General features: G+C 36.6%; 2 protein-coding genes and 1 long non-coding RNA gene across 6 annotated transcripts in view; 2 read left to right on the top strand and 1 right to left on the bottom strand.

The window, feature by feature from the left end:
- Positions 1-21,813, top strand: part of GRK7 (G protein-coupled receptor kinase 7) — a 45,453-nt gene extending 23,640 nt beyond the window's left edge. The window contains exons 4-5 of one of the 3 annotated variants that reach the window (XR_014026549.1): positions 592-709; positions 9,606-9,741. Coding sequence is in view for 2 of the 3 variants with exons in the window: in XM_081328639.1 (XP_081184765.1) it covers positions 9,606-9,936 (331 nt within the window). In the remaining variant the exon portion in view is untranslated. Of the gene's footprint in view, positions 1-591; positions 710-9,605; positions 10,454-21,650 lie in introns of those variants that run through there. The other 2 variants (XM_081328640.1, XM_081328639.1) reach the window with 2 other exon arrangements.
- Positions 21,814-22,740: 927 nt separating this feature from the next.
- Positions 22,741-28,528, bottom strand: LOC308668675. 2 transcript variants are annotated; one of them, XR_014026569.1, is made up of 4 exons: positions 28,484-28,528; positions 26,480-26,600; positions 25,917-26,100; positions 22,741-22,779 (listed from the first exon to the last, which is right to left on the bottom strand). It is a non-coding gene; the product is annotated as an uncharacterized lncRNA (long non-coding RNA). The 2 variants fall into 2 exon arrangements; XR_014026570.1 differs by lacking the exons at positions 22,741-22,779; positions 25,917-26,100 and adding an exon at positions 25,814-25,916.
- Positions 28,529-33,055: 4,527 nt separating this feature from the next.
- On the top strand, positions 33,056-63,442 carry ATP1B3 (ATPase Na+/K+ transporting subunit beta 3). The gene is made up of 7 exons (XM_081329641.1): positions 33,056-33,351; positions 47,774-47,902; positions 49,750-49,863; positions 56,114-56,298; positions 57,410-57,460; positions 60,825-60,911; positions 62,140-63,442. The coding sequence occupies exons 1-7, from the start codon at positions 33,243-33,245 to the stop codon at positions 62,308-62,310; spliced, it is 846 nt and encodes a 281-aa protein (XP_081185767.1). The 5' UTR covers positions 33,056-33,242; the 3' UTR covers positions 62,311-63,442.
- The last annotated feature ends 8,647 nt before the right edge of the window (positions 63,443-72,089 follow it).

Below are 72,089 nucleotides of genomic sequence, written 5' to 3'. Positions count from 1 at the left end.
TGGTCACCACAATGTAAAAAAGATGTCGAGACTCTAGAAAGAGTACAGAGAAGAGCAACAAAGATGATTGGGGGACTGAGGGCTAAAACATATAGGGAACGGTTGCTGGAATTGGGTATGTGTAGTTTAATGAAGAGAAGGGTGAGGGGTGACATGATAGCAGTGTTCCAATATCTCAGGGGCTGCCACAAAGAAGAGGGAGTCAAGCTATTCTCCAAAGCACCTGAAAGCAGGACAAGAAGCAATGGATGGAAACTAGTCAAGGAGAAAAGCAACCTAGAACTAAGGAGAAATTTCCTGACAGTTAGAACAACTAACCAGTGGAACAACCTGCCTCCAGAAGTGGTGAATGCTCCAACACTGGAGGTTTTTAAGAAGAGACTGGCCAGCCATTTGTCTGAAATGGTATAGGGTTTCCTGCCTGAGCAGGGGGTTGGACTAGATGACCTCCAAGGTCCCTTCCAACAACAACAACAACAACAACTTCTTCTTCTTCTTCTTCTTCTTCTTCTTCTTATTATTATTATTATTATTATTATTATTATTATTATTATTATTATTATTATTATTATTATTATTATTATCTTGTAGAAAGGAAAGGCCCACACTGATAAATTAAAAATCTTTTGGTCTGCAAAGGAATGCTGGTGGGCTAATCAATGATTTGGTGACTACAGGAGCATCTACAGTGTTGGAGCTTGTGGTCATGGTAAGCCATGGAGGCACTAGGCAACATGACTTTCAGGGCAGTGGTGGTGATTTTATTACTTTTAAAAAAAAGTCTGTGCTCTGTCCAAGGGTGCTTGGTAGGCCTGGTCTAAAATTTATTTTGGAGCATTCAACTATCTAGAGCAGGCATACTGCTAAGCTTGTAAGCCGCCCTGAGTCTTCGGAGAAGGGCGGGATATAAATGGAATTAAAATAAATAAATAAATAAATTTCAAACTCATTTTGTTTGAGGCAACTTTTTATAAAAGAATTGCCATTAATTTGTTTTAATAAAATAATTTAAATCAATTTTTCACTTGATTTCAAATTAAATGAATGAGATTTTTTTTAGTACAATTGCCAAATGCAATAAACTATTTTTAGGTATATGTTACTGGAAGGAAAAAGCAATTCCTGTTGCGTTACTGATCCCAGAGAAACATTTGCATGTATGCAGGTATCCTTAGGGTACCATAGTTATGGATGAGAAATATTGGTTGTAAAGTTGGCATTTCTGGATGTAATACAGATATTTTGGACTTATTTTTGTTTCCTTGCATGTTTGATATTTTTTAAAAGGCATATGCTACTGACTACGCTTATGCACATATGTAACATGATCACTGCTTGTCCAAAATTTTACTATACAGATAATACCCCCAGAAATTATTTTAGCCTTTTTAATAAATGTTGTTATTGATGTTAAGCTCACCAGGGAAAACATCATATATTGTTATGTATATACTAGGTTAATTATTTAAAGACTGAAGTGCAACATAACTGGATTCTAAATAATCTATTTTTCAAAACACACAACAGTCCAAACAGTAAAAGTAAAGTCCAAATTAACAATATTTCATTCTTAAGAATTGTTTAGATTGAAAATAGTTTTCAAGAGTGTACAAAAGATACTATTTTTTCTAGAATCAGCTAAATTAGACATATTACATTGAGAAAAATGTTTCTCATTTCTTTCCTGTTACCTTTGATTTCATTGCAGAGATGTTAACATAAGAAATAGATTATTTTGTTATCTAATTTTACCTTCCAAAAGACAGAAGCAGATGAAAAATGTGAGGTTCTTTCCTGTTGGCTTTTCTGAATTAGCTGTTTAGATTCTAAAAGTTTAGTTCCTAAAGAAGTAATCCTGTAAATAATTTTAATGTCCTCCTCTAGTGCAGGCTCTTTTATGACTCATGGACTTCAACTCCCAGAATTCCTGAGCCAGCATGGCTCAGCTTGGAAACCTCTCCCTTTCCCCTCAGCATGGCTGGCTCAAGATTTCTGAGAGTTGAAGTCCACGAGTCATAAAAAAGAGCCAAGATTGCTAGCCCTGCAATAGGCTTAGGAAAACCAATAAGGGAGCTGGGCTGTTTTTGTTTTTTTGCAAAAAAAAGTTGTTTGGATTGCTAACAAAGAATTAAGGGAGACTGATATGCATTTCAAACTTATTTGTTCTCATCAGTCAGCCATACCCTTGTTTTTAGTGCCACCCTATATTTTTATCCCCTTCATGGATTACTGCCTTGTCGTGGCGAAGGGGCTTGCGTAATTCAATGAAGCTATGAGCTATGCCGTGCAGGGCCACCCAAGACGGACAGGTCATAGCCGAGAGTTCTGACAAAACGTGATCCACTGGAGAAGGAAATGGCAACCCACTCCAGTATCTTTGCCATGAAAACCCTATGGACAGTACCAAAAGGCAAAACGATATGACGCTGGAAGATGAGCCCCTCAGGTCGGAAGGCGTCCAATATGCTACTGGGGAAGAGCAGAGGACTAGTACTAGTAGCGCCAGAAAGAATGAAGCGACTGGGCCAAAGCCGAAAGGATGCTCAGCTGTGGATGTGTCTGGTGGTGAAAGGAAAGTCCGATGCTGTAAAGATTTTTTCTCCATAGGAACCTGGAATGTAAGATCCATGAATCAAGGAAAGCTGGACGTGGTCAAACAAGAGATGACAAGACTGAACATCGACATCTTAGGTATCAGCGAACTAAAATGGACAGGAATGGGTGAATTTAATTCAGATGACCATCAGGTATACTACTGCGGGCAAGAATCCCTCAGAAGAAATGGAGTAGCCTTCATAGTCAATAAAAGAGTAGGAAAAGCAATACTGGGATACAATCCTCAAAATGACAGAATGATCTCAGTTCGAATCCAAGGCAAACCATTCAATATCACAGTAGTCCAAGTCTATGCCCCAACCACCAGTGCTGAAGAGGATGAAATTGACCGGTTCTATGAAGCCCTACAGCACCTTATAGAAGTAACACCAAAAAATGATGTCCTTATCATCATGGGGGATTGGAATGCTAAAGTAGGAAGCCAAAAGATAACTGGAATAACAGGCAAGTTTGGCCTTGGAGTACAAAATGAAGCAGGGCACAGGCTGATAGAATTTTGTCAAGAGAATACGATGGTCATAGCAAACACTCTTTTCCAACAACCCAAGAGACGGCTCTACACATGGACATCACCAGACGGTCATCACAGAAATCAGATTGACTATATGCTCTGCAGCCAAAGATGGAGAAGCTCTATACAGTCAGTAAAAACAAGACCAGGAGCTGACTGTGGCTCAGACCATGAGCTTCTCCTTGCAAAGTTTAAGCTTAAACTGAAGAAAGTAGGGAAAAGCACTAGGCCACTCAGGTATGAATTAAATCATATCCCTGTTGAATATACAGTAGAGGTGACAAATAGATTTAAGGAATTAGATCTGATAGACAGAGTGCCTGAAGAACTATGGACAGAGGTTCGCGACATTGTACAACAGGTAGCAACCAAAACCATCCCAAAGAAAAAGAAATGCAAGAAAGCAAAATGGCTGTCTGAGGAAGCTTTGCAAATAGCTAAGGAAAGGAGGGAAGCGAAAGGCAAGGGAGAAAAACATAGATATGCCCAATTGAATGCAGAATTCCAGAGAATAGCTAGAAGAGATAAGAATGCCTTCTTAAATGAACAGTGCAAAGAAATAGAAGAAAACAATAGAATAGGGAGGACCAGAGATCTTTTCAAGAAAATTGGAGAGATGAAGGGAACGTTTAATGCAAAAATGGGCATGATAAAGGACCAAAATGGCAGGGACCTAACAGAGGCAGAAGAGATTAAGAAGAGGTGGCAAAATTACACAGAAGAACTATACAAGAATGAGCTTAATGTCCCTGATAATCACAATGAGGTGGTCACTGACCTCGAGCCAGACATCCTAGAATGTGAAGTGAAGTGGGCCTTAGAAAAGCTGAGCAACAACAAAGCTAGTGGAGGTGACAGTATTCCAGCTGAGCTATTCAAAATCTTAAAAGACAGTGCAGTAAAAGTGCTACACTCAATTTGCCAGCAAATTTGGAAAACTCAACAGTGGCCACAGGATTGGAAAAGATCAGTTTACATTCCAATTCCAAAGAAAGGCAGTGCCAAAGAATGTTCAAACTATCGCACCATTGCACTCATTTCTCATGCTAGTAAAGTCATGCTTAAAATCCTACAAGCTAGACTTCAGCAGTATGTGGATCGAGAACTACCAGAAGTACAGGCAGGATTTCGAAGAGGCAGAGGAACTAGAGATCAAATTGCCAACATACGCTGGATCATGGAGAAAGCTAGGGAGTTCCAGAAAAACATCTACTTCTGCTTCATTGACTATGCTAAAGCCTTTGATTGTGTGGATCATAACAAACTGTGGCAAGTTCTTAAAGAGATGGGAGTACCAGACCATCTTATTTGTCTCTTGAGAAACCTATATGCGGGTCAAGAAGCAACAGTGAGAACTGGACATGGAACCACTCATTGGTTCAAAATTGGGAAAGGAGTCCGGCAAGGCTGTATACTGTCGCCCTGCCTATTTAACTTATATGCAGAGCACATCATGAGAAAGGCAGGGCTAGATGAATCAAAAGTTGGAATTAAGATTGCCGGAAGAAATATCAACAACCTAAGATACGCAGATGATACCACTCTAATGGCAGAAAGTGAAGAAGAACTAAAGAGCCTCTTGTTGCGGGTGAAGAAGGAGAGTGCAAAACTTGGGTTGAAACTTAACATTAAGAAAACCAAGATCATGGCATCTGGCCCTCTCAATTCCTGGCAAATAGATGGGGAAGAAATGGAGGTAGTGACAGATTTTATTTTCCTGGGCTCCAAGATCACTGCAGATGGGGACTGTAGCCAAGAATTAAAAGACGCTTGCTCCTGGGGAGGAAAGCCATGGTAAATCTAGACAGCACACTAAAAAGCAGAGACATCACCCTGTCAACAAAAGTGCGTATAGTCAAGGCTATGGTCTTCCCAGTTGCAATGTATGGCAGTGAAAGTTGGACCATAAGAAAGGCTGAGCGCCAAAGAATTGAGGCCTTTGAACTATGGTGCTGGAGAAGACTCCTGCGAGTCCCTTGGACTGCAAGGCGATCAAACCAGTCAGTCCTAGAGGAGATCAATCCTGACTGCTCTTTAGAAGGCCAGATCCTGAAGCTAAAACTCAAATACTTTGGCCACCTAATGAGAAGGAAGGACTCACTGGAGAAAAGCCTAATGCTGGGAAAGATCGAGGGCAATAGAAGAAGGGGACGACAGAGAATGAGGTGGCTGGATGGAGTCACTGAAGCAGTAGGCGTGAGCTTAAATGGACTCCAGAAGATGGTAGAGGACAGGAAGGCCTGGAGGAATGTTGTCCATAGGGTCGCGATGGGTCGGACACGACTTCGCAGCTAACAACAACAACAAATATTTTTATTGGGAAAATATTCCCAGTTACTGAGTAAAAGGACAGGGATACATTTTACCTTTTGTTCCACTTCATTGAATGTTGCATTAACCTCTAAAGGATCGAGGAATTGTCTTGCAATAATTATTTGTGCAGATGTTTTTCATGCTGCTGTTGATACTGCCAAATGTGCTGCTTTAGCATTCTTTTACCAGTTGTGATCTTCCATGTCATGGCAAAGAAGTTTTGCTTAGCCCCTAACAGTTAAATTGTCTTTCAAAGCCAATGTTTGGAGCAATTGATGCAAACTATAATGAAACACAAGGAAATGTTGGAGTTAAAATGTTGATTGAAAATACTAACCACAAAGCACAGATTTTTCAAGTCACCATAGTTAATATTGAACTTGGCTATTTATCTATTAAATTTATATTCTTCCTTCTTTGCCAAAAATAACACTCAGCATGGCTAACAAGCAAAATACAGATGAAAATGTTATGTTTATGGTTAAAACATTAAAATAAATACACTAAAACTATGATTGAATGCACCAATTAAAAAATAAACAGTCCTCCCAATTAAAAATCAACAATCAGTGCCAAACATTTCTTAAGGTTAAAAAAACAAACAAACCCTTGATCTGTACAGAAAGAAGAGGCTTGACTTCTGGCTTGAATTCCACTGAGAATGTCATCTGTCTTATTCTCACAAAATGTGGCCCCAAACAGATATTTTTTATGGAAACCTTAAATCTTACTTACAGGAGTTTACACCCAAGGTGAATAGAATATTCACATTTTCTTTCATTTTGTCCAGAATCTGTCTGATAGCCACAAGTATTATATATGCATCTATCAAAATTCATCAGTGGCATGCTTTGTCTGTCATTTGCTTTTTACTGCAACATATGTAAGATATTGTGATGGGGGGGGACATTCATTATATATCAAGGACAGCAGAAATCCTGTCTATGGTTTCTACACTCGAAATTTTGTTCAAGAACAACTTCATAAAGATTAACTTAAGATTCTGGTAAGGTCATTGAGCCCTTGGGTTATCTGTTTAAGTATGCATTGCATAAGTTAAAGCTTCTTATAGGCAGCTTTAATTTGTACACTTGACCCTCTAAAAAGGTTCTGATTAACAGCAAACATCAACAGTCCTAGGGTCATAAGAGGTGAACTATTTCATCTCCTAGGTCCAATTATGTAAGTTTTGTAGAACTAGATTTTCCATCAGAGCCATACAAAAAGAAACAGATCACTAATCAGAAAGAAGCAGAAAAATACTATATTTCCTTTTCTCATGTGTATGAAGAAATCCACACACACACACACATATGTATGTATGTATGTATGTATGTATGTATGTATGTATGAGAGAGCTGGAATCTGACACTAACAGGTTAATCCAAGAAGAATTAGATTCTACTTTTCAAAATTAATTTACAAACTCAGTGTGACAAAACAACAAATGAGACCAATTAAACAATGGTTTCCAGCAGATTATTTAGTCATTATCTGGAAGGCTAAATGCAATAAGTAAGTATTTGTCAGTTTCTGAGAAACAGACTATATTAGGCCAAATGTATTATCCAAAGAAAAGCATTATTTTGGTTGGGGCAAGCATTAAGAAGGGCTATGTTCCAAGAAGATGCCAAGATGTAGCATTTGAAAAAGATTGTATGAATTTCTTTCAGAAGATATTCCCTAAATATATTTGCTAATATTGGAATAGTAATATTGCTAAGTGGGATAAAAAATACAAATATAATTATACATGCTGTGACTTAGTTTATCTGCAAATCAGCTGCCATATACAAAACTCTCCCAGCTATGTCTCTAATGAACATATTAGAGAGATACAATGCTTGCTGACCCACAACCCTCACCTCCAGAAAAGGTTGTTATATTAACTAAACTTTTTGTATCTGTATCAAAGAAAGTTAGAAGTTACTCTTTATTTCTTTTCATTTTTCTTTATTCCTTTGCAATTCCCCTTCCCCTTTTTCCTTATAAATAATTTTTGTTTTTTATAGAACTGTAATAGAATGTTTTTTTATTTTAGCCAGAGAACAGCTGAACAGACTTTAGTATATTCATTTTCTAACCATTCATTTTTTTGAGGAAACATACAATGTATTCATGATAAAGTTAAATAACTGGGTTAAGTTCACCCAGAGCTTGATGTTTTTATGAATAGATCCATGTAGTTTTCTTGGCCTGACATGAATGCACCTGAGATTTTGTTTAAGAAAATATAAATTTTTAGAAGCTGTTGTTCTAGAAAATATAATTTTAATGGTTTTCTCAGAGATGATTATGATAATTAGAAGTAATATGAAAAGATAGTTATAGTGCTAGTAAAATGGTAAAAGTGCTTGAGGATTTTTTTCAAAAATATTTACCAATCTGCATGTTTATTAAATAAAAATATAAAGTAAATCTGATTATTAATCTAGCAAATGAATTAAACATATTAATGGGCTAGAGAGATTAAAGAAATTGTAACTTAGTAGGCATGAGTGAACCAGGAATTAGACTTCTCAGACTGTTTAAATCTGATTCTGGAGAGAGCTACAAGAACTCTAACAAACGTTAACAAATAAACATTGTCTAGCTTTACTCTCCATCATGTTGTTAGGTGACTCTTGTACATGCAAGCAAAGGCCTAGTGGTGGTGCTCAAATGTCAGTTTCTAAAAAGGGAGAAAGCGATGGCCACTGAGTTTCTTCTAAGAATTGTTCTGTAACACAGCCTGTTGGCACATAACTCATAAAAAATATCAATAGTCTTGGCTGTCTGAACTAGAGGACCTGTGGGTTATGCAACAGGAAACAAAGATTTTATAGAGTGGGCACTGAATCTAATTTTGGCAATTGTGTTTTTAATCACATCAGCATTACAAAAAGAAGGAATGCATAGAAATTTACACATTTTCTTTTATTTTACATGATTACGTTCACAGAAAATCATGTCTTTTAATATTACTCAGTTGCATGGTTTACTGACTGTCTTAAAACACTTTTTTCTCCATAAGTAATGAAATTCAGTTTTGGAATCAACTCTACATCATTTTATTTATTTTGAAATTTATGTACGTGGACATTTTTGAATATGGTTCAGATTGCATTCTTGCCATCCTAGGTGAACAAAAGGGCTTCTTTTAAATTAACTCAATTTATTTAAATAAGTGCTGTCCAAGCCCCCCAACCCACCCACCCCAAAAAAAATCTTGGTCTCTCACAATGTAACAAAAAAGATTTTAAAAAATTCAAAACAAAACCAGCAAAACAAATAAGTTAAAAGCAGATAAGGAACAAGATGACTGAATATGACCACTAATAACACTCAGAAGAGGCTGTAGCACCCCAGCCCAAAGCCTTGGAGAACAGCCAGGCCCTCCAGAATCCTATCAACGTGGGGGCTACCTGTCCCCAAAAGAAGCAAAGATAAAATAGGATGACAACTTGACATAGAAAACGACCTGATACATACAAATAATTGGCCCCCATCCTGTGTAGGGCTTTATTACCAGCACCTTGAATTGCACCAGGAAACAGACTGATAACAAGTGCAGCTTACTGTTTCTCCACCAAGTCAACAATCATGCCAGATTTGACCTTCTTACCTATAGGACCTATAGAATACATTGCTTATTTTTTATATAATTTAATTCCTTTGAGATTATATGCATGCCCACTAATAACCAGTGGGTAAGGAAGATAAAAATTAAAGTCCACAACATGTCTAAATCACCACTTCAAAGAAGTCTAGTATATTGTTTCTTTAATGCTACTCAAGTTATCCACAAGGGGAAAAGGCTAACTAATGAACACTAGACATTTTCAGCTAAAGGAGATCATCAGAATGTGATGTAAGCTTGACAGAATCTGTTGACGGAGCTATCAAACCTTTTTATGTATATGTATATGTATGTGTATATGTATGTATATGTGTATAAATATCTTTTTAAAATATATTTATCAAGTATTGTTGCCCACTGCAGTATTAAAGCTTCTAATTTGGAAAGTAACAGAAGGCTTCAAACTTAATTAACTAACAAATCTTTGATCATTTCTTTCTTACCCCTCTGGTAAATCCACTGGTATAATTAGTACATGCTTAAATATAAATTTCCTTTATAGGACTAGTTTCCTCCTATTTGAAACACTTTTTTGTTTTGTTACAGGAGTAATGATGATGATCCCAGGAAACATCAATACTTCAAGTCAATAAATTTTTATAGGCTGGAGGCAGGTCTTATTGATCCTCCCTTTGTGCCAGATCCATCAGTCGTCTATGCCAAAGATGTTGCAGACATTGCTGATTTTTCTGAAGCTCGGGGAATTGAGTTTGATGACAAAGACATTGAATTCTTTAAGAAATTTTCTACTGGTGCTATCCCAATACCCTGGCAAGAAGAAGTTATTGAAACAGGACTATTTGAAGACCTGAATAATCCCAACAGGTTAGCGTCAGCCGAAGGTGACTCCAAATCTGGAATGTGTTTACTCTTATAAATCTTAAATTAATAACATAAAAGGTGGGAATGCTTAATTGAATCTTCCAAGATTTCAAAGGCTCAGAGAAGTGTAACAGGCTGTCACTGATATTATAAAGGCAAGCTGATGAATTTGTCCTTTTCCATGCTGGAAATTTAAAGATAAAGCTTCAAGATTCTTTTATAATAGTGAAATAATTTTAAGAACTTGTGATGGTTTCTGGACAAACAATCGTAGCTATTAGGACATATCACTCTATTTGGAACTGCCACTATTTTATTATAATTCCATAATAAGACACCTACCTTCTTTACAAAATGGACACTACTCTTGCAAAGAACAACAAAATTCAAATTGATTTCAGCAATGTAGAGAACTCAGAACACTTATTTAAAATGCTTTCAGGCACAGGACTATTTAAAAAAACATTGTTCTTCAATTTCTTTTCCTTAAGGTGAAAATAAAAATTAGAAATGGTAGAAAAAAGGGGGAAGTTTACAAATAAAAAAGATAAATGTCTGGAACTCATATAAAATGTTGTGAATAAGATGGCAATTACACAATAAAATTCTTATTTGGAAGAACTTTTAACTAATCTTTATAGCTTATCTGCATTGTAGATTAAGCATTAATTTATCAAGACATTTTTAATACTATTTCAATTTTTAATACTGATTTCATTTTAATACTGATTTCAGATTTCTTGATAGGATCTTTTCACATTGATGAAAACCATAGTTTAAATTAAACAAATTGACTGCACCAGTTTGTAACTGGTGTTTAAGTAGACAAATACAAATGGAATAGAAATGTTTATTCAGTGAGCAGTGAATTTAATACAATTTGTTAACAATGTTTACAAGTGCATTAAAACTTTGCAAAATAATATAGTTATATTTGTATAGCATAAATATAATCATCTGGTTCTTATAAAATGCTTTTTGAATGTCTCATATCCAAAATCCATTTTTTGACATTCTGAAACTAGCTTGTTCAGACCACATGACTTGGAGCCACATGACTAAAAATGTTGAAATTCATCATTGACAGAAAACTATCACTTACACAAATAATTTAACTAAGAGTCAATTTCCATGTTTGCACTGGAAATTAATTATACAAGAAAAAGTTCACTCAATTCACCCTTCCAAATCTCTTAGTTTTTTTAAAAAATATGGCCACTCTGCAGAATAAAAAAATTAAAAACAATTAGATATTCTGGGGGAATTGATGGCTGGAGAATCTGCAGAGCTATACTCTCATAAATATGAAACAATAAAATATATCCACAATGATGTTTCAGAGTACCGGTACTTGTTTCCAAACTTATTTACATGCATATTGCCACTCTGTTTGGCAACACAAACTTACTGAAATGTTTCTGATTCAATACAATTAAGTAAAATAAACACTTATTCCAGTTTATAATATTGTGTTCATCAATTAATTTATGTGGCTGAATTTAGTTAATTTTTCAGTAAAGAATGCATTAGGACTAAAACTCAAGACCTAAAATATACACATTAATTTGCATAAATATATACGACTTTGCATAAACTACACAACATTTTTAGTCATGTGGCTCCAACATCTTCAATATCTGGTTAGTTTTACTATTTCTGGTCTTCCATTTTTCATAATAACCTTCTTTAGGCAAAACCAAAAGCTTTTTTTTTAACTTAACAGGGCAAATAATGCCATCACAGTTCCTAAATGGCGACCTAAAGACTAGGAAGGAATCTAAAACACCAGGGAAGTTACAGTGTTAAACCCAAACACAGCAAACAATGATTCAGGTCAATCTGATTTTTGATATACTGATATGTTAAAGCACTATACAAATAACCCACAGTAAAAATATATATCAGGGATGTGGTGGCTCAGTGGGTTAGGACGCTGAGCTTGTTGATCAGAAGGTCGGCAGTTTGGCAGGTCGAATCCCTAGTGCCGCGTAACAGAGTGAGCGCCTGTTACTCGTCCCAGCTTCTGCCAACCTAGCAGTTCAAAAGCACGTAAAAATGCAAGTAGAAAAATAGGGACCACTATGGTGGGAAGGTAACAGCGTTCCGTGCGCCTTTGGTGTCTAGTCATGCCAGCCACATGACCACAGAGACATCCTCGGGCAAGCGCTGGCTCTTCGGCTTTGAAACGGAGATGAGCACCGGCCCCTAGAGTTGGAAACGACTAGCACGCATGTGCGGGGGAACCTTTACCTTTACCTTAAAAATATATATAAAATCTCTGACCTTTTCTCTTTTTTTTTCTATTGTGTCCACACACATTCAAATCAGAATATTTTTGATAAGAGTGGTATTGTTCAGCAAATATACAATATTGTCTTTTCTTTTTGAATTTGAGCCCCTCTCCCATCATCAGCTCACTTAACTATTAACCATGTACACTACGTAGCACTGGTTATATTACTTAGTTTGATAATAAGACATCTGCAAAAAAATGATCAAGCTCAGACAGCACCAAGGACACTACAGTATCTAACAAAGTCTTATAGTGCAATTACCTAAAGAATAGACTGGATAAAAAGAGATATACACAGGTACAGTTAAGGAAAGTACAGCAAAGAGGCAGGGGAGAGGAAGGAGAATTAGAAGAAAATTATGATGAGCTCTGAATGCTTTACATCATTGAGTTTCCTAAAATATTATGTTTTGAATAGGTAAAATGACTAAAGTATGTATATTAAATAATTTACTTAATTAAAACCCAAATATGCTGCTACTCATTTTTAAAATGTATGTTATGGGACATAGAATTCAAAGAGGATCTAAATAGGTATTGTCCCTTTACATTTTTAGTAGTTCTAAAAATTATTGGGTCAACCAAAGCTACATGAGGCCTCTAATATTAACTGACTATTTGGTGCTCTGACTTTGAATTTCTTGTATACAATTGTCTCTTTCCTAGTCTGGTTCTACATCAGAACAAATATTGGCAGGCAGCATTTTATTCAGCTACTGAGCATTCTTTAGCATTTATATTAATCAATGGTAATCTAAATAACATGATTTCTTCAGCTTTTAAGTTTTCTAGACTTCTTATGTCCTATAATTTTTTAACTGAAGATTATGGTACTGGAACATTCAGAATGCATAACTCTTGGCCTATCACTGAGCTGTGTTTAGTCATTATCATTGTCATCATCAGCTTTTCCTGCAGCATAATTTTAGGGCTTGCTCAAGTCAGTCAAGATTGGCCAAAACCCCAAGTGACATCTCCATTCCAACATCTAAACAGACTAGTTCTTGATTTTACTTTAGTTGTAGAAATGGGAGAGCATTCCTCACACATCTAAGTTTTGGTTAAACTAAAAGTGTATAGGACACTCAACTCTTGTCTTTCCAAAGTGCTATTAGACCTCAGATTAACTCTTCCTAATTCATTTCAGTGATGTGCCTTGAACATAGTATGTCTATTATGTTGTATAATGCATTTCTGTAATGTAATAAGCTGTATGTTTCAGCCTCTTGAATGAAAAAACAGAGATAAATTGATTTTCCATTTCCCTCAAACTCTCCTAGTATATTATAAAGAAATGTTACAACTTAAATATACATTAATATAAGAGTTGGCAGATATTATTCTGCTAACTTCTGCTTTGAGATCAAGACTGCATGTTTTTTTCTCAGCATATTTTTGTCCCTGCACTATCACCCTGAAAACAACATGTGTTTCATTGTGCTAGGAAAGCTGGCAGTACACACCACATTTTAATGGTTGCTACAAGAAATCTGTAATTAGATGACATTGCAACCTCATTTGGGAGAAGTAAAATTATTAGGCAGCCTTGCATACAAGAGAGCAAGGCTGAAAGTCTTATTTCCTTGTTGCACCAAATTTAATGAACACATAAAGTAGTTCCTCATTGGGACTATCTGAGGTGATGAAATCCCAGCTGAACATGCTTTTATGTTGCTGCATCTTGAAAAAACAAGCTCATGCATCCAATATTTTGCACTTGAACCAGCAGGTACTATGACAAATAACATTTTATTACATAGAGTGGTTTTTTAAAAACAAACATACCTTATATTTGTGGAATTAATGCCAAAGGTAAGAACGGATTGTCAAAATCCCTTCAGGCAACTCAGGGATTAAGACAGTGTTTCTTAGCCTTGGCAACTTTAAGACATATAGATTTCAATTTCCTGAATTTCCCCATCTCGCATGTTGGGTAAAGTCCACACATTGTAAAGTTTTGCCTTAAAGAATTATCATAAAACTCTTTCCTGCTTTAAAATTACAGTAGATGTAGATTTGCAATTCCACTCTTTCTTTTTAGAAGCCCCAGCAGGATATTGTGAACTGATGTATATAGTTCTGTTTCCAATATGGTATCCTATGGCCAATAGGACATAAAAATTATAAAGGCAAGAATTTTGGTTTTTTATTTCCTTCCTCCTTTAGAGAGCAGGGAGCACTGCTCAGTGTAAAAAACACTGTAATTAGGGACTTGATTTTCAGTGTCTGCTCAGTAAGCTGTACAGGATGTTTACTGATTCCTGTTACCTAAGCACTGCAATAAAAACCTTACAATAAAAGAAATACCTTAAAGCAGTGTTTCTTAAACTTTTTTTCCTCTCAGGACCCATTTCCTCTTTTAATAATTTTGGAAGACACCCCCCCAAAGAATTTTTGTTTTATGAGTTACATTTATCAATCTTTACCAAATTAAAATTTAAAATTGACACATTCATTTTAAAACAGTTTCGGAAGATGATTGGGCTACATAAAAGACACATTGTCCCTGCCCTCTGGTTTGGATTAACATTTCTGATCTAAGTAATCCTTTTGCAATACTCCTGTGATGACTCTGGTTCTTTGTTATAACTTGTTAACCCAGGTAACAATAGTAGGCTAACTGTTTAAAACAGCAGTGATTGAAATGGATGATTGAATTATGTTTTCTCAGTGGAGTTTTGTAAAAACATGCTAGAAAGATGTGCTAGATATATCTTATTCCATACAAATAGAGAAATCAAATGCACTGTCTCCATTTTTGCTTGCCAGCTCTTGTACTGACATACACCATGCGTGGGTGAGGTCTAGCAAAACCAGCTTAAGCAATAGCATTAAGCAATCCTGGATTTTCTCTCAAACAGCACTGGGCTCTTAATTCTGCTTTTTTAAAACATTAGTTTTAGTTATAGAGGTAATGAGCAATACAGCTAAAGAGCAATACAGGTCTTTCACAGAACGTTCTTTTAACTGTGAGAATTTCTTGCGTGATTAGAATATTGACCTGCTGTAACTGGTGGGGGAAATGGTAGAGCAAATTATGAGACTCTGAAAACATGAAGTAATGAAATGTCAAAATAAAGAAATCTAGTAAAGAAATTGGCAGAAAAGAATAACACACTACTGGCAAAGAAAAACAAACTTAAAATCTTCCAGGTAAATATAAGTCTCTAAAATTTGTTTGATGGGATTTGGTAAGTGTAAGGGAGAATCCTAAAAAACAGTTCCTACCTTCTACTTCCAAACTGTTCCATTTTACCACCAGCCAAACATACTTCTAGTATGAAGCTTTGCTCTATGTTTAGGGCAGTGCTTTTTTTGTAAAAGAAAAAGGTGCCGGAACTCACACATGTCATACAACCTGCCTTGCCTACCCTACAAGGTTCCATCCAAAAAAGGTGCCGGAACTCCGTTCTGAGCGTTCTATGACAAAAAAAGCCCTGGTTTAGGGGAAGGGCAAATGCACTACCTTTGGGGAATGGAAAGAATGAATGAGGTAAGTCAAAATATACCAGTTGCATTCCTCCTTCACAAGTTATTACATACAACCCCAGTTCTTCATCTGTTGTTATGTATAATTAACTCAATATTTTAAGTATTTTAGCTTATTCCACCTGGAGCCTTGTTTATGAAACACCATCGTATTAATTATGAGACCCTAATGTAAGGCCATGGGCACCAATATTCCTCAGATGGTGCCTCTCAGTCTTTCTTTCTGATCTGACATTTTAAAAATTAACAGTTTCCATGTTGGAATTCAGCGTCAGATCCCAACAGCGTCTTTATTTTTATTCACAGGTCTAGGCTCACTTGACTGAAAAAAATAGATAAAAGTAAACAAGGCATAGTATGGCTCATCTTTGGTAATTAGAATATGATGATGGGCCGAACTTTACAAGTTCACTTTCTGGAAAATTTATGCTTTGTAACTGGCAGCCTTTTCGTGAGTGTGCTCAAACAATACCAATGTTTATTATATAAAAAGATTAATAACACTGTTTTGCATTACAAGCCCATATAAGCTAGGAGAAAAAATAATATGAAATGCTTTTCTGGAAGAGCACTGAATAGTAATCAATACTGTTTATTTCCAGATGTGCATCCATAGGATTGTAGACAATAAGCTAAAGCAAGTATGATGAGGCAACTAAAAATCTCCTGCCATAAGAAGCATTCTGCATATACAGTAGCTGAATGTATAGAAGTCAACTTCAGAACAAACAATCATTTCCCCATGCCCATATTTTCTAACACCAAGCTAGTATTGAAGGGCAAAAGGCAATGCTGGTTATTTTGCCTCTTTTTTTTCCTTTCAACATATTATCAGAAACAAAAGAGGGGATTTTTATTTTTTTACCCAACTACTGTTATTTACACAGGAATGTCCTAAGGCAGAGGTGTCAAACTGCCAGCCCGCGGGCCAGTTTCATCATACCGAAGCCGCGCCCACCCCATTGCCAGCAATGCAAAAAGAGTTGTGATATGTTGCGACATGTCACGTGACGTGGCGAGTTTGACACCTGTGTCCTAAGGGATTTTTCTTTATAGCTCAAACATACCATGTTATATATAGCTTAAGCGAACCTGAAGTTCTCGAGACTTTGGGACTATCACTTCCAGAATTTTCATGAATGAAAGGCAGGATACAAATCAAACAACAGAAAGATTCCCACCCATTCTGGCTAATGGATCTGGAAACTACAAACTGAAGGAGGCTGGTGTAACCTGATAAATTAGGAAATGTCTAGCTCACAGCTCCTGCTTTGTGGGGTGCCACAGACCTCGGTGCTTTTTCTTCTCCTTTTTAACATCTACATGAAACCACTGGGTGAGTTCATTAGTCACCACAAGATGAGGTATCACCATTATGCTGATGGTACACAGTTATATATTTCTGTCTCAGGTGAAGTAAGTAATGCTGTGGAGATTCTTTCATGGAGCCTGGAGGCTGTGGGAGGCTGGATGGGAAACAATAGACTTCAGCAGAACCTTGAGAAATAGCTGTGGGTGAGCCCTCTGTATCCAGGAATTTATCATCTTTGGTCTTGGATGGAGATGCACTACCCCAGACATCCTGTGTAAGCTGGAGGTCCTCTTGGATTCATGGCTTCTGTCTGAGGAGCAGGTGGCAGCTGTGACTAGGAGAGCCTTTGCTCAGTTCCATGTTGTGCACCAGTTGAATCCTTTCCTGGATAAGGGAGTTTTTCTGTTCAATTACCCATGCCCTAGTTATCACCTGTTTGGACTATTGCAGCACACTCTACATGGAACTACTCTTGCAAAGTATCTGACAGCTACAGCTTGTGCAAAATGTACCACAAGCTATATGGGTGCCCAAAGAAGGGCACATATAACACCTCTGCTCAGTGAACTGCGTTGGGTGCCAGTTTGTTTCTGGGTCCAATTCAAGGTGTTGGTTGTGACCTATAAAGCCCTACATAACATGGGGCCAGGCTACCTACAGAATTGGGTCCATCCCATTACATGGGGCCATCCCGCCCAGCAGGGAAGGTATGCTGCAGAGTCTGTCAGGTGAAGAATTCTGACTGACAGGATCTGGAAAGAGAGCCTTCTCTGCCATTCCCCCTGCCCTTTGGAATATTTCACCCCTCCTCAGAAGTGAGATAAGCCCTGGCTTTCTGAGAAGGACTTAAACCATAGCTCTGCAGCCTCATATGGAGAGCCCAAAGGGGTATGGAGCTGTGGGGCTGGTTGGTACCATGAAAGCCCTCCCTTTGCTTCTGTTAATTTATTTTTAACTATGGCCTTAATATTGTCTCCTTTTAAAAAAAATAATTCTAACATCTTAATTCTAACATTTTAATTTTATATAATTTATTTTGACGTTTTGTTGTACACTGTCCAGAGTCCCGCTTTTGAGGGAAATAGGAGATTCAGAAATGTGAAAAATAAATAAATAATTGTGCGTGCTAAAGATAGCACTACTTCAACCCATATTAACTTGCTGCTCCCTAACACAATGTTACATACTGTATACTAATCACCCTGATGCCATTTGTAAGGATGTGGTACAAGACTGACAAGTGATGTAAACCACTTTCTTTGCACATATAAGACATACTTAACTGAAGGAAACAAACTGTGTGCAACTTAGCAAGCTTTGCATTGTTAAATCCCTTCACATGTCTATGCTAAGAAATTACTTAGCAAGCTTTGCGGATTGCATTATAATATTGTAAATCACTCTCATCTTTGAGCCTTTTATCCTGCTTGTCCCAATTAAGAGAGCAGGACAGCATGAGTTTCCAAATCAGATGCTGAGGGCAGAGAAAGCAGTGGCAGCATATTAGAAATTATGTCTTCCATAAACATATTGCTAGCAAATACTTCGACTGAGTTGTAACAAGATGTCAGACCCAGTTTAAAAATAGGATCATGTGACCTCCTGACGGCTAGGGCAGGACAGGGTCTAACTGATCTCCAATGGCCAAAGGAGAAGCTGATCTACCCTCAGTTTCAGAGTAGGAAGCAGTTAAAAGGTGAAACAGGATGGGCATGGACTAAGGTGTAATGGCTCATCTATTTGACTGGTAACAGAGATATCCAGTTTCTACTCCATCTCCAACCACAGCAGCTCATGTGATGACTACTTCACAGGATTATTGTGAAGAAATGCAGCATTATGTATGTGCCTTGAACAAAGATGGGATATAAATAATGCGCACATTTGTGTGGCAGACAAGGGCCACATAAAGCAATAAGAATATAGATACGTATTGTCTATATTTATTGTCGTTTTTTTACTGTGGACACACTGGCACACATTAAAAATGAAATTCTGTTGCCTGCTCTCAAAAGTGTACACATACACAACACATATATAAACATGCTATGTACATACATACCATGTTTTCCCGAAAATAAGATCCGGCCTTATTTTTGGGTGATGTCTTACTGCTGCAGTCAGGCCTCCCATGCCCCGACACCTGTCGCACTGCTGTCTGAGTTCGGAGGACAGGGGAAAGAACATGTGTTTTTCTCATGCGATGCAGAAAATGCAGGCGCTGCTGTGCCCGCTTCACCAGTGTCTTGTTGTTGAGCGACCAAGCCAGCCTACTTGTTAGCAGCACACCCAGGAATTTGATGTTGCTAACCATCTCCACAGTATCCAGCCTTTCTTTCTTCTTCAAGTTACTGCTTCTTTAAGAGCTACATCATGCAACAATTACTTGCTGCTGGGTGAGTGGGGGTGGCAACAAGGGATTGCAAGATTGGCAGGGAAGCTGTCGTGGAATCTTCAAAATAGGCATCACGATTACAGCAACAGCCTAACCAGAGCAGCAGCTGGAAATATCTGGAAACACTTTCAACTTTTCCAAATCTCATTCCTTTGGGATTTTGGACACATTCTGTACATTAATCCAGGGGTCCCCAACCCCTGGGCCGCAGTCAAGTCCCTGGTCCATTAGCAACCAACCATGTAAGCAGCACGTGAGTGAGTGAAGCTTCATCTGCGCATGAATGGGATCAAGGTTGTGCATGAAACCATCCCTCCTTGGTTTGCGGAAGTCAATTTTTCTTCCAAAACTGGTTCCTGATGCCAGAAAGGTTAGGGACCACTGTTTAATCCATATGAAGTATCTTGGTTCAAAAAATTGTTGCACTACAATCCACTGTTTTATTTGTTTGTTAAATTTATTTGCCAGCCATCTTGCTGTGGAGCTATTCTGGGTGGCAGAGCATTGGTAATGGCAACAATGCCCAATTATTGGTAATGACAAGAGTTTCAGTAGTATATAGATAATAGAACCAGTTTGGTCTACTGTTTAAGATATCAGGCTAAAATCTAGGAGATTGTGAGTTCTAGTTCCACTTAGGTATGATAGCCAGATGGGTGACTTTAAATCAGTCACTCTCAGACCACCCCACCTCACAAGATTGTTGGAGAAAATAGGAGCAGGAATGAATATTAGATATGTTTGCTGTCTTGACTTATTTATGTAAGTAGCAAAGACAGAATTTTAAAAAGTCTTATTTTTAAAAAAACAATAGGTTTTTTTTTTGATGTTTCACCATGGTTTGAATCAATTGTCCCTGAATCCTAAAGGACTTATTGGCTCCAAACTGGCCAAGTGGCAGCACCTCCTCTGCTCCATCCAACAAGTCAAAAAGGCATTGTGGAAGAAAGCTGACCTGCTATTTATTCATCACACTAAAACAATATCAGGCCCAGTGGAGGGATTCAAATATGTGAACAACCAGTTTTCTGTGTGGATGCTGCTTCTGGAAGTCCATTCTGGGCCTGGGCACCAAAAAATTAGCTAGTGGTTCTGCCGAACTGGTGCAAACTGGCTGAATCCAACCACTGATCAGACCACAATATAATATAAAATGGAGACCTTTTGCTTGGAGCAAACAAAACAGACAATCTACTCTCCCGAAGCAATGAGTTGCAAAACTCAAAAATGCAGGAAACATGCAAGAAAAAAACTGATCTTTTGGGTCAGCTCTTTCAGGCTCATTTCTTATGAATAAGCACTGCAGTGAGGGGAAAATCATTAGATGCCCTGCAGGTGCTGGAAACTGTAGGCCTCAAAGCATCTGCAGGGTAGAAGGGCAGGGCCCCTGGACCAAGATAAGGCAATGGAATCTAAAACATAAGGACAGTTGTTCCATGTGATAACTTTCATAAGCTAATGAACTCCACAAAGGCTCAGAAACATAAATTTCAATAACTGACCTAATAGCTTTCCAGAAAGTTATGAAACTGGACATTAGTATAAAACTGGATAACTAGATAGAAGAAATGTATCTACAGGTATATATGAAATGGCTGTTGACTTATAGGATAGGGCAGATACATTAATACAGAATAGAAATATTTACCTAATTGAATGGAACATCTAGTTACATTGCTACCAAAATATAATAATTTTCTTATCTATTGTTTCTCTGTTCTAAAATTGTTTCCACACCGTGTTAAAATACCATGATTCATTCATTTACATTTTAGACAAAGTAAGAGTGACATTATTCTTCCTTTTGTGACCCTCCTGAATTACAGCTATAAAACCTGACCTGCAAAAGTCTAGACAACTGCTAGATGTCAGCAAATTTCTGCATTGCTTTGCTGCCATTTAGTAGTCATCCAAATTTGGCATCTGAATATTTCTAATGCTTCTCTGACTTGCTTTCCTTTCTGCAAGGATTTCTTACATTTTTTGAGAAGTGTGGATACCTTTAGTACAATGCTTTTGCTTTTTAAAGAAGTTGCCCTCTTAAGTTTAGTAGCTGACTCATGCTTAACTTCAACCAGCCTTACAAGAGTGCACACATTTGGTAGTAGTTTCGTTCTATGAACTGATCCAATAAGCTGATCTTTTCAATATCTATTCTAAAATAAATAAATGGAATAAAGGGATAAGCAGATTCATGTATATTATTCTACTGTGTTGTAATATTATTGGGGCAATTGTCTGGCCTGTTACATTTCCTTTTAACTCATGTTTTTCCCCCAGGAAAGCTGTACAAGAGCAAATGGGAAGCAGGGTACCATTGTCTTCATCTGGCCAAAGAATGAGTGCCAAAAGTACATACTGACAGTGCCTTGCCTTCAGATCTTCTCCATCTCTTGAAACATGTTGATGGGATAACAAGAAAAAATATGCATGCGTAGGCCTCTGAGAGATTGTGTGAGGGCACCAAGCCATTAAAATGGTTTAACTGTAAGGCACAGGTGTCAAACTTGCCGCATCACATGATGTGTCACGACGTATCATGACTTTTATTGCCAGATCTGGGGTGGGATGGGCCTCCGCATGATGCAACCAACCCGCAGATCGGCAGTTTGACACCCCTGCTGTAAGGAGTCCTGGTACCCTTCTTTATAGGTCTGTTGTAATAGTTTTCAAGACTCATTTTGGCATTTGTAAATATTGTGGTTGTTATTACAATTATTATTTTCTGGTTTACTAAGAAAGTAAGACCTTAGCATTATTACAGTCCAAAGTACCAGACTGAGAAAGGTTGCTGTAAATCAAGCAAATATATTAGAAACTTTCAAGTTTCATTGTCTCTTAAGCTATCAGCAAATCCATTCATTGTTTATAAAAATAGTTTTTTAATTATCTATTATTCTCAATATTTTCCTGCTTGCTTAAAAATAGCCTCTATCCTATTTTTCCGAAAGAACAATGAAAAAATCTAATAGTACTAGAAAGGAAGTGATATTTAACAGGAAATATATTGTGACTGGAAATATTATTGCAATAAATGTTTAAATAATTCTTATCTTCAGTCTATTCAGGAAAGTATCTAGATTCCATTATTTTCATTTCTAAATAACTACCATTTATAATTATATATTTGTATGTCATGCCTCAGTCTACTGTGGAATGGTATGATGGGAATATTGCATTATTAACAGAAGAGCACTATAAGACTATCACCATTGATTTTTAATGAGTCTATTCGAGGATCATAGCCAAAAAGTACATTATTATCTTCCACCAAAAAGTTTTGTTTTTGTTTTTTTTGAGGCAAGAGTTGTGGCTAGCTGTGAGTTCTAGTCCCACCTTAGGCATGAAAGCCAGCAGGGTGAAGTTGGGCCAGCCTTTTTCAGTCCAAAATCCCCTTACAGGGTTGTTGCTATAAAGAAAATAGGAGGAGGAAGGAATATTAGTTATGTACACAGCCTTGAATTATCTAAAAGTAACAAAGGCCAGATAAAAATCTAATAAATAAATAAAAATAATATAGAGAATTTCTTTCGACTTAAAACTATTTTCAGGTAAATATTTTTACTGCTTTCACCAGCTCTTTCCTATGTCTGTAAAAACAATACAATATTTAGAGTAATTTAGAGCCGTTAGTACATGCAATAAACTTCACAGATGATTGGTGGTCAATAGAGTGATATTACCAGTTACACTAACATATAAATAATGCAGACAGAATGAACATAACTACAGAAAATTATTTACATATGGATAAACATGCAGATTCATACATAAACTCGAGTCAGGATTGAAGTTTCTTTCTTGTATCTCTCACCCTTTCGTTCATACTCTAAGAGCTGAATATCTGATATGGGACAAGATTCAGCATTACTCAAATAAAAAAAATATTTCATTCCTCTTCTTCCTTTCAAATTTGGTCCCTGCAGTTGGACTCTTCTCCAAAAGAAATTGAGTAAATGTGGAATGCTTCAAACAGTAATGGGTTAATTCTTATTACTGATGGGAAGATGAAGACTACTGCATTTGTGTGACAGGCTAATTAATTAATAGCCTCTTCCTTGTGAGCATCCCAATCTCATTGGTCAAAGACATACTAAATATTCATGGGCAGGTTGAGGAAATGAATCAGAGCAGATTTTTTTAAGAAGGTCAGATTCAGTATGGCTAGAAATCTATTTAGTACCTCTAAGATGCAGCTATTTACATTTTCTACTCTTGCTCAAGCCAGAGCTTATTGAAGTTAGAGTTGCAGCCAGCAGGGACTTCCTCTGCCTTCAAAGTTGAAGCAAAAGATCTGCTGGACTTGGAGCTTCAGATTTTAGAGGAAGAGAAATTAATTTTGCAAGTGCTTACCCTTCCTGACTCCAAAAATACCTAATGCATGATCAGTGGTTGCTCTAAGAGTTCTCTGTAATGTCATCATATCTGATTCTACCTGTGAGCACATGGGATACAGGTGATGGATCATAATGACAGGGCCTATTCAAACAGATTGATATATCACAATGTATCAAATCAAATCTCTACTATGGTCAAAGACCAGCATAAGGTGGGTGGGGTACAAGAAACTAAAAGGCATAAAATTATACATAAAGGCATAAAATTAGAAATAAAAAGCTAAATATAAAGATGATCAAAAAAGAGTTTAAAAGAAAGGGTATGATCTGTAAATGGATATAGGGAAACACAACAAATCTATCATAATACAGAGCATTCTATAATGACATACTGGGTGCTCTTTAAAAATATTTATCTTCTGACAAATTTTAAGTGCAGCTGCACAGAACCTGGCAACACTGTATGTTGTGGTGGGGTTGGTATCTGAGAGTAGCAAGGAAGTGTAGAATTGTCCTATGTATGGAGTGTCATTCCCTCCCATTTATGTTCCCCAACAACTGATATTCAAACAGTAATTGATTCCAGTCCTGGAACTAAGGTTTAGTCAGCATGACCAATAGTATTAACTTTATCATATATGAATTTATCCAATCCCTTTCTGAAGCAAATTCATAATGATGAATAAGCTGTTGGTTAAAAAGTAACATCTCTTAGCAGTTACAATATAGTAACTTGCCACCTACATAAAGTATATCTCAACCAAATAGTAGCTAGGATAGTCAGTCAATAGAGTTATATTTATTGCTGCTTTTAAAAAGATTGTTCAATAGGAACAAACAAAGGCATCTACTAGAAAAAATGTACCATTCTCAGTTTTAAAGTACATTTGACAGAGTCATTACACTTTTTTCACTTCAGGTAAAAGAACACTTTTAGTGTTCTTCTTAGATTGTTTTCTAAAAACCCATTTAGTAAATTAATAAAAGATGAGGAATGACAAGGATGGTAGCACCAGAAGAGCCATTAAAACACCCACAGAGAAAAAATGCTACAAGGAATCTATTTGCAAAATATTACTAAGATAGGACAAACATTACGTGCTTAATAAATTCAATCTTTTTAGTCATTGTCTAGAGGCCATAGAACAAGAACAGGAAAAAAACCGTGTACAATTTCCTATTATTTGAAATGAGAAATACACGGAAACTTATAATTATCCACTGTGGTTTACAGCATCTTTAAGAGTCATCCAACTATAATTGTGCCAAAATAACAGTATGAGGATAGTTTTATTTCACTTTATGGTGGCTGAGAAACTTCATAAAGAAACTATATCACTTATCAGATAATGGCCTCTCAATTTTTCCCCTTCTCTCTCTCTCTCCTTCCCTCCCTCCCTCTCTCTCCCTCCTGGTGCTGACTTAATTCATTTGGCTTTCTGTAACACTTGCTATAGATGCTGGAACGTTACTTTTTCAGAAAGTGTACTTATTCCACGAGTCAGCTCTAGATCTAGGGTTGCAGATTTACTAGCTTCCTTCAATATATTAATTTAGATCAGTGATTCAATTCAGCTGTAAACAGGGCTTTTTTTTCATAGAACGCTCAGAACGGAGTTCCGGCACCTTTTTTGAATAGAACCTTGTAGGGTAGGCAAGGCAGGTTATATGACATGTGTGAGTTCCGGCACCTTTTTCTTTTACAGAAAAAGCACTGGCTGTAAGTATAGTGAAGAGAATTGGAGAATGATGGAAGGTTATAGGGAGATTTTAAAAGTAAAAGTACAGTACAAATTTCTCTTTTCATCATTTTTTTAATTTAATACATATGGTCCTGTTTTATTTTTGAATTTTGTATATTGTTGAGGTCTGATTATTATACGTTGTACAGTAGTAAAAGTCAATGTAGAGTAAGAACTGACATAAGAACAAAGCTCAAAGTTCATACGTGCATATCATTTTCTTAAGGGAAACAAATTCAGAATAAACAAACATGATTGAATAAATCCGCATAGAATTACATGCTGCTTTGTTCTGCTTTTAATTGTATAAAGGCCCAAGTTAAGTTTACTTTCCCTAATACAAGCTCTCTCATTTGATTTCTGTGACCTTAGCATCTTAGATCTGCTTCTTTTTTTCCACATTTCCGTTTAAGAGCAGAAGAGAAATATAGAGAAATATAGTCTTCGAACACTAGGAAGCTACATACCTAGATCCAGGAATAAAATCAAAGTGAGAAAGAAATTAATTTGGCCTATTCATTGCCCAGAAAAGCAATGCTTGCCTGTCATACTGCTTAACAGAAAGAACACCCAGTGTTGGATTGAAATCAAAATAAGAAAGAATCCTATAGTCGGGCACCAGATAACGAAACAGGACACATTTATTGGTACCTAAAAAAAAAAAAACATTCAGTGAGGGAAGAACATCTTGCATTGCTTATTCTTTGACACTTTGTTTTGAATTTTGAGAACCAACCCTGTTTTCCATCTATAATTTTGCCTTCTAATAATTATCTTTGCCACCTCCATTTTTAAACTAACATGAGTGAAGATATTTGAAAGATAATATTGTGAAATGCAGAATGAAAATATAGTAAAATAGTGGTCATCGCTAATGTTTTACTGGTCGTTTTTAGCCCTACTAGTTTTCTTTCCATTAGTTAAATAACAACCATTTTCTTCTCTTTCTTACGTTTATACTGTCCTTTTTGACTTCATAAAATAAACCTTTTCCTTTATATTTCATAGATGCTGCTATTAAAATACTTACTGATTTTATTCATATTTGTGAAAAAGCATCAGGAACTTTTGCTGTGCAATATTCAAAGATAGCTGAATCTTTCTTTGTAAGCATTCTTTCCATTAACCTGCAGTTAGCTGACTTAGAAAACCTGAAATAAATCAACATCCATATTAACTTGATTAACTAAATCAATATCCTGATGCAGTTATTATATGCTGCTTTAATTTTACACATTTACACATTTGTAGTGCTCAGGCAAATATCCAAATACAGGTGATCCTTGCTAATAAGCTTCTGTGCAGTCACATGATCAACATTTGTGTCTTTCTTTGCTGGCTTCCTACACCCAAGTCAATGGAGAAGCCAGCAGGAGGTTGCAAAGGATTATCACATAAAATCCTCCTTTCACAACCCGAGGTGATTCATTTAGCAATGGCAATTAGAAATACTAATGTCCACTGCTAAGTAGCATGGTCACATGACCCTGCACTTTACAAACACATCACTTAGTGACAAATTACAAACCAATTATCATTGTAAAGTGTAGCAAATATATTATGTGGGTAGATTGTGATGAACATCTTATAGAGGAGTTAAATAAATCTGATAAGAATACCTCACATCAGTGGCATAATTTATCTTTCTTTTTAAGTGATACAAAGTTATCTGCATCAATTAAGTCCTTGTTAGGAATCAATACATGCAAGTTCTATTAAGAGTCTCTTAGGATTCATAAGTGTTCATTTAGGGCCACTAGATCATGTTGTAAAAACTGTCCTTTAAAACTAAGAAACCCAACAAATTATATTTGCATAACATGCTCCAAACTGAGTTTTGCAAGAATGTTGTAAAAGAGTAAGTTGATTTATAAGCACGATATATCAGATATTCTTACTATTTGTAAAAATATTTGTAAAATTATAGCTTTTTGGAAATCCATCACCACAACTTCAACCTATAAAGTATGCTACATAAACAGTTGCTTAAAACACAGTATTATGCTGCTTTATAACTGTAATAAAATTTATACATGTAGCCATCCATGAATCCATGCATTCATGAATCCACCCATATATCCATCCATCCATCCAAAAGCAGTGGGGCCTAGTGAAAGTCACAGTTTACAATCATAAATCTAAATGAAATAACTGTTAGAACAGAATTGCTATCACACTTAACTGAGCTTTTGAATCAATTTTTTCCTGTTGGTTGCTTGGTTTTCTCACCATTGTTCTGATGTCAGAACAGAACCTCGCCTTGGTGCGTAGGGAGTATTTATGGGAATTTATACAATGATTCCATTTTGCTGGGCACTACTCATCTGATTCAGTGGCAGCCAGCCAGACCTTTTCTTTTACAATGACACAAAGGTTTTCATCCTTGCTTTAGAGTGGGAAGCCTTTCACATTGTTGTGGATAGTTTATAGAAGCATGTCTCTTGTACTATTTAATATTTAAATCAACTTCATGCATTACAAAATTTCTAAATGTAAACATGTTTCTCTGAAGAAACCACTACTATTAATGTGTGTTTCATAATAACTCCATTTTTGCATAGCTTATTTTGCACGAATAAAAAACAAATGTTATGATTTAGATATAATATCTACATGTGAGTCACATGCTATTGTAATATAAAAAATATTACGTAAGTTTTTTTTTGCAGGATTCAAAACTGCTAAGAATCATTAGCAATTGGAAAACATTTGTTAGAAGCAGATAACTTGACAGGAACATCCTATTATAAATTGCAGTGCACATCTCACTGCTCCTCCTGCATTTCTAATGCTGCTTCTTTGGCCTCGCTGTTTATATTATTATTTTCATCACTTATTAACCTTTGACTCATAGAATGAGTTCACAGATTATGAGAAGTCCATGGAATATGTTAACAAATAAGTTCTACAATATCTGTGTCTTACTAAGGACTTTTCCACAGTGCATTCTTCAATCACTTCCCTTCCTATGTATGAACTGGCTGGACTTGTTAGAATAGAGCTGAAAGGGACCTTGGAGGTTTTTTAGTCCCACCTTCGAGGTCTTTTAGTCTTTTAGTCCTCAAGCAGGCAAGTGACTGTCCAGTCTCTTCTTAAAGACCTCCAATGATGGAGCACCCACGATTTCTGAAGGCTTTGCTTTGGTCATGACAATGGCTTGGTGTTTAAGCTTGGTTTTCCATATCCTTTCCCCTTTCTGGAGGGAGGGAGAAAGAAAGGAAAGCAGTTACTTGGGCTAGAAGAGGAAAGTGGCAGAATTTTTATCATTTTCAGCTGCGTACACAATAAAAAACCAAGGCAGGCCTGTTATTCCACTCTTCTAACAATGAATTTGTAAAACAAAGAAAAAACCCAGCTTTTCACCATTCCATTGGTAGACTTGTGAAAAACAACAGCTGAAAAGATTACTTTTGATGTGAAACCAGAAAGGACAGGCGGAAGGTGGTGGAGAAGCAGGTGGTCGTGCATTTGTGTCCTTGAGAAATGATGTGTCGGGTGTGCTTGTTCTGGAATAAGCTGGAAGTGTAGACCCGCCCTGAACCTCTGATTAGAAATTACATTCACAATTAAGTGATGTGCAACATAACGAAATATGTTTGGGTATCATTGGTTAAAAATGCACAAGGAGAAAGGAGGATTTTGCTGAAAGAGTTCCTTGCTAAGAATTGGGGGAGGTAAAAACCACTTTCTATTTTTAATTCATGCTTTAACCCCTGGATGCATGTGTCCTCCTGCAACCGATAGGCTAGAATTTAAGTCTGCCAGTTGCCTAGGATCTGTAAACCTATTTGCCCTTCAGACCATTAATTTGTTACAAAAGAAAAGCCCATTCATGTCTCCTTAGATGCAACTATATGGCATATAGTAAGGCCTATATTCTGGGAAATGACGTGTACATTTATTCTTTTAGTTTCAGTAAAATGCAAATGTTCTATACGACAGTACTGCAGCAAGAAAATGCTAAGAAGGATTCAATTAGAATATATTTAGGCCTTAATCTTTCTCCTGTTAAATGTTTCACAGGAAAAGGTATGAAGGGTATGGAAAGAATTAAATATAAAGACACACCCAGAGATATACACGCTACTATAAAGAAACAGGAAAGGACCTAATTATATTTTCTGCTTTCTGAAGGAGACACAGTAGGTTCCAGTAAACCAAATTAAAAAAGAAAGAAAAGTTGTCAGGCACTTACGGACACAACTATAGACTGAAAATCATGCTTTCCGGGAATATTGTTACGGTATATGTATTCCCCACTATAAACAACATTTGTTTTCATATCTAGTTCCAGAGTTTTACAAGAGGGCTGGGGCAGAAGATAGAGCAAAAGGTGAGATTAACAATTGTAACAGAACAGGACTATCAGTGTTTTCCTATCAGAAAATAAGCTTCTGGTATAATGCAAATAACTGTTTGATTAGGATTGTTTGCTACAAGAAAAATTATTTCAGATTAGACATTAAACATTTGCTAATAGCATATATTAGTTAAAAATATGCAGTGAACAAGACTCAGGAACATCTGAAAACCATATTTAGTTTGTATTGTGGCAGTCTTTCCTCATCCCGAAAAGCTCACCAAAAATTTGCAAAAATTTTCAAAATTTAATTGGAAATACACATCCTTCCAACCTTTCAGCAAGCAATGAAAAAATGCAAAAGAAAATTTATTATGGGTCTGGGCATGTCCAGCACAAATATTCTTGGCATGCCCAAAGCATGTTCTGCAAGAGAAAGCTTGGTCTGAGCACATTCAGAGTAAATAGTCTACGCATGCACAGGACATATTCTGGAAAGGTAAATGTCACTAAGTAAAGGGGACATGCTTTATATGCTCTGGCATACTTGCAGAGATCACATTTGACATTTACTTTTTGAAGACCTGCATGCTTTTGAAAAATAAAAGGCTGTAATTTTGATGTTGGCAACCCAGGACTATAAGAAAAGAGCTTAACATTCTACAACTCTTTTTACATCATTGGAGATACTCTTCAGTATCTTCTAGGGTGCAGCCTCCATGAAAAGAATATCAAATGATGACTATCTCTTATAAAATCTAATCATTTTTTGATAAATGGAAACATTGTTTTTTCAAGCAGATCTTTGTCTGCCATAAGCAGTATTCCAATTTTCATTAAGCAGCAGTAGAACATGAGAACAATATAATGAAATGGTGAATAGCCCCCTATAGGCCCTGTAAAGGACCTCTGATAGGTAAATGATTGGTTTTTATTTCTTACATCAATATAGGTAGTTCTCGACTTACGACTACAATTGAGCCCCAAACTTCTGTTGCTAAGCGAGACAGTTGTAAAGTGAATTTTGCCCCATTTTACAACTTTTCTTGCCATAGTTGTTAAGTGAATCACTGCAGTTGCTATATTAGTAATAGGGTAGTTGAATCTGGCTTCCCCATAGACTTTGCTTGTCAGAAAGTCGCAAAAGGTGATCACATGATACTAGGACATTGCAACCATGATAAATACATGCCAGTTACCAGGTGCCTGAATTTTGATCACATGACCATAGGGATTTTGCAACTGTCATTAAGTGTGAAAAACAGTCATAAGTCACTTCAGTGTTGTTGTAACTTTGAACCGGTCATTTCCACACGGTCTTTTAGTTATGTTGACCTATGAAACTAATCTAAACATTTATTATATACCTGGTCATGTAAGAAATTACAGGGTGTGGAAATTATTATTTCAAGACAAAAGAAAACATGATAAAAAGCTACCCAAGAAACAGGTCAAGACCTAGCTCTCAGGACAAGAGGCTTATAAAAAGGTAAAGGTTCCCCCGCACATGCGTGCTAGTCGTTTCCAACTCTAGGGGCCGGTGCTCATCTCCGTTTCAAAGCTGAAGAGCCAGCGCTTGTCCGAGGACGTCTCCGTGGTCATGTGGCCGGCATGACTAGACGCCAAAGGCGCACAGAACGCTGTTACCTTCCCACCGTAGTGGTCCCTATTTTTCTACTTGCATTTTTACATGCTTTTGAACTGCTAGGTTGGCAGAGGCTGGGACGAGTAACAGGCGCTCACTCTGTTACGCGGCACTCGGGGTTCGACCCACCAAACTGCTGACCTTCTAGTCTTGATAAATTCCAAGGGTCAGTTCCATAGAAATAAAATATTATGTTCTGCCTAGATTAGCTCTAATAGCTTGATCTCATATATATTACATAATTTTTCCAAAGAAACATAAAACATGTTAGAGAAAAAAGGAGAAACTGCACTTATTCCATTTGGGTTATTATGCTGTAAGTAGAAGACCGCTTCTCTGAATTTTAATGTTGCTATGTTTATTGAGTAAACATTTGATCTAAGATATTCAATCTGCTACTTGATTTTTTTTGTTATCTATTTCATATCAGAAATAGATATGAGAATGGAAACCTGGTTGCAAAAAGCTGGGACTGGCTGTATCAGGCAACAAGATGAAGTAGCTATATCAAGCAGACAAATTTACAGGAAGAAAGTAATGTTCCAATGGAGCAACAAGTTTTAAAGCGATAGCTTTAGCATTGAAGCATTTCATACACTTGAGTCAGCACAGTGCCCTGAGACAACACTAGGAATAACTGAGGGAATATTATAAATATTTTGTAATATTTGTAATATTCCTTAAATGGAACCTGAAGTAAGGCAGTTTGAATGTCTATGGCACTTTTATCTTACTATCTTCACCTTACCCCATTTAAATGGTGGGATGTTTTGCTTTAATTTGCTTTGCATTATTTTTAGCAAGGCAAAGACAGCATTCTCCTCACAGTAGTATGCGTAGAAATGTAATGGGTGTTCAGCTTTATTAGGCAGTAACATGACAAATACTATAGTGTTTGTCATTGCGTGGAATTGCCTCCTAATGATTACACAACCATTGTAGTCTTGCCAGCTTGTTTTGAACGGAGCTCCGTTTACACCTGGATGTACAAGCAAATTATGTTTAGTAAGGAAACCGTCCAATCTTTGTATATGCAATAGGAGTCAGGCTATCAAAACTGATTTTGCTTTTCAACTGAGAACTCTACAGACATGAAAAATAATTTGAAAGTAAATTAATAAAACACGGAGTGTAAGCAAGCCACTAGTAAGTTTATTTGAATATTGTTCCGTAGGTTATACTGCTTACTTTAGGTTCTAATATGCCAAATTTAGACACAGAAGGGAGCGTGTGCTTAACTATAATCTTTTCTGGGTAAGTCCTGCAACATTTCATGCCATATATGGCTTACAAGTGTGATAAAAGGGCAGAAGCGATGTCTTCTTCTTGCCTTAATTTTGTCCCCTGGAACCTATAGTCCCGGGCTGCACTGCGACCCACCGCACGCAGACAGCCCACCCCTTCTCCCCCGATACCAGGATGGGAAATAAAAACGAGGAGCTTGTAGCAACTCCCCTTCCTCGCTTCTCCTTTCAAGATTCGCTCTGAAGCAGATAACTCTCGGCTTCCATCGCCTTCCGCTCCTCCAGTAGAGGGCACTCCGGCTGATCACAACTACCAGACGACGCGGGCAGCGATTGGCTCCTCCAAGAATTGACGTAAAGAGTCGGGGTGGGGAGAGGCGGCGCGAGGAGCGCAGTTCAGTGCGTGTGACTGGCCCAGCCCCTCTTTCCTTTCCTCTCTTCTGCTCTCCCGCCGGGCGCCTGAGGGGTTAGTTTCTTAGCGGTTCGGAAGAGCCGCTCTCCTTCTGCAACGGGTCTCCACCGTCGCCGCTCGGGTGCCCGGGAAGCAGCCGCTCCATCCCGCCCATCTCTCGCTCGCCTTTTTTTTTTTTTGACTCGGCCGGCTATGACCAAGGAGAAGAAGAAACCGTTCCGCCAGTCTATGGCCGAGTGGCGGCAATTCATCTACAACCGAAACAAGGGAGAGTTTCTGGGGCGCACGGCCAAGAGCTGGGGTAAGGGCGAGTGGCGGGGAGCGGGCAGCCGGAGCCCAGCGAAGGGGAGGACGGGGAGGCGGGACCGGCCGGGTCGACCTGGAGCCCCTGCCGCCTTGGGTAGTAGCCCCGGACAGACGGGGGACCACGAGGCGAGCGCCGAGCTAAAAATAGCCCAAGCGTGACAGCGCGAAGCTGGCGGAGGCGAGAGGGAGGAGGCGCCTTGAACCCCACCGGAGAGCTGGCTTTGCCTCCCCTCCCCTCCTGGTTCGGCAGGGAGGGGAGGGGAAAACTGTCCGGGCAGCGCCTCAGCAGATGCGGCGGGCTCCTTGGTCGAAGGCAAGGAGGGTGTTTTCTTAACGCCTGTCCCCATCTGGCTACCCGCCTTCCTCTTCCTGCTGGTCCCACTCTGCTGTCGGGGGTTACAAAGGGACCACCCCCTGCCACCCGCAGGCTCCTCCTCCTTGGCAGCCGCGTCAGTGTGCGGGGGGGGCAGTGTCTCCTTCCCCCCCCTCCCCAACGTCTCCCCCAGCGCTAGACACAGAGATTTTCTCCCCTCGCCTGCTTGGCGTTTGGGGAGCTGTTGCTTGCCACGTGCTATACCAGGGGTCTTCAAACTTGGCCCTTTTATGACTTGTGGACTTCAACTCCCAGAATTCCTCAGCCAGCTTTGCTGGCTGAGGAATTCTGGGAGTTGAAGTCCACAAGTCATAAAAGGGCCAAGTTTGAAGACCCCTGTGCTATACAGTTGGAAGATGCCTCCGTCTTGGCTGTGGGAAGCTGGCGCGGATGGAGGGGGAAACCTCCGAAGCTCGACGAGCTGCACGCTTATTTTCCACAGCCTGTTTTCTTTTTCCTCCCGATCGTTCATGTTCAAGCCTGTTGTTTCCTTCCCTCGTGTACGTTTGGGACAACGATGCTTTGAATGACCAGCCGTGCTCTTACTTACAGAAGGGTTTAATATTACAAGCTCTGAATCGCAGTTTGCCCTGGAAACTTTAAACCCTGGTGTGTGGGTGTTGCTTTTAATTAAATTAGTTCTTTGAGAGGAGGAAGGGTAAAATAGGGAAGTTATAGAAATCTGTAGAAGTAGAGAAGCATGGAATTGAAAGAGGCACTTGCCTGAAGAATAAGGTGCAGCTACAGTGCAGTGATATATATATTGTGTGTGTGTGTGTGTGTATATTTTGTTGTTGTTGTTGTTAGCTGCGAAGTCGTGTCCGACCCATCGCGACCCTATGGACAATGTTCCTCCAGGCCTTCCTGTCCTCTACCATCTTCTGGAGTCCATTTAAGCTCACACCTAATGCTTCAGTGACTCCATCCAGCCACCTCATTCTCTGTCGTCCCCTTCTTCTATTGCCCTCAATCTTTCCCAGCATTAGGCTCTTCTCCAGTGAGTCCTTCCTTCTCATTAGGTGGCCAAAGTATTTGAGTTTTAGCTTCAGGATCTGGCCTTCTAAAGAGCAGTCAGGATTGATCTCCTCTAGGACTGACCGGTTTGATCGCCTTGCAGTCCAAGGGACTCGCAGGAGTCTTCTCCAGCACCATAGTTCAAAGGCATCAATTCTTTGGCGCTCAGCCTTTCGTATGGTCCAGCTTTCACTGCCATACATTGCAACTGGGAAGACCATAGCCTTGACTATACGCACTTTTGTTGACAGGGTGATGTCTCTGCTTTTTAGTGTGCTGTCTAGATTTGCCATGGCTTTCCTCCCCAGGAGCAAGCGTCTTTTAATTTCTTGGCTACAGTCCCCATCTGCAGTGATCTTGGAGCCCAGGAAAATAAAATCTGTCACTACCTCCATTTCTTCCCCATCTATTTGCCAGGAATTGAGAGGGCCAGATGCCATGATCTTGGTTTTCTTAATGTTTAGTTTCAACCCAAGTTTTGCACTCTCCTTCTTCACTCGCAACAAGAGGCTCTTTATTTCCTCTTCACTTTCTGCCATTAGAGTGGTATCATCTGCATATCTTAGGTTGTTGATGTTTCTTCCGGCAATCTTAATTCCAACTTTTGATTCATCTAGCCCTGCCTTTCTCATGATGTGCTCTGCATATAAGTTAAATAGGCAAGGCGACAGTATACAGCCTTGCCGGACTCCTTTCCCAATTTTGAACCAATCAGTGGTTCCGTGTCCAGTTCTCACTGTTGCTTCTTGGCCCACATATAGGTTTCTCAAGAGACAAATAAGATGGTCTGGTATGCCCATCTCTTTAAGGACTTGCCACAGTTTGTTATGATCCACACAATCAAAGGCTTTAGCATAGTCAATGAAGCAGAAGTAGATGTTTTTCTGGAACTCTCTAGCTTTGTGTGTGTATATATATATATATATATATATATATATATATATATATATATATATATATATATATATATATATATATATATATATATATATATATATATATATATATATATATATACACACATATACACATTTGGTCTTTTTGTGCTTCAGGCACATGGTCAAAATGATGTGGAATAATTGAAAACAGAACACATGTGTATTCTATTGCCAAGACCATCTGTCAGAAGAGGGTTTACTGTGCTGTGGATTTTTCATCATTAGTACAGAAATGGGATTCTTTTCTCTTTTTTAGAAATTGAGGACTAGAAAAGAAATTTCCATTCTGCCCTAGTGACTTCCTTTCCCTGGTTTACCTTAAAAGTGTATGTACTCACAATTGAATGTTGACAAGCAACATAGAGGAATACATGTGTATTGATAAATGGTGCAATGTTCTTCATCATTTTAATTATGTTATGTATGTATATCAGAATAAATGATATTTCCTTTGTTTATTCCCAGTGGAATATATATCTGTTGCAGGAAAAAATTCTTGTACAGATAAATATTTTAAAACTGTAATGAATTAAATCTTTGAATATTTTATTCTTTTAAATAAAAGTGTTTTCTGATGAAAATGGATTTTCTAAAGGGCATTAAAGTGCAGTTAACTTTTTTAATGCATATCCTTCTGGCAATATGCTTATGGTATGATTTGCTAATTGGCATGCCACCTTGTTTTTGTGTGTGATATCATTCTTCATGCTTAATGTACATTCTATGTACAAATAAAACATTTGAATTAGTCTGTTTTTAAAACTTTGCATGCTAAATTGTAAGCAATTATTTTTTAAATGGAGCTACTATATTTTTCATGTATAAATTATACATGAAGTGAACAAAATTTAGTTGTAAAGAGATATTTACTGCTTTGGCTGTGAAATGAAATATCAAAGGAATATTTTTTATAGAGGCTAGAGAAAATTGAGAACAAAGCAAATACACATATTACAAAATTTGTTTTGCCTGTGACCTATAATTATTTCTCTGTGTTATTGATAACTTCAGTATTTGTAAATATTCTCAATTTAGTTACGTGATTATTTAAAAGCCTTTTACTCTCACTATGTAAAAAAACGTGTACAATCTTGTTTATGTCTTATTTAAAAGTAAATCCCAATGAGTTAATAGGTTTTCTTGGATGTAAGTGTATATGGTTTAGAAGCATGAAAGAAATAGAATGCCTGAGGAAAAACATCCCTTCCCCCCACCTTTCTGGTTCTCAAATTTATAAACAATATGCCATCATGAAAATATATGAATCCATAAATGTGTGAAAGTAGGTCTATGATGTTTAATAAGCAGTTTTTCTTTACTCTTCATCTGTCCCTAAATGCTGTTATCCAGCTCTTACCTTCCATAGAGTTACCAACTTCATGGAAAGCAGGTAGTTAGGGCAAAACTGATTATACATTTCCCTGTGATGTTTGTATCTAGGAGTGAATCCTAAATTATCAGTTCCATCAATTTACTACTAGGATGGTTGAGAAATCATCCATTTTGATATGAGGACTGGATCTTGAACTTTAGAAATAACCTGATTTACTTTGAATTAGTGGGGCTGCCCAGTCTGATATGATTCCTGAATCAAGAGGGACCTTCACTCCCATAATCTATCATACGGAAAACTCAACTGTTTTTTCCCACACTAGAATGACACAAATGTTTTTGGAAAAACCCAATCATTAAGAATAGATAAGTGTACCAAGCATTATAGGACTATATGATGATTTCAGATTCTTCTACACCAGCCTATAAATGAAAAATAATGTTAAGTTAAAATTCAGATCGTAAGGAAACTTAAAATGCACTGAATGTTTAGTAGTTGCCTTTTACAGAAAGTGCAGTATATGTCATCTTTTTCATGCTGGAGTGTAGTATGTAATCTGTTTCATATGCCTTCCTTTTATTTAATACTTATAAGTTCATATCAGCTTGAGCCAATGTGGGTTGTAATGAATTTTGTAAGAGTTATAATCCAAAATATACGGAGGACACTATTTTGTCACTGTGCCTTGGATTTTAATGCTTCTCTTTTGCTTTTAGTATTGCCATGAGGAAGGTTTGTATTATTCAAACTCAGTAACCTAATTAATTTAAATTGTAGTTAGTGGTATAAACGGGTTTATAAGATTTTGTTTTCTTTAATGATAGTCAAGATTACCCACAGTTTAACAATATTTTAATATCCTTGAGAAAGATTCTTATAACTGTGTTGTAATAAAAAGATATGATTTTGCATTATTATTACATCATTCCAATTCTTACTGAAATTCAGTTTCTATAAAACTGTGGACCTAGAGTAGGTACAGTGATTGGCAGAATGTATTACTTACCTGTTAAATCTTGCTGTATTACAGATAGTCCTCAACTTACAACCATTCATTTAGACTTCAAAATTACAACGGCACTGGAAAAAGTGTGACCATTTTTCACACTTAAACCGTTACATCCCTGTGATCATGTGATAAAATTTGGATGCTTGGCATGTATTTATGACAGTTGCAGTGTCCCAGGTCATGTGATCACCTTTTACTACCTTCTGACAAGCATAGTCAATGAAGAAGCTAGATTCACTTCAGTCATGTCACTAAACTGCACTGATTCACTTAACAACTGTGACAAAGGTCGTAAAATGGGGCAAAACTCTTTTTAACAACTGTTGCATAGCAATAGAACTTTTGAGCTCAATTGTGGTTGTAAGTCGAGAGCTACCTGTATTATCAAAACTATAGTCAATGTATCAAAAAAAAGAATTAATAAACTTAGTGATAGTTAGAATTACAAGGGTGGAAATGTTGCAAACTGCTCAAGATGAGTTGAAATTCCAAAAAAAAAGAGACTAAAAGCATAACTGCAAACAATTCTAATGTGAAAAAAATAACAGCAGAATAAACTAAAATAAGTGTGATTGTAACATAGTGGGTATCTGAAACAAAAAAGAACATAAGATGCAAAATAGAAAAAGGAAGAGGACATACAGGTAGCCCCACAACCTTAGATCTGTTAGTAGAGCAAAAGTTCAGAAGGACCTGAGGTTGGAAGAATTGCCAAGAAAAACGTATTTAAAGATTTCTTTACTTACATTCAAAAGCAACTGGAAAGAAAAGAACAGGATGGAATGGGTTGAAACTTGAGATTGATGAACAAAAATATGGTCAGCTGAATGGCATCTTATGGTACTGAAGGAAATAACCTGACCATTGCCAATTATTTTTTAGAAATTCTATGGAATAGTGAAGTGCCAGATACCTGAATAAGTGGAACTGTAGATCAGTCAGTCTGACATTAATACTGATAAAAATTCTAGAATATATTGTGAAGATTAACTTTGAAGCACTTTGAAAATAATGAAATTCATAGGTCAGCATAGATTTGTCAAAAAATGACTTACTGCGCTAATGTTATCTTACTTTGTGATTGAACAATTCCCTTAATAGATTGTATGAATTCTGTAAATAAAATATACTGCGTGTTCATTTCATACCAAAGTATTCTGATTTGCAGTTACATTGGCTGTAAATGGCATGACAATTAAATGGTAGCCTGAAAATTATATTCAGGGCTCTTGTCAGTGATTCCTCTTCAAACGAAAGAAGAGCAGAGAGGGGTACCATAAATTTCAGTTCTGGGCTCCCGACCTTTGAATATTTATATTAGAAACAAAACTTATCAGATATGCAGTTGACGCAGATGTGACTTAGATGGATAAAACCATAGAAAACAGAAAACACATGACAATCTTAAAAGAATAGAATAGAAGAAATTAAGTTAGAATAACAGAGCTTACCAGAAATAAATATTGATTGTATTCTTAATTTAAGAAAAGAAAAATCTAATTCATGGGTATAGACTGAGATGTGTGGCTTGTAAATTGTTCTTTTGAGAAAGATCGTGGAGAATTAGTTTATTACAGTTTGAATATGGATCAGCAATGTGATGTGGCTGCAAAAAAGAAATGCCATTCTAGATATCTTTAGATAGCAGGACTATATACAAAGTGTCAGATTCTGTACTATGATATTATCTCATTTCAGATTGTAGAACATAAAAAAATAGTTTTAAGTTAAGGGCAGATTTTAGTTGAACATTAGAAATGGCACAGTCCTAACCAATTAAGGAAGTAGAGTCCTAGTTACTAAATAGGTTCAGGCAGCCAACTATTATGCATGCTTTCATTTGGGTCCCACCGTGACGAAGTGGTTGATCTAGTTCAGACATGTCAAGCTCGTAACATAATGTGATGTCGCACGACATATCGGAGCTTTTTCCCCATTGCCAGCAATGAGGGGGGGGGGCACGGTTTCCTGGTGATGTGTCTGGCAATTTGACACCCCTGATCTCGTTGGTGCCTTCTAATTATTTGCCTCTATGTTCTCAAAGAGAGAGGTCTGCATTGCCTCAAAATAACCATAATCAGTTTTTTAAAGTTCAGTTATATTGCTGTACTGGATTATTTTGGAAGTATTCCTGAAAGAAATGCAAATGAAAGAAAAGATTTATTTAACTAAATCAGAGAAGAGAAGCAAAGATTTGTATTTAATATGTACAAAATTCTTTGAGAGCTGGATGTTACATTTTCTTCTAGGTTTTGCCACAACTCCTGGACCATGCCATTCAATGGGTGTTTTGGAAATAAATCTCTTGAAGCAGAAATTGCTTGAGGTGTTCCAGGGATAGAACTGTCCTGCAGGCCTGTTTTGACCAGAATGCCTCAAAACCTTTCTGGTTTGAAGGATTTATTTGTGGGAACTACTGAACTGTCCCCAGAACAGAATGTTCTAGAGGCAGACTCTGTTTTTGAATTGACAAATTTTGCACATCCATAATAAGTTACTATTCATGAGATCAGGGTCCTGATTTTATAAGATATGTTTCAATATTTGTCTAAGATCCTACCTAGTGGTTGATTTCTATATTTAAACTTTATGCCTGCTAATTACACAATCTTTTAACAGGCTCAATTTAAAATGTATAAGCTTCTAACCCAGCAACCCCCAACCTTTACGGCTTGGCAGACTGGTGGATGTAGTGGCGACAGCTGTGGTAGTGGCGGGGAGAGGGGATGGTTTCACGCATGCAAGCATGCCACTTTCAGAAATGCACCTTCGCCCACATGCACGCTTGCCCACCACTTCCGCTTCCCAGTTCCAAACAGCCCATGGCCCAGCACTGGGCTGCAGACCAGGCCTTGGGGATTCCTGTTCTAACCAACTGCCTATATACTTAAGCTGTGATTCCTGGACAATTTAGGAGACCAAATAGGAGGAGATACTTGCTGATGATGCAGACATCTTATTGTTCTCTGGCTGGAAGCCAGGGAATAAGTCTTAGAAAGCATATATATTATAGACTAGAGATCACTAACCTTTGTTAGTTGGCAGACTAGAGGAAAAGGGAGGGGGAAGCATTTTATATGCATGCACGCGCATGGGGCCATGAGCACACGTGCATCGCAAACGGGGTGGGGCTAGCGCCCCTGTGATACTAGCCCTGCCCTATTCTTGCATGGTGCAGCACCTTGTTTCTGCACCCCACGGTGCATCGTTGGCTATTTTTGTACCTTGCAGCACGGCGGTGGTCTGTTTTTGCGCCCTGTGGTATGGCGCCTCATTTCCCCCTCCTTGAGGTGCAGCGGCAGCCCATTTTTGCACCCTGTGGTGTAGCATCCTGTTTTTGCATGCCACAGCAATAGCACAAGTGAGGGTTTAGCCAGCCTGTCCCGTGGCCCGGTGGCCAGTAGGCTATGGGCCACTACCAGGCTGCGGGCCACAGGTTGGGGATCCCTGTTATAGACAATGCAAAGATGAACACTACATTTTACTGTATTTTCTTGACTTATTACCAGTCGCTTAATGATCATTCAAAGTTACGAAAGGCCCCCCCAACACACACACACACACTTGCGGTCATGTGATCACATTCTGGGACTTGACAACCAGATCATCTTCACATATTTTTGCAGCGTCCCAAGGTCATGTGACCATGATTTGTAGTGTTTGGTCATCTACAAGCAAATAAAATATTGCTTGGGAAAAAACATGCTAGCGCTATTTTCAGATTACCTTCTGCATATGCCTATTTAGAGTTAAAGTACATTTGAGTATAGTGAGATTTATCTCCAATGATGAAGAATTGTGACTTTGAAACTTACAGGTTAGATTGTAGAAGCACTTGGATTTCTCCACTGTTTGATGCACAGGGGAAATTTTCCTAATATGGTAAAAATTATAAGTCCTCTTTGTGCTATAAAATTCAGCTGGAAAGTTCCATGGCTTCTTTATTCTGAATTTCATTAATTTTGAAAGTATTCAACCTTTGAGGAAAAAACAAATTGGAGCAAAGACAAGTTTTTTCATTTAGCTTCCATTATTAAGAAAGAGCAAAGAAATACTTCTAATTCTAATTCTTCAAAAGTTGTGGAATAACAGTCACAATAATGAGATTCTCTCATCAAGAATTATCTATTCTACTGGAAAAAGCAACATGATTATTGTATTCTGTTTTATAGATCCTGATTAGATTATGAAACAAAATAAGATTTCATCAACTGAAAGGAGGGAGTTTTCTGTCGCTTTGGCAGTGGGGTAGCTTGATATCCTGCTTCTTTCTGTGTGGTCTGAGATGTGTGAAGAAAATTGAAAGTCTTGCTAATTCAGAAAACGTTAGATCATTTTCATGCTACTTTGAAAGAATGTGACAAATAAATTAGCATTCACATCACAACATGTATATAGTCAGAATTCTTGTGAAGAAACTAGAATTTTGAAGTACTAACTTTGAATGAAACAGATGACAACTATTCATAAAATAAAAGGGAAAGTATCACTTGTGTTTAGGTCAACTTTTGGTGATTGCATCCATGCAGTTCTCTTAGCAGTATTATGGACCTTGTTTGCATTGCTTTCCTCTGAGATATTTTCAACTATCTAGCCTACCTAATAGTCTGGAATTCCAAAATGGCTTCCCAACCAAATACTAATCACCTCACTTACCTTCAGAGTCCAACTATGATTGGCTAAGTACAGTTATTCTTGAGACTATATTCATGTCATTACATGTAAGAAACAAAGGTAGGATATCTAACTTATTGATAAGCATTTCTTATGCAGCATTTAAATATCAGGAACAAGTTCTCACACTGTTCAGAATCAGGGAAGCTACATGTAATAGTGAGTACAGTGGAGATTAGGAACAATTTGTGGAGTATAGGAGTAGACAACAAAGTCTTGAACAACTACCTGAAAAATTGCCTTCTCTGCTTGATATCTGTTTATTAAAAGCTTTGTCAAAAGCCTTTAGTTCCATTTCTACAGCCACAGGAAAAACGGATTGCTTTGACAGGAGTTTTCTTTTGCTTTTTAGTGTTCTTTAGTTTTAAGAAAATCTAATATAGACTTTTTAATATTTTGTCTGCTGATACAATTATAAAGTATTTACATTATTTTATGTAGTTAACTTACTGTTAGTATGTATTTTATGATGCTTTATTTATTAATTTGATTGCAATGCCATCTTTTGTCCAGGCGCCAAAGGGAAGACGTGTGTTTTCTCCTGAAATAACATTGACTTGAGAAATGGTGATTAACCCAAGGTCACTCTGAATTTCCATGACTAAGAATTGAATATTGATCTTTCCTGTTCTAGTCCAAAATCTTAGCCACTCTAATTTACTAACATTATTAATATGTTACAGAAAAGTAGAATATAGATACAATGCAGTGTATGATAGTTGTTACAGAATTTGCTGGGCAATGACCAAAATAAAACGACTGAATGACTTGCTAGAGTTCTAACTCTGTTGTGCTCAACTTTCTGCACTTGTGTTTCCATGAATAGCTTCATGCAAAAGAGAAGATGGAAGAATGCATAGGTAACTTGCCGATTACATTCACAAGCCATGATAGTTGTTAAGTGAGGTGAACACATAATCACCTCACTTAACAGTCCCCAATCCTACTTTTCCCAGTGCAGTTGTTAAGCAGAATATGGGTGCCTCATGGGTGGGGAGGCCCTGTGAGGTCTAGCCCAGGATCAGGTCCATCTATCCTGGGCCTGACAGGGTTTTCCCCACCCTCTGTGGCAGCCAGTATTCTGCTTCTTGAGGATGCCACAGAACTTGGGCCTGCTTTTTTGCTACTGTGTCCCTGCAGATCCCTTAAAAACATAGGAACATAGAAATTACAGTAGTGTGCCTATTTGGCTTTCAGCTTGTTGATGAGGTCCTCTGATCCATTGTTTAGTACAATATTAATTTAAATTTAATATACTACTACTACAGTCCATTCAGTTGTGTCTGACTCTTGGCAAGTGTTCTTCATGATGCCCTGTCAAGGACAGCTTTCAGTTGTGGAATGTTCATCTCTGTATCAGCTTTGATGGTATCAAGCCAGCAAGTTCTTTGCTTGCCCCTTCCTAGCATCACTGACTTCTCCAGTGATTTGCACGCATGACATGGCCAAAGAAAATTAGATGTAGTTTTGTGATCTTGGCTTCTAGTGATGTTTCTGATTTTATATGGTTAAATTTAATATACAGACAATTATAATGTCTTGTTGGATGGCAAAATTATTAGCTTAGAAGGGGATCCATTGTAAGAGATCCTATAATATTACCATTTTGTTGCCAGTTTTTCCATCTTGAATACATTATGGATTATGTTAGGAAACACTGAATATATACTTACGCTGCAACCTCAACCATCTGATTCACAGTATTAACAAACAACTGAAATATAATTTATGAATATTTCTCCTCTTTGCACACGTAAGGTCTCAAAGCAGATGAATGTACAAACTGTAAGTATTATCCTATCCAAATCAGGTGGAATCTCAGTTTCTACAATTCTACAAATTCTACAAACCACCACCACCACTGTTTTATTGTATTCAGTTTCAGTTTCATAATTGTTGTCCGGTCCATTACCATTTCCAGCCAGTGACCTAGGGCAATTTCCCTAGATGAGTGAGAATGGAAAAAGTTCAGTGTCACAGTGACCCAGATGATTTTCCCACTAATTTCAGGATGTTAAATAATACAGTGGCCAAAATGAAGCCCTGAGGGGATGCTATTGGTCATTGTGATAAACATGTTCAGTTGCTAAATGTTTTATCAAATTACTAACCTGATTTAATTCTGAGGAAATACAAATTTTAGCTACCTGTAGCCATATACTGAATCTTTGCAACCCCATGGACCATAGCACACCAAGCTCCCCTGTCCTGGGTCAAACTGGGCTCCTTAAAAATGCCATAATCAGAGGATTAATTTATAATGAAAAACTCTGAAGGTGAAAAGCCATTATATGTTTTTGAATCTTTTGAAATAATGCAATATTAGAGGTAGGATAGAAATTCCCCAAAATTTCACAGTGTAAATCTTAAAACTAGACAAAGAGAACCCAGTTAAACAAATAAATCAAACAGTATAGTTGTTCATTTATTCATTGTATGACATTGCATGACACATAATTGCCTGCACCAATTGAAACTTCCAAATACTTTTCAAGGGCAGCCCTGTGTAAAGTGTAGTATAGTAGTCCATTTAAGAGGTGACCGTGATCAGAGTGTGACTCTGGTACCCCGTGCAAAGTTGTATAGTAAATATAATAATAAAAAAATTACTTCAAACCCTCATCAGAACAAGTATAAACCAACTCTTCATCTTCCAAAGATGGAGAGTTGGCTAATACCTAGGACAGGGGTCGGCAACCTAAAAAAGGAAAAGAGCCACTGGGAACCGGTTCCATCACAAATTAAAAAAAGTGGGAGCCGCGTGCATGTGTCCATGCACGCGCATGCACAAAAAACGTTTTGTGCATGCGCAAAACGGTTTTTTGCGCATGCACGGACGCACGCGGTTGCCATTTTTTTTAAAGTGAGATGGAACCGGTTCCTGGTTGCCCGACGGCGACGGCCCGTCTGCAAAGCTGCCGCTGCAGCTTCGCAGACGGGCCGCAGCAGCTTCCTCAAAGAGCGGCGGCGCTGCCCCTTCGCGCGGTGGTACGCGCGCACCTCTCCAAAGGTTTGGGGAGGTGCGCGCGCACCTCTCCAAACGGGCGGTGCCACTCTCCATTTGGAGAGGTGCGCGCGCACCACTGCCCATTCGAAGAGGTGCGCGCGCACCGGGCGGCTGGGAGCCGCAGGAGACGGCTCAAAGAGCCGCATGCGGCTCCGGAGCCGCAGGTTGCCGACCCGTGACTTAGGATTACAAACAGATACTTCTTCATTCCATATCTCATCCCTTGTCTATAAGCAAACCTAAAGCCTCTTCAAGGCTTTAACAAGCCTCTTTTGTAGATACAGTAAAAACATTTACAAGGTCATTCTCTTGGTTTATCATTTGTATTTCCCTTTTAATTTTAAATCACCAGGCAGTTTCTTTTGTACAGCCTTAGAACGCTTCTGATATATTCTCGCACCCCTTACAAAAGTTTGAAATAATGAATTATGCATATACACTATAATTTTGAAACTTCTAAACCCAAGTTTTCACACCCCCTGGAATATCGTCTCGCACCCCCGGTTGGGAACCCCTGGTATAGCCAGTAAAGCAGGCATGTCAAACTTGCGACATCACATGATGTTGCGTGACGTATCACGACTTTTTCCTGATTGCCAGCAATGGGGTAGGCATGCTTTTGGCATGATGCATCCCGCCCGCAGCCTGGCAGTTTGACATGCCTGCAGTAAAGCATCCTTTTGCAAATCATTCTCTTGGTATGCCATTTGTAATTCCACTTTGAGTACTTTTCTGTTTTGTCAGATAAAATTTGTTCCACATCTGTCATTCCTTTGTTGACATCTTTTGGACATAATTTATCCATATAAAAATAATTACTGACATATTTCTGGCTCCATTCTTCAAATATCCTCTTTAATGTTTCTGATATTACTACATTTTGAAAATCCCAGCAATTACTGAAATCAGGAACTATAAGGTAATATGTGGATGATCTTGGGAGATGAGGGAAAGAGATGCTGCCTAGGTATTCAATCAGACAACAGAAGCAGGAGCTCCAGTGGCTTAGCAGTCAGAGGAAGAAACTTAGGAAGGACCTGCCCTAATAGATCTAGTTAGTGGCAGTGGGACTTTCAGACTTATGAGATTCTGTTAATGTAACCTTGAAATAAAGTAGCATTAGTTCATTTAGTTGGGTTTCCTGTCTGATTTATCTGGGAAGGCTCTTGAAAGTCTTTACTGACCAGTTTGCCATGGTTGTTGACTCCATTTTTTGCAGAGTTCACTATACTTCTCCCAGGAGCCCCCCATGCACACAAACATGAATATTGTTGGAATAAGCATATTAGATTTTCAGCAGCAAATTAGACAAGAAGCTCAATATTTTCTAGGTTTTAAAACAGCTATGATGATATATTAGGGCTGCAGCTTTTTGATGCCCAAATTGTTTCCTTCTTATCTCTTTATTGAAATCATGGTACAACCTTAACATAGATACTGATCACATAATATTACCTGTAATTATTTTGATACAGGCAATGGGAACAACTGTTATGAAAGCCATAAGATGCAAATTAGCTCTACGTCCTTCTTTTATGCTTTTGATACAACAGTCATATACAATATAGTTGTATTGCTGTGCCAGGTTAGTTGTGTTCTGCTGGCACAAGCAGGTTTAATTATAACTTCTCTTCCAAAATTCATATCTTGGAAATAGGATCACTTAATCAACAGGTTTGTGTAATATTTATTTTGCATCTGTGAGGAGAAAAAACATCTTGGTCTTTGTTTTTAAAACAAAACCATTTTAGAGCAACCTCAATAATAATTTTATTATTATATCAGATTTCACAATGTGTAATAATCAGATACGTTGAATTTTGAAAGTACCGTAAAATTCTCTCTCTTTTTTACAGATGATTATCATGACTTTCTTTTAGGAAGCAAGTATTATTTAGAAGAGAAATTAATTTCAAAACTGAAATATTTGGCTAAATAATATTAATGTTATTTAAAATAATATCAAGTCTCATGTCAGATTTCAGCTGTCAGTCTTTGCAATGTAAGTGACCAAACTAAATTATTCAGTGCATGTTTTGTTTACATTTTTTACTGTTTTTATTTTTTAGGCTTAATTTTGCTATTTTATCTCATCTTCTATGGCTTCTTAGCTGCACTTTTCTCATTCACAATGTGGGTTATGCTCCAGACATTAAGTAGTGATACACCCATGCATCGTGACCAGATTTCTTCTCCAGGTAAGTATGTCCAAATGAAATTACCAATATAAATTAATAGAAAAGGCATTTTACTTACATTAATTATCTCAACATTTTCCATGTAATCATAATAATGAATTTCTATTTCTTTTTGTACTGATTATTTATTTCAAATAAATATATTTTATAATGGCCTCTCACCTTATGAAATATAACTGCATGGCTCACAACAATACAGAAACCAGTAAAACCAAAACATGGCGCTTCAAGCAGCATTCTCCAATAAAATTCAGTGATACAATCTCCAGCTCCAAATTTGCCCTATTCCAACGGTTGGGGAGAAATCCAGCTGTTATGGTGTTCCAGAGAGCAAAAGGATGCGGCTTGTGGAATCCCTGGGGAACGATGTTGCACAAATCGGGCTTTTGCAGAAAAGAGATGTTTTGCAGAGATGTTGATATGTAAAGGAGGGAAACACGAGTGTCATTCTAGTCATTCTGTACTACAGTACCCATTGTTGTAGTAAATTAATTATTTGAGTATATTTCTGATTAATGTAGATCTTCAGTGCATAGTCTACATTTAAACACATTTTCTGAATGGATCATTAGATTTGACTTCTTAATATATGTTTATCATGAAATTAATACAAAACCCTTTCAGCTTTCTTTTCTATGAGGAGGCTAGTGCAAATTAATGACATAGTTCAAATGAACTTTGTTTAATTGAATGACACTCTACAAAATATAATGTATTACAGGCATTTACAGGTTGCATGCCCAAATGGGCAAAGTTTTTAAAAATCTAATAAAACCTTAACTGAAATTATAACCCAGAGCTAAAGACAACTATTTTATTAAAGTATTGATTTAAAATAAAATCTTGATTATAGAAATATAGGTCACATATGTGCAACTTCCTTGATGCTGAGAATCATGTTTGCCTTTGAGCTACCTCCTAAAGACTATTCCAAAGAATAATGGATAGAATCATGACAAAAACCCGAGTTGATTTCATTTAAATAAGATTAATATGATTGCACTCGTGCAATTGATTTAAGAATTTCCTTATTTCAGATTAAAATTTACAATTTAATAATAACTTCAGCATCCATCTCTCTGACTTCCAATTGTCCACTTCTTCATGTAGACATTGTCAACAAGGGATTGATGTCTATTGTAACAAAATAGTCATATTAAGTATAATTCTATGTATGACAGTTCACATGCTATGACAGATATCAGACAGCCTCTAAAATAGTCGCACCCTGCAACTTGAGCCATAAGGTACACTAGAAAATTTACCCAGTAAAAAGTTCTACTTGTTATTAATGGATTGAGAATGTTCTTAGGTAGTTTTGCTATATCTCAGGCAAAAATATAGAACAATATATAAAATAATAGAAAATGGACTCCCTTTTGGGTCCTCTTTATTAAACAGTGCTGGATCCAAGAAACACACTTGTTTGTCATGACACTTGCTTTGTGGATGACTCTGACCTTGCTGGCCTTCCATAAGACAATAAATACCCAGTTTTAGTTTGAGCCTAAGTATTGAATAAGCCTGTGAGGTTAGTTATTTATTGCTTTTTAACTGTTCAGTATTGTGTATTGTTTGGGCAACCATACTAATACATGTAATACAAATAGATAAGTAAAAGTAAATTTTGCTTTGTCAGGGTAAGTGTTAAATAATTTTGATGATTCACTGATACAGTGATGAAATCCTTTGTAATTTAATGTAAAATAAAAGCTTTAGTTATTTAATCTTATGCAATTATGTAAAACCTAGTTCTTAAAATATTTCTTCAAACTATTTTTATACATTTAGAAATTATCATTTTTGAGGGATACTTTGGATGAACAATTAGCTTTTTATTTTTGTAGGACTAATGATTTCACCAAAACCAGAAACTGCATTGGAATTTTCAATAAGCAAAAATAACTCAGGAAACTATAATTATAATCGTTATGTAGAAGCCCTTCATAAATTTCTAGGAGGTATGTATACTTTCACTCTTTTCCAAGAAATTTATATAAAGTACTAAGGGTCCTTGTAATGTTTTTCTAGCACTAACAATAATTGTTGGTAAAAGCAGCTATTTTTGTGACGATTAGGATTTTTTTTAGGTTTGTCAGACTTAGTGATACCTGAAAAGCAATTTTTTTTGTGAACCACTAAAGATCCTGAATTTAAAATGTGGCCACTTTTTTTTTACATTCTGCTAAAAAAATTTGGGGGGGAGCTTTTGGAAGATTAGTTAAATTGACTATTAATATTAAATTTGCTAAGATGAATATCTATTAAACTATGGCTTGATGTGAAAATATGAAATTGTTGCTCTATTTATGAATATCTTTGATGTATATATTGAGTCTGTTAAACTTAATGAAAGGTGACAAGGGCAATTAAGATAATAAAATCACATTCATACCTTCTGTATTATAGGTGTTTGTAAACTGTACAAGGGCTTTATTGTGCAGCAGGCATTTGATCAGTTTAACCAAAAGTATATATAGATAAGATATTAAACTTTTCTGTAGACTTCTCGGCCTTTTGGCTAAGATGAAGCGTAGTAGTGTGTAGAATTCTTTCTCAAGTAAGATACTATCACTGTTTCCTGTGCATATTTATGGAAAAGTGAATTGCGCACTGTTCAGAGGAGCTTACTTTAAATAAATGTGTAGAGAGTTGAAAGTCTTAACTTCAGCATTTAATTGAAAAGGGAACATAGGAAAAATGTTGAAAAGAACAAGAAAGACATGTGAGAATGCAGAGAATCAGCATCAGAAACCTGGTTCAGAACTTCCTTGAAAGCAGATACTCAGTTCGGCTGCAGTCAGCTTAATGTGTCTGAGCGCCCTCATATTTTTGTATTTTACATGTTGCAGGCATGAGAAAGTAAGAGGGTAGAGGAAGGTCAGAGAGCAAGGAAAGGTGACAGAAAGTGGAACAAAAGAGAAATTGTCAGAGGATAAAATACAGAAAAATGAACAAAAGTGTCAAAGGCGGTGGCATTATGAAGGTGAAAGAAGAGATGAATAGAAGGTAAATGAGAGAAAAAAGTGAGAAAAAGAAGATAGAGGAGAGAAAGCAAACTGAAATAGATTTCAGTGATTACAGGTGCCTTTTTGGTAAGAAAGTGCAAATGTGAAAATACGTCTTTAATTGTCATTAAATACAAGATTACTTGTGTTGGAAGAAATAGATTGCCAAAACCATAACATGTGTTCTACATTAAAGGTAAAGGTAAAGGTTCCCTCGCACATGCGTGCTAGTCGTTTCCAAGTCTAGGGGCCCGTGTTCATCTCCGTTTCAAAGCCGAAGAGCCAGCGCTTGTCTGAGGACGTCTCCGTGGTCATGTGGCCAGCATGACTAGACGCCAAAGGCACACGGAATGCTGTTACCTTCCCACCGTAGTGGTCCCTATTTTTCTACTTGCATTTTTTACGTGCTTTCGAACTGCTAGGTTGGCAGAAGTTGGGACAAGTAACAGGCACTCACTCTGTTACGCGGCACTTGGGATTCGACCCGCCAAACTGCCAACCTTCTGATCGACAAGCTCAGCGTCCTAACCCACTGAGCCACCACGTCCCTAGCATGTTCTACATTAGACATTAGTAAATATGACATTTCAGATATTGAAACCAGAAAAGCTGTTAAGGTAGCTTTTAAAGAAAAAAATATAGAACTTTGAGATAAGCATGAAAACTGCTCTATATAACAACTTCATAAGTTCATCAGAATCCATAGTTAAAATGTGGCAGAACTCTACAGTCTCATGTGGAAAAAATGAAGAATTGAACTAAAAGCAAAAGATTTATATAACAATAACAATAATAATAATGTCGGAAGGGATCTTGGAGGTCATCTAGTCCAACCCCTTGCTCAGGCAGGAAAACCTATACCATTTCACACAAATGGCTGTCCAGTCTCTTCTTAAAAACTTCCAGTGCTGGAGCATTCATCGCTTCTGGAGGCAGGTTGTTCCACTGGTTAATTGTTCTAACTATCAGGAAGTTTCTCCTTAGTTCTAGGTTGCTTCTCTCCTTGATTAGTTTCTATCCATTGCTTCTTTTCCTGCTTTCAGGCGCTTTGGAGAATAGCTTGACTCCCTCTTCTTTGTGGCAGCCCCTGGGATATTGGAACACTGCTATCATGTCCCTCCTCGTCCTTCTCTTCATTAGACTAGACATACCCAATTCCAGCAACCGTTCCCTATATGTTTTAGCCTCCAGTCGCCTAATCATCTTTGTTGCTGTTCTCTGTACTCTTTCTAGAGTCTCAACATCTTTTTTACATCGTGGTGACCAAAACTGGATGCAGTATTCCAGGTGTGGCCTTACCAAGGCATTGTAAAGTGGTATTAATATTTCACGTGATCTTGATTCTATCCCTCTATTAATGTAGCCTAGCACTGTGTTGGCTTTTTTGGCAGCTGCAGCACACTCCTGGTTCATATATAAGTGATTGTCCACTAGGACTCGAAGATCCCTCTCACATTACTACTATTGAGCAAGTACCACCTACTATACCTGTACATTTCATTTTTCTTGCCTAAATGTAGAACCTTACTTTTTTTCACCATTGAATTTCATTTTGTTAGATAGCGCCCAGTGTTTCAATCTGTCCAGATCGTCCTGTATCTTAAGCCTGTCTTCTGGAGTGTTGGCTATTCCTGCCAGTTTGGTGTCGTCTGCAAATTTGATGAATTCCCCATCTATCCCCTCATCCAAATCGTTGATGAAGATGTTGAAGAGCACTAGGCCTAGAACAGAGCCCTGGGGCACCCCACTACACACTTCCCTCTATGTAGATGCAGTTCCATTGAGGACCACACGCTGAGTACGGCCAGTCAGCCAGCTACAAATCCATCTGGTGGTGATGCTGTCTAACCCACATTTTTCTATCTTATCAAGTAGTAGATTGTGGTCTACTTAATCAAATGCCTCACTAAAGTCCAAGTAAATTATATCCACAGCATTCCTCTGGTCCACTAATTTTATCACTTGGTCAAAGAATGCAATAAGATTTGTCTGGCATGACAAACCCATGTTGGCTTGTAGTGATGACTTTGTTTGCTTCTAGGTGTTCGCTGATTCGTTGCTTGATTATCTTTTCCAGAATCTTCCCAGGTATTGAGGTCAGGCTGATAGGTCTGTAATTTCCCAGATCCATTTTTTCCCTTTTTTGAAGATGGGAACTACATCAGCTCTCTTCCAGTCCTCTGGTAGTTCCCCAGTGCTCAGTGTTCAGTGGCTCTGAGATCACATCTGACAGTTCCTTCAGAACCTTGGCATGTAATCCATCTGGTCCTGGTGATTTGAACTCGTCTAGGCTGGCCAGGTGCTTACTTACCATTTTCTTGCCTATCTTATCTTGTGTTTCTATTCTGTTTTTTATGGTACTGTTTTTGATAGGTTGGACTGTTTTTTTCCCTTTGTGTAAAGACAGATGTAAAAATCAACTTAAATAGTTCTGCTTTCTCCCTGTTGCTTGTCACCTTCTTGCCCCTTTCCCCCACTAATGGACCAATCATTTCCTTAGCTTTTTTCTTGTTTTTTACATGTTGAAAGAAGCTTTTTTTTATTTTTGACTTCGGTTGCAAGCCTTAGTTCGTTTTGAGCCTTAGCTTTCCTCACTTCACCTTTGCAGGCCCAGGCTATATGCTGATATTCTGCCTTAGTTATGTGCCCCTCTTTCCACTTTTTATACTTGTCCTTTTTATCTTTCAATTTATCAGAGAGTTCTTTATGAAGCCATGCTGGTTTCTTTTGAGAGCTGTTGTTTTTCTTCTTTTTTGGTATTGTGCTAGACTGGGCTTCTATAATCTCACTTTTCAAAATTTCCCAAGCTTCTTGAGTTGTTTTCCTCTTGAAGATTCTCATCCATGGAATCCTTCCCTTCAGGTTTATTGAAATTTATTTATTTATTTATTTTATTTAGCTCTCTTAAAGTCCAAGACTCTAGTTTGACTGTGTTCTATTATTTGTGCTTCCATAATGCTAAATCCCAGTATTGCATGATCACTTCCCCCCATTGCAAACTTCAATTAATATGGTTACTGAAATATATAGCAGTGGCTTAAATTGAAATCTGATTTTTTGTTGAAAACCACAGTCAAATGTCTTGAGAACACTTTCAGTGATTTAAGGCCGTACATCAGGGGTATCCAACATTTGGCTTGCCCGAGCTGTATTAAGTGAAGAGGAATTGACTTGGGCCACATATAAAATATACAATATAGTTAATGTATATAAAGAACAAATTTCCCTTTATTTTTTAAATATTTTTATTGTCTTGTGGGGCCACAGCTGTGGGTTAAACATGTCTGCTGTAGATAGTCAACATATGAAAACTAAAGCATTTGCAATGCATTAAAAAGAATAGATATTATGTCCAGATAGTCCTTACTTAAGAAACCTTAACTGACTGACAATTCCATTGCTAAGCAATACAGTCATTAAGTCATATCTGCTTAGCGATGGCAGTTTTAGCAATCCTAGTTGCTGTCACTGTCTGAATCCTACACAGTCATTAGGTAAAGACCTATCCAGATCCAAACCGTTTTGGGGAAAATGTAAGGGTTTGACTCCACCTCAGCTCACCCCATTCCCCTATCTCCTTTCCAGTCTCTGCATTTTGGTCACCTGCTGCCAGCTGCCCCTGCCGCCACGATGCCCATCGCACCACATACCACGCTGTATCAGTGGGCAGCTTCTTTCATTTTGCCTTCTTTCCCTCCAATGCAGCTGGGGCTTTTCTTGCCTTCTGCCCAGGGCCTCCTTTGGCAGAACAGGGCCTGAACAGGGCCTCCATTCGTGCTCTGCACAGAATTTTGTTTTGTGAAAAAAGGGAAGGCAGGGTGCAAATGGGGACCCTGGCAGATGCATAAAGGAAACCCCAGATGCACCAATGGGAAAGAAGACCCCAGCTGGTACAGTGGTGCAGTGCAGCAAGAAGCAGTGGTGGTAGCAGGTAGGTGGATGGCCAAAGGTGGTCATAAAAGCCCATGGGTCTGAATTTTATTTATAGGACCAGGCAGATGCAGCAACAGATAGAACTTCAAGGACTGGTCATAAGTTCCATTGTTTAATGTTAACATAACTTCAAACGGCCACTGAACAAATGGACGTTAAGGGAGGACTACCTGCATTATTCTTGCATGGTTGAGATATGTTTGAGAAAAAATGATTGGTTGCTAAAATTATGTCAGCAAATAATTTTGGGGAAATTGCATTCTAAAAAAATTATTGATTTATTTTGCTTAGTACTATTCCATTTAAAATAGATTTATTAGCTTCGTATACAGAGAACTACAGTCACATATAGAAACAAAGTTTTTTTTTAATTTTAATATGTATAATTTTGAGATTTCTTGTACAAAATATTGTTCTTTTGTGTGAAGCAAACCATTGGCTCTTTTATATATAGATAAATTTGACAAGTTAGTTCTGGTTTTGGAACTAGAATACCTTGCAGGCAAGTTTAGTTCTTTGAATAAACTGAATGTCTTAATACACAGAGAAATGTGTTGCTTCTTGGTTGTAAAAGATACGAAATGGAGTAAAATGCTTACAGTGTGGATTTAGATATACTGACGTCTGAGATTAATTGAAGAGAAATGTTCTCAGCTCTTAACTTGTATGTATTTGTGGCACAAGATTCAAGTTGTAAATTCAGGACAAAATTTACTGAACATTTGAATTTCTGTTAATAAAAAGGTGGTAAGTGATGCTATGATCACTTCTATTAAAATATAAGTTCAGCTTGTCTTTGACCATGTATTCTATGCCAAATAAAAATAAGGACAGATTTAATAGCATATTTTATTATGAACCCAAAAAAACCCAGAAAGCATGCACTGTATTCTGGAAAATACAATGAATCAAACATTGAAAGAAAAATGCTATCCTAATTATTTGAATTCTCAGAAACTTTCAGTTAGTATAGTCATTAAAGCAAATTTTATGCAGTGTTTGAAAGTTAATCTGGTTGTAACTGATTTGCAACACTTTGAATTGCTTTTTTCTTGTTGGTAATTCCCCTAAATACATGAATTTTGGAGTTGGATTTGTGTTCAGGCTTCAAATGGCTTCCAGCTCTTGACAAGTTGAACACCTCTGAGCAGTAATGTTTTTTAAAAAATTTGGAAATGAACATTCTCCAAAGATTTTCATTTGCTAATTGATTCTTTAGTCTGTATATTTATTAAATAGTTAATGTCATGCACTGAATTGTTTTTTCTAGCATATAATGAATCAAAGCAAACCAGAAACGTTTGGTGTACTCCAGGGAAGTTCTTTGACCAGAACTCTGTAAATAAATCAGCGTGCCAGTTTAATCGTGATAGCCTGGGACCTTGCTCTGGACTACAAGATGAAAATTTTGGTTATGACAAAGGAACACCATGTGTTATTGTAAAAATGAATAGAGTAAGTTCAGTTAGTCTTTTGGATTTCATAAGGCTTTCAGTTTTTCCTGCGGAAAACTGTTGTGCAAAATTTGCAGCTGGATAGTATTTGCTTGAAGGTAAATTTCTGTGTATGTTTCTGGATGCTCTTAGAATTCCTTCTCTGATCTTTACTGATTTTTATGTTGAAGATAGGAGCTCATGGAAAAGATTTTGCCTGCCTGCTTTGAGTTTTTAATTCAGCCCTTTTATGTTAAAGTTGGATGGCATTTTACCATTCCCAATTGCTTAGAAATGATGTCACATTTTGCTTATAAAAGTAAAATTCCAGTTGTATGTTTTTGGTCTGAACAAATAATGAACCAGTAAAGAACAACTCACATAAGTATATCATGCACAAGTTTATCTACTGATCAGAAATGTTCATTAGAACGATACACAGTACACAGTTAAATATTTCACTTTTTAAGCAATTAACTATGCATTATGTGACATGTTATTTGTATATGCCTTCTGGATTCAGCCGTTAATATTATGTGCCTAATTTGAAATAATGAACGGCTGTTGCTGGAATCATCACATGAAAGTGAAACGTTCTTGTGTACTTCTGTGAGTGTATTTTAAAACAGGATTACGTTAAAACACCTACATCTGCATTCCGATCATTATTTTCCTTCCTTGCTGAGAACTGTTTGCCTACCAACAAATGCAGACATAACGTAACTAATGGATAAAATGCATATTTGTTGTATACCTTACAAAACTGTTTGAACTGAATTGGTATCCCAACTGAGATTATTATAAAATTCAAGTTTTGTTTATATCTAGTAGTCACAGGACATACATGTATGAATATTATGGATATCTATTCATGTACTGAAAATAAACAGCTTTGATATGGTTGAAAAAATGATTTTCATTACTATTACCTTATATTTTGAATATACTGATCAAATATGGGACACAGTAATTTCTATGTAAAGTTATACTGCAGAAATAGTCATATAATGAATTATTGTTTCATTATATTAAAATTAAAAACTTGGACTATCAGAAAGTGCTACTTCATTTATTTGAATTATTTTTAATATTTATTCCATTCCAAGTTGTATAACATTTTTCCTACATTTCAGATAATTGGATTAAAGCCTCAAGGACAACCATATTTAGAGTGTAAATCTAAGGTAAGCATTTTAAAATAAAAATGTGCCACTTTTTTGTTATTAAGAGAGGGAACGTGGATTAATATTAAATTAGCCTTAATTATGTTATTTCCTTATATTCTAGATCTCAGCTCACTAATTTTAAAATTTTATATTATAGTCTCCATTTAAAAAAAATACAGTTTCTTCATTATTACTTGCTTTTTGTTTTATTTCATTTCATAACGAGCATTTTGTTTTTCTCTCCATGCTGCAAATGCATCTTACACAATATATTTATGATGGGTAAGAAAATGAGCACTGAAGCAGAATATAAAATCTTAAGTGTTTGCACTGTGAAATTATTCACTTGTAAGCATTCCATCATTTTCAGAATGTATTCATTATAAATGTTACATATTTTTAAAATGTTTCCCTTTATATAAATGATTTTTATCATATACTTGTGTATTTTTTAAGAAAAAATATTTATTTTTATTTATCAAACTTTATACTGCCTATCACACTTGCATGACCAGGCAATTTTCCAATTTATATAATATTTGCTGATTTATATATTTGAATGAATTTGGGTTTCAGGGTCACACACTGATGCTTTCCACTCTAACATATGTCCCATTTAGAATTGTTATAATATTTGCCAAACTTCATTAAGATGAAGATGTTCAATTTAATGTCCACCTAGTGTTGTTTTAATTTGAACAGTGAGGGTCATACAGTACCAAAACTGTCAAAAGGCAAGTGAGTTTAGAGTGCATGTGCAGTCATCTGTTGTGATCATATTATGAAAACCAAAATTAAGTGGTTTGAATCACACTTCTGACTATTGAATTTTATTTTTATTAAAATATGCTGAAAAGAGGAATATATTGAATCTTGTCATGTATGCACGTTACCTAAATCAAAATGCATCTTATATACCCCCACAAAGAACACCTATTATTAGCCTGTCCCAATGTATCATATGATAATGGCTTAAGACACCCATGTCATTCTTTAAACCCCCATGAAAAAATGCCTCCCTCTGCTTACTTTTGGAATATAATCTTTCCTTTGCTAATCTTCAGACCAACGGATATTGCGTACAGCTGTACAGTATTGTATCTTTGATACTTTTTCAGCTAAATGCCAGTATATATTTTCACGAATACATGCATAGTTGCCATAATATTGCTCATAGTTATGGCGCCAGCTTTTATGAAATTCCTATTTGAAATGTGACGTCTACTCAATGCGATCGGGCTAGTACATGGTTCCCATTGATCAAAATTCTTTCTGATAGAATTTTTTCTATTCCTGAACTTTCAATCGTAAAAAATAGATATAAACAGCTTAATGTTATACTCTTTAAACTTTTATTATATCTGAGGGCATTTCAATTTGACATTTTTAATATCTACTGTTAAGTTTTATGTATCCTAATTAATTTGTTAGTTTTAAATATTATAGTATTTTTATTATTACATGTAAATCTTTCATTTGCTCCTGTAATCCAAACTGCTTTGAGAATTGTTTGAGAATATTTTATCATAGTTAGTAGCATATTATACTTGAATGTAGCATTTTTATATTTATTCTTAGAATCTTATTTAAAATGTAAGTAGTCTCATTTACTTTGAATGTCAAATTTTATCAGCCCAATTAACACAAACACTTTGGAAGCATAATTTGCATATGTTCCAGTACTCAATATAAAATGACTTATTTATTCAGACATTTAAAATATATTTGTGCTTGAAAAATTCAGGAAAAATGGTAGTGTAATTTATTTATGAATAATAGTCATAGAATTACACATCAAAATATAGTTTATTCTTAATTTAACTCGCTATACAGGAAATCCTTGACATGAACACAACTAAGCCCAAACGTTTTGTTGTTTAGTGAGACAGTTGCTAAGGGAGTTTTGCCCCATATTATGGCTTTTATTTAAGTGAATCACTACAGTTAAGTTAGCAACATAGGTGTTAAGTGAATCTGGCTTCCCCATAGACTTTCCTTGTCAGAAGGTTGCAAAAGGTGATCGCGTGACCCTGGGAGACTGCAACTGTCATAAATATGAACCAGTTGCCTAGCATCTGAATTTTTATCACATGACCATGGGAATGCTGCAATGGTCGTAAGTGTGAAAAATGGTCATAAGTTACTTTTTTCATTGCCATTGTAACTTTGAACGATCAATAAATGAATGGTTGTAAGTCAAGGACTACCTGTTTTACCTTTACCTCCCAAAGTCAAGTTACTTTCTCTTGAACAGAATTTGTTTTATTTGTAAACTGCCCGGAGTCATTTAGTGAGATGGCAGGTGAATAAATTTGCTTAATAAATAAAGGTCAGGCATTTTTATTAAAATAATAACTGTAAAAATTAAACCAATTAATGGTTCTATCAAAATTCTGAAATTTTAAAATTCATGTGTTTTTTTTTAAAAAGTATACACTGCAAATTGCCTATTATGGCTACATTAATACTCTTGTATTAATGGTGGTATTTTCTTTTTCATTGATATCTTCTGTAAGATTTCATATACAGATGCTCAAAAGTGAGGAATCTGGTTGAACACTTTTTTAAGGTGCTGTGTATCCTTATTTGGCACATTCAGGTCTCAATAGGTCTCAAATCAACCTATTTGAAGAAGAGAATGGTTTTGTCTTTGGTTTTGATTAAAATTGTATTCCAGAGTTTTTAATACGTAGTGTTTTGATTGTCTGTTCTGTGATATTTGATATTAAAGTATCAACAAGTTATGAATTGGGCTGTTAAATGACATTTTTCTAGTTTCCTGAAGCATTTGGATCCTAATCCAAAGATTCTCAAACTTAGCAAGTCAAATGGTACAAATGAAACTCTCCATTCCCTCCAGTGTAAAACACACCTAGGTTTTCTTGTATGTGTGAATTTCCAATTGTTAGGGGCAGTTTTCTCTTACCCAAAAGCTGTTTTGTAAATTTGACATGTTTGAAGGATGAGTTCCACAGTATGAAACATATTTTCTCCTAACAGATCTTTTTTAGTCAATTTGAGTTTAAGATGAGACATTCATAAAGAAATTGCAGCAGACTTTAAAAGCTTACTATAGTATGGCAACATTATATTGTTGTAATAGTAACGTATTTCCTATTTACTTTTTTATAGGTTTAAGGTATAGCTGTATAGATGTAATGTTAAAATGGTTTTTTTGCTGATTAACTGATTATTTTTTATTTTTTATACGATACATCTAGGTCTTTCTCTAGTATTGCTAATTCACAGTTCACTTTATTATACTTTGAATAGGCAATTGAATAAACCTTGGCTCTTAAGAGTCTTGTTATACATTTGTCCATGTAGTCCGCATGAAAAAATGATGTTACATTTATCTTTGATAAATTTTCTTTCTTTATAGGAAGAGGGCAAGGCTACAATAAGTTATTTTCCTGCTAATGGAACAATTGATTTGATGTATTTCCCATATTATGGAAAACGCCAACATGTGAGTATGTCTTAATTCTGTGTCTCGTGAATTTGCTTTGTTCATGTTCACTGCTAATAGTGTCATTCTACTCAACTGCATTCTTCTAAAAATTAGTATGTGCAGCTGTGGGATGCTCCCTCCTTCAGGCAGGGTTCACTGCCTCTCTATGAAAGGGGGAGGGGCTGGCCCAATTCCCAGCTTCTACTCTGTGAGCAAAGCAATTTGGTTTTGCTACAGCTCTGAGTCTTTATCCCTATAGAGAAGCCTTAGCTTTTGAATGATTTCTTTAAAAAAAACTACTTTTATCTGTTTGACCCTGCTTATCTTGCCTTCCCTTCTTACCTTGTAACACATCAGTAGGATTTTCATAAGGATCCCTTATATGTTGGCTTGTGCAAGTAAGAGGGCATGGAGATTGGGAGTCTTTTGTTGCTGTTGCACTGGTGTAGAAACCACTAGGATCTAGCGAAGAAGCAGCAATAGCTCCTATTCCTAATGGGGATCTGACCCTGGCTTAGTGTACAAAGGAGCAGGCAGTAAACAGAGAGAAAGTGATCTCTATCATCCAATTGGGTATAGAAGTGATATGGATTGTGTCCCTCTTAATCTTATAAACTCAGAGGACAGTAATTACAGAGACCCTGTCCAAATCACTCCAGAAGGCATGCAAGCATATATGAATACAATGATGATCACTGAAGAAACATTTTACAAATGAGCAACTTGTTCTTTTTCATGTATTCAATTAACCTGCAAAATAATTCCTATGTACCCAAATTAGATTACATTTTTTGTAATCAGATACTAATATCTGATAAATCTTTCTAAAAGTCTTTTGACAGTCAAAATTGTAGGAAAAAGTTAAATAGCACGTACTTGCTTTCATTTTATATTTCCATTTATTTAAAATAGTTATATTCTACACTTCAGTTGGAAAGGTCCCAAGTACAACTCACAGAACTCCTATTTTAGGAGTGGGGTCACTTACGAGCGACACTACAGTGCAAGATAAAAAAAGGATGGCAAAAAAGGAAAAATGAGAAGACTTATGAGCCAGATTCTTAGTATTATAAAGATCCTAGCTTGTCCAACCACAAGAATGGTTAAATAGCTTCTCTGGAGGAGCCAAGATTGACAGTGCTGTTTTTTTAGGATGGCTGATGGTTCTTTCCTTCTTGCCTTTTGCTATAGCTTTTTTAACCAGTTACTACTTGTTTAATTTTTATTTCTGCCTCTTTTGAACCAGCCTGACTACTTACAGCCGCTAGTGGCTATTCAGCTAGCATTTAATACAACCAGTGCCAAAGAAGATGTAACCATTGAATGCAAGGTTATGGGATCCATCGACATAAAAAATGATGATGAGCGAGACAAGTTTCTGGGACGGGTTTCATTCAAATTTCAGATATCTGAATAAAAGTCACCAATATCAGCAAAATGTCAATCATGTCAGCAGGACCTGCCATTCTGAAAGATGAGACCACCCGTAAGAAACCTAGAGTGGAACAAGGCATTCGGGGTAGCATAATGTGCTTCCAAATCATGATTTCAATTTGTCAAATGTAACTGCCCATCATGCTTTGCTTATTGGACCACTGTACAGATATAATCATGTTAGTGACCTGTAAATAGATTCCAAACATGTAATCATATTATGGTGGTCTTTGACCTATTCAAAATGTGGGCTTTATCCCCAAGTGAGTGTCTGTAATGTATGTGCTGCGTTATGTAAATATTGTATTGGTTTAACACTGGTTAACTATCATATCAATGCGATCATGGTCTTAGAGTGAGAGGTAAGATATTTCAGACTATCCAATCCAACACCGTGAATTAGATTTGTGCAGAGATGCCTTAAATCCTGTATGGGGTGGGAGTTAGTGGGAAGCTTTATGTGGATTTTAAGTGTTAGCATTGATTTTTTTACATTATTTAAATACTGAAATAGATGTTGTGCTTATTGTGCAAGTATTGTGTGTACATGCAATGCTTCGTCTAGATTTGATATTTCAGTTGCAAAATTGTGTTAATTGCTGTTACATGGAGCACAGATAAAACCAATACAATGTCACTTTTTAAAACTTTTTAATTGAGAATTATAAATATGAAACAAGTCCTTTACAATGTGTGTGGTTTAGAGGTTTGGTAACAGTCGTATTACAAAGCTGCTTGAAATAAATAAAAAGACCTCACAATATGGGACTAGATGTACAATTTTCAATAAAAAATATTCCAGAATGGAGAAATGCCTGTTTAAACATTTTAAAATTCAGCAATGACTGTCCTGATTAAAAATTCCTTTGTTTAATTTATATAGTTTCAGATAGATTTTTGTCCTCTGTAAGTAGTATTTAAAATTTAGGTTTTTTTCTATTAAGCATTCTTTCTGTTAAGGATTAATATCCTCTGAATTTCAAGATGTAATTTAAAAACCTCTCCATATTCCAGGATATGTTGCTGATGTTTCTTTCTTCTTTTCTGTTCACTCCAGACAATTAAAGAACTAAAAATAAGTGGTTCAGAATGTGCATTAAAATACACCATTAATTTTTATGCAATCATTTGTTTCTTTAAAAAACAATAACATAAAATAAGAACAACACTATTAACAATAGAACAAGTTATGAGAGGAAAAGTTTTCAATTGTCTTAAATATTTAAGATCCATATTGAGCATATCCAACTTAGCCAGAAAAGAAGTTCAGTGAAGGTAGAACCAATCTAGAAAGATTAAATACATGACTTTGGGCCTGATGAGATCGAATGAAATAAGCTAGTGACTAGCAAAAAGAAATCAAATTCTCTTGCAGTTAAAGAAGAACCACAATGCTGTATGACTTGCTATTGGTGTTTTTTAAAAAATAGGTTTCTAATGCATTTATAAGAATGCAGCTTTGTGCTGTAACTAAAGAATTATTTTCAAATGTTGCAGTATCTTCTCATCGTGGTCTAAGAGATCTGAGAAAGAATAGAAAGAGATCAAACTCCTATCCCTTAATGCTGTATCAGATGTTTTGATGAGCCTTTGAATTGTTGTATTTGCTATTTGCTATTCTTGGCCTGTTAGAACTTTTATCTATGTTGTGAAAAACCTTGTTGGTTCTACATAGCCATAGACTTGAGCAGGTCAAGTATTAGGATAAAATAGTGAAGCTTGAGATATAGTGCATTATTGAGAAATCAGGATCATTTTCTAGACTATTTGGAATGTGACAGGACCTTTGGATTTTTGTTCAAAGGTAATATTTTAAGTGCTTCTGCCTTTTGATATAACAGAAAGTAGCCTAAACATGAGGTAAGTTGAATCAAAATGCCAATAAGGCTGGAAAAAGAATTCTGGCTATGAAAATAAACTAACCTTGGCTGCTTAGAATATAACAAGTATCATGTATTTCTCAGGGGCAAGGAAGGAATAATGGATGAGTTCACTATTGCTTAAAAGACCGTGTTCTGGGCCCCTCAAAGGTTCTGTGTGGTAAAACACGAGAATACTCCTGCAAGGTGGACAGGTGAACTTTAGAAATTTGCTGGAGTAGACCAGGGCTTGTCTCAGCCCCGCACTTTCTTTCCCACCGTAACCAAATTCTCCAGTGGACTCGCAAGCAGGATATGGAAAGAGTTCCTGCTTTTGTGCCACTGTAATTGATATTCAGAGGCATGCTGACTCCAGTTCACTGAAGACTAAATAGCTATTGATAGACCTGCTCTCTATCAATTTATTCAACTGCTTTCTAAAGCCATGAATGAGACACATGGAGTCACTGGGAGTAACAGTATGGAAGGAATGGGACACAATTTTGACCTAAAGTGTCAAAATATGATGTAACCTGAGTTATGGAGAACTAGTTGGTGTTTTGCTTTAGGAAGCAAATTTTCCTCCAAGTTGTATCTTGATTTGTGTCAAATGTATCAGCCAAACTTTTCGTGGCAGTGTTGGGCGCTCTGTTTTACAGAATGGTAAAAAATTATTTGATGTCTTAATGCATACAGAATCATGAGGCCAAAATGCTTCCTGCAAGGCTCTAAAGAACTCTGTATATGGTAGCAGTTAAAGCCATAAAATAGAGTTGTGATTGTTCCTCAGTCCTTAGAGAGTTGTGACCACAGTGGCAATTTCATGAAAAGATACATATTTTTGCTAATCTGCAGAAGCCTTTATACAGTCTGAGCAAAACATTTCAGACACAAAATGGCTGTTTCATTTGTTCTAAGCTTTGAACAGACACTTGTTCTGACTTTTGGTACCAGTCTTTAGACACAATGGAATTTTTGTTGTTTCAAGTATTTTGACATCCTGCAATTGAATTGTTTGCTTTTCCTTTATTTTCTCCAAGCCATTGAGAGTTCCTTAGCCAGTGAGCAAAGATTACATTGTTGCTAGCGTATTGGCTGGCACTAGTTCAGAGGAGGGCTGGGTGGGGTTGGGTAGGGGAGAGTCAGTTAAGTATATCTCTTCAGTGAGTCAGAATAATTTGAATATAAGTAACGCTTATACCTGATGGAAGGCGAGTTTACTGTGGTTTTTAAAATTCCTTGCTATAGGGTAATTAGATGAAGTGCTGCTTTCCCTCTGAATTCCCTGACTGTTGTGGGTTTTCTTTTTCAGAATGTTTGCAAAAACCTGCATGTGCATGTACTGTAGGAACCCTCAAACTGATAGAAGTTATTTTGTAGTACCATAATGAAGGGACGCCATTGGGGAAGGCATATTGTAGGTGATGTTTTTTAATTGTTTAAAGCTTACCAAGTTGGTCAGTGTTTCTGAAGATCAAGTGATAAACATTCAGCATGGAAATTTACCACTTCTAATTTAATGATAGTTGAAGTATTTTGAGCTATGCTTGAGCTGACAAAGTTCTGAATGAGGCTGTTTGTTGTCAGATTTTGGAGAACATTTTTATAAAGAAAAATTGAATGTATGCTTATATTTGTGCACTGTCAATCCTACTCCTGATGGGAACAATGTGGGTATTTATAGGCAAAGCTATAGTAAAACCACTTTGACTTATAAGTATTCATACAATATGCTTTATTTTACTTAATCTTTATTTTATTCATAATTCTGTATGACACCTAAACTCACACTACAAGTATCATTGATTATTTTGGTTCAGTGTGTCATATGAACAGTCACAGAACTGATGGAATTCAGTTCTCTTCACCTTTTATTTGTAATTTGTGGAAAATAACAGCAGGAGACCTTCCTATGTTTCCTAATGACAGTTTCCATTGGAGCAAAAATCAGGTGAATGCCATCCTTCGAAGAGTAAGATAATTGATATGGGACAGTTCAATGTTGTTTTTAATTAACTTTAACCTATTATACATATTTTGTACAGTCCAATTCTATTTAGCATTCTCTTAAATTCCAGGTTTCTGGCTATATATGATGGAAGTTGTACCAAGGTATTCAGTTGGGAAAAGCAGCTGAATTAAACTCATTAAATGAAATAAATAAATAAATGCCTATAGATCAGGGGTGTCAAACTGGTGACCTGTGGGCCAGATGCGTCACGTGCAGGTCACACCCACCCCGGCTCTGCAAAGGCATGAAATAACACGATATGTCATACGTCATGACGTGATCGAGTTTGACACCCATGCTGTAGCTGCACTGATTAGGCTAGATGTTTGTACAAAATCATAATGGTGTGTTATTTTTTTTCCAGCTGTTGCACCATATAGTCCAGTGTATTGTGTTGTGTGACTATGTTGATATTTAACTATGCCTAAGCATATTTGAAAGGAAAATAGGCTTTGCAAAAACAGAATTTCTAACTTGTCTTTAAATACAGTTACTCCGGAACAATTTGAAAACTTTTTAAGAATTTCTCCATATTTTAAACTCTCATTCATCCCAAATTAACAACTGCTGCTATGAAATAAACAGGGTTGAAACAAAGCAATTTTATTTGGCTGACTGGCTCTGATCAGATCTTGCTTCATTAGGCAGCTTGGTGATAAAAACTTGGTAACACACCCTTGAAGAGCAAATCTGCTAGTAGTTGCCAGAAGCAGCTTATAATTTTCATTCATTATCATGGTTAATTCATTACCACAATGTTTGTGAAGTGAGAAAAGATTAACAGCAGATTTACAGTTGAATTTGTAGAACACTTTAAGTAACACGGTAATCAAATCCAAGTTGAAGTTTAAATTTAAGTCCCTGTTTCAAATTGCTGTGGGTTTCATGGGGCAGACGCATTTTGACACACACATTTGCAATTATAGTAATAATAAAGCAAAAGCTATTTTGAAATCTCTAGGTTCTGTGATAGTTTTAGAAGGATATACTAGGATATCTCCAGTAGATTTTTTTGTGTCATTTCTCTATACTTTCTATAAAAAACACCAACAGAACAAATGATTTTAAAATATTTAAAAACCAGTTTTCCAACATGTGCTCTTTGGAATTAAATAAACTTACAATGATTACTTTTGTAACAGTATTGAATCTTCTTAATATAAACATATGGAATATGGAATTAAGTTAATATTACTTGCTTGGTAGGAATTAGTCACAGATCAGAATCTTACACTGCACAGAAGTAGCTACCAGTAAGTTTTCAAGACTTTTAAAGTATTAATTGTGAAACAAAGTTAACTTTGTTTCTGCCATCTTTTAAGGTCTGTCCTCTCCAGAATGCATTGTGCTATAAAAGAAAACACCCTCTTTTACACTTTCTATGTTTTTATAAAAGTGTAAGTGTAAATGTTTTGATGCCTTACTATAAAATTATACTGATATTTCTGGTTTGGCCCATTTTAAAATTGATTGAATATATTTATACTGTTAACTATATATTCTATTTCTAGAATTTGCTGCCAAAGAAGCCTTGCTCTAGAATTATTGCTGAAATCTTAATATTAATCTTTCTTATGCAACTTTCTCCTGTGATAATCAGATGAGATACACATTTTAGAAAGAAAATAGGGATTGAAAATAGTATACAGGACTATGCCTGAGAAGTAATTCCAGTAGTCATGAGGTAAGAAAGCCAACAAAGTTGTTCCAACTTTACCAAAAATGTTCTGACACTGTTCTGAGCTTGGAAGAATTCCAGAATGGTCAGCAGTTTAGACAGAACAGTTTTTGAAAGATTTTGAATTTGAAATGTTTTTGCACAACACCCATAAAAATGTATTTGCTTTTAGGGCTGCACTGAAGCAACTTATTCAGTACTATGCTAGTACATTTTCTGAAACTAAGCAGGAACTTGTTCTTCAGACCAAAGATAAACAAATCTACTTTTCAATCTTAAAAATTTTATGCTGTAGCCTTCCAGAAAAGTTTATCTCTTCCCTAACCATTTTTGAACATTACATTTTTGTCAGATTTCAATTTCCAAGTTGATTTTTCTAGTAATATAAGTAATCATTCCACACCAAAACAAAATTTCATGGTGAACCTGCTGCACAAAAATTTATCAGTAAATCCGATTCTGACTTGAAATAAGTCATTGGCGTCTTCAACTGCGGATATTAAATGCAAGCCCAGCTTATTTTTAACTTGCTGCTGCTGCTAAGATGTCAGTGTGCTAATAGTACTATGCAAAAGTGTTAGGTAGTTGTGGAAAAATGCTGTAAATTAAGAATGCTTTTAGAAGCAGAAGTCTTAATAATTTATTTTTATCAATTAACAAAATGGAAAGTAAATGAACAGAAGAGAAATCCAAATCAAATCAAGATTTGGTGTGGCCATTCTTTGCTCCAAAACAGCATCAATTCCTCTATGTACACTTGCACACAATTTTTGAAGGAACTTTGCAAGGTCCTTCAATTTACACATTTTCCACAATTGCTTAACATTTTGTATAGTATTGTATATTTCAAGGTTTATGTGCCCTTGTCAGAAATTATTGGCTGCTTAGTCTTGTTCATGTCTTTCTGTTTGGCTATTGGAAGAAAAACACTTATGAATATAATGTTGCACTAACCCAAATGGATACTAAGAATATTTCTGCACCCAACTTTTATCATGTTTTCACTTTGCCCAGTGTTCCATTGGTTAAATGAGCAGCAACATAGAATAGAATAGAATTCTTTATTGGCCAAGTGTGATTGACACACAAGGAATTTGTCTCCGATGCCTAAGCTCTCAGTGTAATAGAAGCAAAAAGTGATAAATCATGATCATACTGATAAAATACAATCATCATAAATCATAAGGTTCAACATTTAGTGATAGATATAGGGTACTACATAACATAAATCATAATAGGATACTAATAAAAGCAATCAACATAAATCATGGAATACAAACAACAAAGTTATAACAAGCTAAAGAAATAGGTTAATAGGAAAGATGAGAAAGATAAAGTAATACAGACCTCCTAAGTGGTTTTACAACCCAGGGCAAAAGACAGTGCTGTGGGAATCAGTTGTTTAGCAGAGTGATGGCATTGGGGGGAAAGCTCCTTGTATCTAGTTTTGGCATGCAATGCCCAATAGCATTGTTTTGAGGGGAAAAGTTGAAACAGTTTATGTCCGGGGGTGTGTGTCTAGATATTTTCACAGCCCTCTTTCTGGCTCTGCATTCATGCATTTATTTAAGAAAGTAAGTCATATCACTTCTATTTACTAAGAAAACAAATGGTTGTTAATAGATTATCAGTCTACTTGGGTTTGATGTAAATATTGATTTAACTAGATGTCATCATTACACTAACACAAACAAAGGCTAATTTACCTCCTTTTGTATCCCACAGCATGAGCGAGTGCTGTCAAAATTTCTCCACAAAGATCAGATCAGATCAGTCTCGTCTCAGGTTGTTTCAGCATTATAAGACTTTCCCACCAAGTTTAGTTTATGTTTGCAGAGGCCTTGCAGTATTTGCTTTCTTTGATGCAATGAAAGCATTTTCAACTAACGTTATTTGAACCTTGCAAAGGTGTCCAGCAACTGTACCAGTCTTAAAACAGGTATACTCCATGCTTCCCCCAGAAAGGAGAGCTTTAATGACTAGCACAGGGGTCCTCAAACTTGGCCACTTTAAGACTTGTGGACTTCAACTCCCAGAATTCCCCATGGCTGGCTGGAGAATTCTGGGAGTTGGAAGTCCACAAGTCTTAAAGTGGCCATGTTTGAGGACCCCTGGACTAGCAGAACTCTGTGGAATTCAGAAGAGCCCAAGCTCTTACTGCAAATCATCTTAAGAATGCACTACCCTATTCTAAGCATGCCTTTCTTTGTTTCTGTTCTGTTCATTTTAGTTTTTTATTTTCTGTCCATTACTGAATAAATGCCATTTTTTTCTTTTGCAGAATTCCATTGCCAGAAGTTTTAAAAATTCTTTAAATTTAGAAGCCCTTAAGATTCATCTCAAATGTATGCTGGAGTAAAGGGGATGAAATATAATCAGACAAAAAAACCTATAATAACATGTTCTCATCTAGGAAAGAAAACAATTTAGCTGCATGATAGAAACCTGACCAGACAAGAGGCTATTGTTTTACAGCTCAACTTTGTTCCTTAAGGTGTAGCCAGATTTAAGACTTAGATCACCCTAACTATTATGATGACTCAACACCAGTGAAGCCTTTTATTTACAGCACCTCATTAGTTTTGGACAACAAATTTATTCCAGCAAAACTATAAAGGCAAAAAAGTTTCATCCTGCTGTTAGAAAGTGATTGGGGACCCTGATTTATTGTGTTAGACATAAAAGCCTTCAGTAATGAACTTTTTTTCTCTATTCAAGTGCCATAATCTTCTGGCCCTGTTCCCATGTATTTACATGCTAATGTCATTTGAATCAGTATTGTGAATTCTACTTTATTTGTTGCCCCTGTTTATATGTACTTTTCTACATTATTTTTTTATCCTCCCTCTTTTTGACAAAACCAGAACATAGTACAAAAACAGTCTAAAAGATTTACAGCCACCCTAGAGAAGATGACATGAAAATATTTCTCAACAGATTGTGAATGAAAAATGCACAAGGAAAAATGATGGGAAAATGTAAATCTGTATTGCTTTGCCTGAATGGATGATAGAGCATTTTAGTGAGTAATTAAAACTTGGAAGCTTGCCATGTTTATCAGACATGAGTTTGCTTGAATACAATGTTGGATCACAGGCCACATGAAGAAAAATGTTTAAAACAACTCTTTAAATCATTTGAATCCTCAAGTCCTGAATCAACATAGACAAAACGGTGGTTCTAGCAGTTGTGATTCCCCCCCCCAATAGCTGCTAGCAAAGATAAGTTGTTCCTGGCTATCCTCCTCTAAATAAAGATGCAAAAACAAAACAACCCCAGACAGAGACGGTAAGACAACATTGGTAAGATTCAGTTATTGATATCCTGATCCTTTTTAAAAAAATATAGAGACTTTCAAAAGAAAACAGTCCTTTAGCTACTTTGGCTACATGTATCAATATTTTAAGGTAATGAATCTTTGACTGATTTGCTAATTAAGTGCTATGTCATTGTCAGCTCCTAGTGACTGCATAGATTTTTCTCTATGATCATTTATCCCTAACCTGGTCTTCCGTAAGATCTGTTCCAAGGATGTACACATCACCACTGTTAATTGAGTCCATCCACCTTGCTGCTGGTTCTCTTCCCTTCCCTTCCCTTTCCTCTTTTACTTTCCATCTTTCCCAGCATTAAAGTCTTTATTCCATGAACTTTCAGTAAATTCAAACGAAATTAAAACTTACAAGGTCTACAGTCGGTAATCTATTTTAGATGAGTTTTTTCTTTTTTCCCTAATATATTAAAATGATGCATATTTTTTTTTAAAAAAACCCTAAAACAATAAGGTGTTTTATGACAAAATGTATATGCAGTTTCCATTATCACAATAATAAATCCCTATCTCTAAAGACAGTAATTTTGACTTCTTAATTAGAATATGTGTGGGTAATTGTACAGTATCAAATGCCAAAACTATCTACAGGTTGGGGCATAGTCTCTGGCATCAAACTTTAAAGAAATCCTAATTGATACTGGTTTCAGAATGTTCCAGGAAGTACACACCCTTATGGTAACTGTTTCTTAGTGTATCTAATTAACTTGCCCATGCTGGCGGCTACAGTAATTGTCCTAACCTGCTTCTGCCTAGGATGTTAGGTAATGCTGAGCAGAGGTACTCAAATTAATGGCAAACAATTGCCTCAAAGCACATATTAATTAGAGCTAGTTCCTGCACATTTCATGCTTAGTGAATGTCCTTCCTTTCACTAAAATAA

This window comes from Vipera berus, assembly GCF_964194415.1.
Source record: "Vipera berus genome assembly, chromosome: 5".
Lineage (NCBI taxonomy): Eukaryota > Metazoa > Chordata > Lepidosauria > Squamata > Viperidae > Vipera > Vipera berus.
This window is presented reverse-complemented; position numbering and strand designations above follow the sequence as displayed.

Bases quoted from the DNA above. Each gene is read 5' to 3' on its own strand.
- ATP1B3 (XM_081329641.1), top strand. From the start codon at position 33,243: ATGACCAAGGAGAAGAAGAAACCGTTCCGCCAGTCTATGGCCGAGTGG. The intron at 49,864-56,113 runs GTATGTATACTT...TGTTTTTTCTAG, and splicing joins CCTTCATAAATTTCTAGGAG to CATATAATGAATCAAAGCAA. The intron at 57,461-60,824 runs GTAAGCATTTTA...CTTTCTTTATAG, and splicing joins ATTTAGAGTGTAAATCTAAG to GAAGAGGGCAAGGCTACAAT.